At 31.9% G+C, this 72089-nt stretch overlaps 3 protein-coding genes and 1 long non-coding RNA gene across 6 annotated transcripts; 1 reads left to right on the plus strand and 3 right to left on the minus strand.

The window, feature by feature from the left end:
* Positions 1-230: 230 nt before the first annotated feature.
* On the minus strand, positions 231-8912 carry LOC143072537 (peptidyl-prolyl cis-trans isomerase 5-like). The gene is made up of 5 exons (XM_076247525.1): positions 8731-8912; positions 4214-4330; positions 3687-3792; positions 2577-2761; positions 231-1535 (listed from the first exon to the last, which is right to left on the minus strand). Exons 1-5 carry the CDS (start codon positions 8812-8814, stop codon positions 1401-1403), a joined length of 627 nt encoding a protein of 208 aa, XP_076103640.1. The 5' UTR covers positions 8815-8912; the 3' UTR covers positions 231-1400.
* A 14252-nt stretch (positions 8913-23164) lies between these two features.
* LOC143072538 (uncharacterized) lies at positions 23165-36176 on the minus strand. Of its 3 annotated transcripts, none has more exons than XM_076247527.1 (4): positions 36068-36176; positions 31819-31985; positions 26345-26735; positions 23165-25720 (listed from the first exon to the last, which is right to left on the minus strand). In XM_076247527.1, the coding sequence occupies exons 2-4, from the start codon at positions 31952-31954 to the stop codon at positions 25267-25269; spliced, it is 981 nt and encodes a 326-aa protein (XP_076103642.1). In that variant the 5' UTR covers positions 31955-31985; positions 36068-36176; the 3' UTR covers positions 23165-25266. The 3 variants fall into 3 exon arrangements, with proteins under 3 accessions (XP_076103642.1, XP_076103641.1, XP_076103643.1); XM_076247526.1 differs by lacking the exon at positions 36068-36176 and adding an exon at positions 35577-35805; XM_076247528.1 differs by lacking the exon at positions 36068-36176 and adding an exon at positions 33017-33165.
* Positions 36177-38924: 2748 nt separating this feature from the next.
* On the plus strand, positions 38925-44762 carry LOC143072539 (RIIa domain-containing protein 1-like). Its single transcript, XM_076247529.1, has 4 exons — positions 38925-39104; positions 41596-41672; positions 43469-43515; positions 44581-44762. Exons 1-4 carry the CDS (start codon positions 38988-38990, stop codon positions 44676-44678), a joined length of 339 nt encoding a protein of 112 aa, XP_076103644.1. The 5' UTR covers positions 38925-38987; the 3' UTR covers positions 44679-44762.
* A 6661-nt stretch (positions 44763-51423) lies between these two features.
* On the minus strand, positions 51424-54626 carry LOC143070669 (uncharacterized). Its single transcript, XR_012976634.1, has 4 exons — positions 54236-54626; positions 52949-53029; positions 52308-52392; positions 51424-51495 (listed from the first exon to the last, which is right to left on the minus strand). It is a non-coding gene; the product is annotated as an uncharacterized LOC143070669 (long non-coding RNA).
* Between the last annotated feature and the right edge of the window lie 17463 nt (positions 54627-72089).

The raw sequence follows: 72089 nt of genomic DNA on the forward strand, positions 1-72089 counted from the left end.
TTTTATTCTGATATAGTTTCTCTATATCTACTATAGTTTCCTAAAAAAAAAATCCAGAATAAAAATACAAAATAAGTACTAGATATTCCAATTATCTTTCTAGCTGTTTTGTTGAAATTGATTCAGGAGAAGATCTTTGAAAATGTTTATGTCAGACAATGGTCGACCTAAACAAAAGCTCACTTCGCCTTCTGGAGAGACTTTTAATTGAAATAAACAGACAAAAGACCTATTTTTTTATGTTTTAATGTAAAAAGTTGTCATAATCTGAGAATTTTATGTTAAATGCTAATATATTTTTTATGACAAATTCTACATACATCTGTCTATCCATAATTTATTTGTTACAAATATATTCCATCTTTCAACCTGAGAACTATAAAAAAAAATGTTTATTATTTAAATTTTGGAGAAAAATGTGTAGTACAAATTTGACAAGAAAAAAAACATTTATTTGAACTTCGAAACAAGATCACTAATTCTTGCACTTGTATACAGAAATGAAAATTGATATGATAAACCAAAATATATATATTGTTTTTAAACAAAACATTTACAACACTCAAAAAACAAAATGCAGTTAATAATAAAAAGTAAAATAATAATTAGACTGCAATGATATAAAAAAAAACACTATTTTGGCTATTTTGTATATTAAAAACAAATGAGCACTATTTATTGCTGATATAAGAGAACATAACATCATTATAACAGGATGATAAACATTCAAATACATCTTGGAGTTGGTCACTTTTAAATCTATAATGATTGTGGGTAATTTCTTTTTGAGTTTCTTAATTTGCTCCCTTTTAAAACATGATTAACGTCACCAAAAAATTCTTCCAAAAAAAACAAACTTACTTTTTACAAAAATACTAAAGTGAGGGTGAACAATTTAAAATGGCTGAAACAGATATGAATTCAAAGAAATGTTCACAGCCACTCGTTATATAATTTCTAGTTCTTTGTAAACTTTAACCTCATGTCTGTCATACTATTCCACTCAGCATGATCTTTTTATCAATACACACATGCAGTTACAATCACCAATATTACAATCTTACACAATATACTATCATAATCAGAGGCAGATTTAAATCAGCATGCAATATCAAACGACTGGTAGTAATTGGTGTACAATAATAAAATGGCTTTATGAAAACTTAACACCACTTATTCTATCTGAAAATTATACTACTATAAAAAAAAAATATAAAAATGTAAGAAAATTATCATTGCGAAATAACTTGAAACAAATCCTTGTACATTGGATCTTCAATCTATTTTGAAAAACAGGTCCTCTTCCTTTGGAATGACAAAAATCTTTCATAGGAGTATTAAAAAGAGGACCCAAAAGAACTAGAAATTATAGAAGTTGTGGTTCGATGAGAAGTGTCTGTTTATTCTTCAGAGGCTTTCTTTTCTACTGCAAAAGGTTCATCTACAGGTAGAGAACCACATTCAGCTATAACAACATCTTTTTTAGGTTTATCTCCAGCTGCTGTTGGATTACTTTCTATTTTTCTCACTACACTCTGCAAAAACAAACAGAAAATTAAACTTAAATATCAGTAGTTTGTCAAGATATTTTCAATACCTGTTAACACGAAGAAATTTCTCTTCTCAGTGTAACTTAATCATTTGTTAATCATAAATTGAAAAAAAAACAAAAAACATATCAATCAATATCAATTAGTGGTAACTTTACATCATAAAACTGACATATATGATCACAGTGATCACACACCACTGTTTATTTGACGAGTGTGTCAGGAAGTCATCACACATTTCATATTTTATTCAAACAAAAAAATCTGTTAGTCGAAATGGACACATGCTTTGATTAAATCAAGGAATATGACAATTCGTTCATAAATTATAATTATTCAATGTTTGCAAAAAAAAAGCCACAAGATCATTCTATTTTTCAGTAACCCATTGAGATAATAGAGCCAACAAGTATTTGATATGAAACTGTTTGATTCACAGGACTACAAATATTGTAATTTCGTTTCTTTTTTCCCTTTTTATTTAAAATGCATCTAGGGAGACTTTGAAAATGTACTTGTATATTTTTCATTAAACTGAACAGGTTGACAGCTAGGTCATTCAAAGACGGTTGAAGAAATAAAAATTTAAAGCAAAATATCCATCCTTGAAATTTATGACAACAGAGAAATGATAGTACATTGTATCTGTCGAGTGCTCAATTTTTCTCAAAATGATAAGGCCAATAGGGGTATCTGTTCAGTTCAATCTTTTTGTTTCACCATACGTGATTACTCTAGTGTGCAGGACCCTTCTAAAATTATTAAAATATATCAGACTAATAACTGCATGGTGCCTTCAAAATCATGAACATGGACAACTTACTTTTGTCATTTCCAGTTTCATTTGTGTCCCTGCATCAAATATGAATATGATTGAAAAAAGTGTATTATGTAATACTAAAACTAATATCTGCAGTTATATTTATCTATTAATATAAAGGGATAAACCAGTTTTACAACCAGAAAAAAACAAAATAAACAAATGATTTTATCAGAAAAGCCTCAATAATCCCATGTAACTCTTACCATTCCTTCTATAACTTTTCCAAAAACAACATGTCTACCATCTAACCATTCGGTCTTTTTCGTTGTTAAAAAGAATTGCGATCCATTTGTATCTTTACCAGCGTTAGCCATGGACAACCATCCAGATCCATAATGCTTCAGCTTAAAGTTCTCATCAGCAAATTTTTCTCCATAAATACTTCTACCTTTAGAAAGAGAAGAGAAATGAAGATCAATATATTAATTATCTACATGTAAATAACTCTTAACAGAATTATCATATATATTCTGTTATACAACCTGCTAGGTAACAGATTGTTAAATCTAATATCTAATATAAAATACTAATGACTCAAGTCCTCTGGAGTGAATCTGTTTGCAGAAAATACATATATGACTAATTCATTTTCTGACAAGAATTCTTGACAAGGTTAACTTGCTTGTGGCTATATATATATATTTGTCTACCTATATATTTAAAACTGCCAAATGTTTCTGAATTAACAGTTGTATCCTTTTTTTTTTAATATTGTGTTTTTACAGGCTGAATATTTTTTATTAAAATATGACAAATTTCAGCATATGGACAAATTAGTATGGTTAGAGGAATGGTTGAGCACTCAAAAACATGTTGTGCCACATTCTTTATGTGCCTGTACGAAAGTCAGGAGCCTCTTATTCAGAAGTTGTTGTTGGTTGAGGTAGATCCAAAAAATATCATGCTTTTGGTTTTCTTGTTTTAATTCCTTTCACATTTTTCATAGTGTGGCTATTTATTGCTGACTTCATTGTATTGATTTTGTTTATTGTTGAAGCTTGTACAGTGACCAATAGTTCCTAACATGTGTATATGCACATCACGAACTCTGGTTGATAATAGTCTCATTTTCGATTATATCACATCTCTATTTATTTTATACCATGATAAAGATACTGTAAATTCAAAAATTATTGCGTGCATTTATTATCGCAATTTTGTCATTTTAATTTTCATGATTTTGAGAAAGGTCCTGCTTAATTCAGATATAATATTACAAAATGTGAGTTTAAATTATTTCTTTTATTCACAATAATAAAAACCTCGCAATAATTTCGAACTTTACAGTAGTTCTTCCTCTACATAATACAAACCTCCAGTTCCATCTCCTCTTGTAAAGTCACCTCCTTGAATCATAAAATCTTTAATAACTCTGTGAAATTTACTTCCCTTGTATGTTAAAGTTTTACCATCTCTCTCCTAAAATAACAAAGAAAATATCTTTTACTTTTTTTCAAATTCTTTGTCATTTTGAATTTGTCATGGACATGATGTACATGTATGTTCCTTAAAATTAAAAAAAAAGACCTGAATATATCTATTTTCTGTATTAAAAACCTAAATGTTTTAAGTTGATCCTATTGTATTGGGGTCAACAACTTTCATATCTACTTCTTCAAAATAGTCATCATATATCACTGAAGAAATATTGCCAAAATCCTTATCCATATAAACTTAAAATAAAAAATATCACATTATCATGAAATTTGCTACTATTTCTCCAAAGTAGAATAAATGTTTGTTAAGTTTCAGTTTTTCTTTAAGTATCTCCAACTATCTTCAAGTAAGAAATACACGAACATTATGATGATGAACATTTAATGCGCCTTTTCATCCATACCTCAGTTCCTTCTGCTAATGTTTTAAAATTCTTCACAGTTTTAGGGACAGTCTTTCCAAATAAACCAATAACAATTCTGCCAGCTTTTTCTCCTCCAATTTCTATATCAAAATAGACCTGTTAAAAAACAAAATATTGTATGATGCATTGCAAAAATGAACACGCGGCACCAGTAGATAAAACTAGAGGCTCTAAAGAGCCAGTGTTGCTCACAAAATTCTTTGGGTATCTTCTGCAATGGGACACTTTCCAATATTGTGGACTAGAAAAGAATTCATGACATACAATGTACATCCCTTTAAATGTTGATCTTAAAATTAAAATTGAGAATGGAAATGGGGAATGTGTCAAAGAGACAACAACCTGACCATAGAACAGACAACAGCAGAAGGTCACCAACAGGTCTTCAATGCAACGAGAAATTCCCGCTCCCAGTCTGCACCGTTAGCCACTAGTCCGATGCCCCAGACTAGTAAATATTGATTCAGACTAGTGAAAATTTTCAAAATTTTATATAGTCATATAGGGACAAGTTGTGATATTTATTTTCCGGACTAGTAGATGAAAAAGTTTTTGGCGCAGACTGCGCACCTGGAAGCGTCCTTCAGCTTAAACAAATATATATACTAGTTCAGAGATAATGAACGCCATACTCTAAATTGTACACAAGAAAATAAAATTGTCTCTTTCTTCAATTTTGTTGTAAACACAAAAAGGGTAAACACTTGTCATTAAAGGCCATCACTCCTATCAAGAGTCTACCAACAATTTTGGGGAAACTTGATCCATTCAAACATTCATTTTTTTCTATTCCACCAGCACATTCATTGTCTAGGGATTGGATATCTATATATTTGCAGGAATTGCTGAAAAGGCAACAACTTGTGGGTGGTAACTTTTCTGAATAGCATATTGTTTCAGAGTTTGATCCCTTCATAATGTGGATTTTTCTGGAAAAGCCTCTAAGCAAAAAATACTACATTGTACTAAACTGAACAAATACAATTTTTTTATTTTTTTTGTTAAATTCCAAAATAAGCAATTTTATACAAGTTTATCCTATTTACGACGTAACATGTTTCAGTTTGATATGCAACCATGCATGGACTCAAATTATAACAAAGAGTTCAACAACATTTGTCATACATCACATGTATCTTTAAAACGTGAGGTCGGTACCAGGTGCTATTTAAATATGTACATGTACATTGTATATGGACCATAATTTGCTATTGGGCTCGTTTCCTATAACGATAGAAAAGTGATAAAAATGTGTAATACTGTAAGAAAAGTTGTAACTACATCTAAAGATGCCTTTATTTTTATCAACATACAAGTGTATGCTACTCTTCCCTAGAAAAAAAATTGAAATTAACAAATTTCAAAGATTATACGACAGTATTTTTGTGTTGTTTCTCGCGTTACTTTTCGCTTCCGAAGTGCATAACGCTGACTGATTTATAGATAATCGTCACCGGCAAATTCGTAACTTTTGCTTTCAAATAATAAAGAACATCGACCAATAAGAATAGTCAGAAGAAAATGCAGAGAACTATAAGTATTTCTGTAGCAGGTGTAAGAACATTAGCGTTACTTTGGTTTCCAATTTCGTAACGCAAATTTTAGATGATGTAATCTGCTTTGTTGTAATAGAATTCTTTATAACAATATGCAAATATGAACTCTCGCGAGATGTTCAAACAGGTAAATCAGAGATGATTTACATTCTAGTTTTGTTCTTCGTAATAATTAAGTTAGAAAATGACATTATCGTTATGCGTTACATTTCAAACGAAACAGAAGTCCAGTTATTTCCTTTTTTTTATTAAAATTGTTTTTGTGGTTAAGTTCTAATCATTTCCGGTCATACGTGAAACATGTGACTAACATGTGATCACGCCCTTACGGCCGGATGTATGAAATACTAGGTCTAAAAATTGTTTTCGTTTCCAACGGGATGTTAGCAAACATAATCTGTAGACTTGTTACGTCTTGTTTAAAAAAGGAAAATACAATTTTCAAAGAGATTGCACCGGGGGTCTATTGTTTTTCCTATGTGCATAATGTTACATACGATCTTGTGTGAAAATAAATGCCCATTGACTTAACAAAATTGATTTCAGATTTGACAGACGTTATGACACACTTTGTTTCCTGATAACGATGTAAAGGGTCCTTGGAAAATTCAATTGACATTACGTCTCTTATCATTGTGCAGATGCTCGTTGGATTGATTTTGCTTCAGCAGTAAATATTACTGGATATTTTAGGTGAATAAAGATAACTTGATAAAAAATACATGTTAATATACCGTTACACTTGGAATGTACAAAGTTGGTATCTTTGTCACAATTTTTAATTATTTTTTTTTATTCATGTTCTGCAAACACTTTTCAGAAACGCAATAAACTTGTCAAAGGAGAAGTAAACTTTTACCATGCATGACTTGAAAGGAAGTACTTTATTGATTTTAGCCCACTAAAGTAGGTTAAAATGTGGAAACCATGTAGATGGTGTACAGGTCACAAATATCACATGGTGCCTATTTTAAAGATTTTAATTCCAAGTTAAAAGTTTTTTTCTTTACTGGATTTAAAGAATTTTACATTGCCAATGATTTGGAATAAAATGTATACAACTGGAATTTCAAAACCAAATATAAATACATTTTTTTGACTAAAACATCAAGATACAACGATTATGGTATCCTGTATCAATGAAGAAAATAGGGAAATTTCTGAATAAATTGTACTAATTGTTTTCAAAACAAGCACATATTTAGGAGTTTTCTAATACTGTTACATTTAAGATGGATTTTAAGAAAAAGTATACTGTTCAGACTATTTTAAGCAGATTTTGCAATAAAATAAAACTAAAAAAACGCTTTCGGTTTCTTATGGTTTCCTGTCGCGTTTAAAAAAAACTTTAATTAAACATTGAAAATAAATTTTAAATATTAACATGAAGCAAGTAACACTAGTAATGGTGTTCATTTATGTCTTTTGAAATATATGGTACAAAATAAAGAAAATAAAGATTGGTTTCCTGTTTGGTTTCCTGTCATGTAAACGGTGAATCAAAATGTATTATTTTATCTTGAAAAACTCAATTGTTCCATTAATACTATTTTAACACCAACACAACCCACAGAACATGCAGAATAAAAGTTAAAGTTTTAGAACTTATAAAAAAGGATACAAAAAGAAACCAAAGGCCGAATACCAAATTATGGTCCATATATTATATTGTTGGTAACCGTTAAAAAAAGATAAGTGCCAGTGCCCAAGGATTTGTATAGTATAACTAAGGGGGTCTCATTGGGGGGCCCTGATCCCAGATCCCGCTTACTGTTTTGTCAGATTCCTGTATCCCGCTTTCACTAAGTATGTAAGAAATTTTCATTTTTTGCAATTTCCCGTGTCCCGCTAGACTTCATTTCCCAATATCACGACACAATACTTTGACTTTCATGTGTCATGCTTTATACTAGTCCAAATAATTATGACGTCTTGAAAGGCTATTATAATTTTTTTCTTTGACGCCTTACATCAACGTCATAACGCCAAACTCATATATTCAGTTGGACTTTGATAAGGAATTTACTGCTTTATAAAAACGTTTAGCTGATTTCTCCTCTAGATGCTTCATTTAAGGTGTATAAAATATAATTTTGAACCAAACTCGGTACATTTTGACCAACCTGAATTTCCGGATAATGTAAAACAATGGTTCCGGAAATTCGGGTTTTACCGAGTTTGGTGTAAAAATTATTTTATAATCTCCTAAAAAGAAATCCGACAAACGTTTTAAAAAATGCAGTCGACATGTTCCCGCCTCGGATGGAATTGTTACTTATATTATTATTTCTGTAGGGATTAATTGGAAATATTTTCGTAAAACAAACACATAAAAGGTAAGAATTTTTATATATGCATTTTGTTTTAGCCTTCTTTGAAATTTGATTGCTAAATTGGGTCTCAAAGTTGAGAGCAAAATATGCTCTCAAAGTCCAACCGAAAATGGCGGCTTCAGCATTATGACGTCGAAGTAAGGCGTCAAAGAAAAAAATTATAATAGCCTTTCAAGACGTCATAATTATTTGGACTAGCTTTATACAAAAAATTGACAATCCCATGTCACGCTTAGACCCCAATGAGGACCATTACTAACTTATAAGTTACTATAGTCCAAATAATTATGACGTCTGGCAAGGCTATTTTATTTTTTTTCTGGGACGCCTTCCTACGAAGGAAAGTTACTATACAAATCTTTGCTCATGAATTAGTTATTTGCTGACAATGCTGTGCCTAAAGTGATCTAAAGTATGTGATAATTAAAGCCTTTACTTGTTTATGCTGTTATTCCAAATATATACGTGATATCTATAATAGTATAGGATGCAAGGAACATAATTTTATGTTAAACAATACTACAACTAACGACAAACAAAAGTTTATAAACTGAACAATTTCCTCTCCCCCTTTTTCTTTCTTTTGTTTACAACTAAGTGAACTTACTTTGTCAGTAACTTTTGGGCCTTTAGCAGCACCAAAAACATACGACGGGACAACAAAAATCACTAGAAAGCACCCCAAAATCATTGCTGCTATGACTTTCTTCCTGCTTAGCAGTCTACGTGTGCAGTCGTTCGTTAAGAGATTCAGCTTGCCGGTTCGTAACACGGTACAAATGAGGTGGATTGATTTGATTGGTTTTTGATAAATTCATCAAGTGTCTAGTGGCGGGAAAATTTAAACATGGTTTTCGTTGACGTCCGCGTTTCACGTGTTGTTCATTTATTTTTGCGGATGATCTTTTAATCCTGTCAGAATCGAAAGAGGGTCTTCAAAACAGTTTAAGGGAACTACCATTTGATTTATATGGGGGGGGGGGGGGGGGGGGGGGGCTAGGATGAAATTTGAAAAAAATAGGCAGGACAGGAGTTTTGAGTAAAAAAAAGGCAGGATGAGACACTTGCAAAAAAAAAAAGTCAGGACGACAATTCAGGTAAAAAAAAGTCAGGATAAACTACAAAAAAAATGCAGGACCGAACAGACTGAAAAATAAAAAGGCAGGACAGAGATTACAGCTAAAAAAAGATGCAGGACAAAATTTTTCATCCTAGCCCCCCCCCCCCTCCCCATAAAAATCAAATGGTAGCTCCCTAAATAATTTTTAATTATATTGCAACAAATGGAAACTCTCTTTGAATACATACAAAATTAAATCCATGATTTTAAGTCAGTCACACGGCCAAGGATTTGTATGAGGGTTTGGATGGGGTTTAATGATTAAAGAATAATGCCCTTAAAAATTAAGATTAGAGAATAATAGGCAAAAAAAATGAAGATTAGAGAAAAAAGGGGTTAATTTTTTGAAGATTAGAGAAAAAAGGGGTTTATTTTTTGAAGATAGAATACCTTAGCCGTATTTGGCACAACTTTTTGGAATTTTGGGTCCTCAATGCTCTTCAACTTTGTATTTGTTTGGCTTTTTAACTATTTTGATCTGAGCGTCACTGATGAGTCTTATGTAGACTAAACGCGCGTCTGACGTATAAAATTATAATCCTGGTACTTTTGATAACTATTTACAGAAAATTGGGGTGAAAATTAAATGTTTACAGAATAACAGACCCCCCCCCCCCCATTCAGACCCTCTTGTATTGTCTTACTTAACATAAAACCAATTATGACCTATAATTCAGAAGTTACATATTTGGATACATATATTTCTTTTCATACAGCCAAAAACATAGCCTTATCTTCAGGAAAACAAATTAACAAACTTGATTTTACAGACAAAACCCCTATTGAAAATATGCATCTTAAATTTTGTAAATCTACTCTAGGAATAAGAAAAAATGCATCCAATTTAGGAGCAAGAGTTGAATTAGCCTATAGAATGTTTTATTAAAACACAAACTCTTTTATATTTAGCTAGACTATATAATTATAATATTATTCCATTGATAAAGGAAGCTTTTTCTCTAGCACAGTCTCTAGATTTGACAGGAACTTATTCATGGTATACATATGCAAAAAATATTGTTGAAGAGACAAATGTTGACCTTAATATTCTTTCTACTTGTAAGGACATCAAAGATGTAAATAAAATAAAAAACGATATAAAGTTAAAAATGAAAAATAGACATGAAGATTTAATTCAAACTAAATTTGAAAACTTTGTTGATAAAAGTAAATTTTATCTATATATAATAAATTTAGATATAGATTATTACATTGATACAAGTGAATTATCGGATTTATCCAATCGAGATAGTTAAATTATCAGTTTTAAAGTCCGAGCCTGGTGCTTTTTTTTATTGTGTATGATTGAGATGTATGTATATATGTTTATTATGTTAATATATGTTGGTCACAAACTGTAAAGTTTATACGACAATAAAATATTTGATTTGATTTAATTTGATTTGATTGATCGTGTTGCAGTTAGACGTCAAATCAATGATCCAATATTTAAAAACACAGCATATTCAGTCAAATTAAGGATTTTTACAGTGTACAAATCCTTGGTCAATTATATATCATTTTTATTAGAGCAACTATTTGTAAAGTAATATACTATACAGGGGCGGATCCAGACATTTTTAAAAGGGGGGATGAAAACTATATGTTTCCATTCAAATGTATTGATCGTCCAAAAAAGGTCAGCCACTGTTATACAAATCCTTGATAAATGTAGACATTGATATAGTATATGCTCAGTGAAGCATTTTATTTCAGTTGTATCCTTACTAGTGACCTCGTTACATGTTGACTTTTTTTCTCTTAAACTGAGACCACTGTAACACATTTAAGTAGTGTCAGTCGTACATAAACAAAACTTGAAGTATTCAAATGCTTGCTCTATAATAAAATAAATTGTTAAAGTATTTTAAAATGATAAACCTGGGTCAACAATGCTGATATAATGTTAATCATCGAGTGTATCATCGGCTTAAAAGTCATTGCTTCGGTACTGACAGGATTTATAACATATTATTGTCCTTATTTAAAGTTTATACCTATTCAAAAATTAAGAAATTAAAAAAAAAACTAAGGTTCGAAAGATTTTATAAAGTATTTATTTTTAGTTGAATTAAATTTCTTTGCACTAGTAGCGACACTTTAACAAGGATTTGTAATCTTCATGACATGTGAAGGTTTTAACTTCATCCTACATAGTATCCGATATCAATAGAATATTATTTTGTGAATTAAATTTCCGCCGTTTACCCGAATTCAATGATGTATCATGTATAAGTATCAAGATCAATTTCTAAACATGCAGTAGCATATCATCTTTTAGTATATAACTAATTCAACTGACTTTTTTTTATGCATGACGTGCTGTGGAGCTTACACCAAAAAGACCAAATTAGCATCAAAAAGGGGAAAGATAATGATTATGCGAAAAAAAATCCATTAGTGATAAAAATATTTTTTCCTGATCCTTGAATATTCTATTGGCATCTTTCGCCTTAGGTAGGCACGTTTGCTTTATCCCCCTTTTTAAATGATTATTTTTTTTTCAATTTTTAGTATTTAATTTTTACTTTGTCTCTTATATGCATTCCTTAATTAAGGTCTTTCCTCTCCGCGAGGAAAGACCTTATTGTTTTTCTAATGTTTTTAAGGTCTTTCCCCTACATGGGAAAGACCTTATTGTTTTTCTAATGTTTTTTTTTTTTTCTTTTTTTTCTTTTTTTTCTTCCAACATTTTTTTGACATGCCCGCCCCTTCTTTCTGTTAAAGTTACCAAGACCAAATATGGACCATTGATAGACCTCATCATGCAGTTTTACCAAATGACCCTGTTAAGGATTTCATCATCCTCTTTAGAAGTTATCTTCCTTTTATTGATTTTTTTCAACACGGCATCCCCTCGTTGTTTTTAAAGATATCATGACATTATTTGGACAATAGGTAGATCTCATCATAATTTATTACCATATGAGGTTGAATAGGATTTCATTGTCCCCTATGACAGTTATATCCCCTTGAAACAATTTCTTTCCTTTGCATTTTTCTCAAAAAGTATAAGAGATAGAATTGATTTGAAAACGGCAACATGTACAGGAACAGATGGCAATGTTAATGAACATATACAATCATTTTGTTATTAACCCTTATAAGGAGTTATTCCCATTGAAAAGTCGTGTACAATTTAAAAAAAAATTGTATTTCCAGAACCGGAAGTCGTAGAGACTTGGGACCTTCACCAATAATCTTTAATTCATGTGACCTTTAATATGCACCCAAGGTCAAAGGTCACAGAGTGCAAAATTAAATTACGCTGCAATTTCAAGCTTACATATTAGGAAAACGATAAGACTTTGCTGCATACATACAGCGTATAAAAAGTTCCTCTCGACGAGCTCTACATTTTATATAATAAGCCCAAAAATGTCCGACCGTCTGTTCAAAAGTTACAACGGGCTGATTCTTAAAAGTATAGTATTTTGTGTATATCTTTTTAAAGGCAACAGATATCAACCTACTATAAACTGCAAAGATAATCAGTAATTCAAGACCTTCAATTTGAGGTCAATGTCAGGTAATGATGAAATTTCACCTTGACCTTCACTGTATACAATGACCTTGACCTTGTGGTATTTGAAAAGTTAAGTGGTCCTGAGTTGAATGGTGCTAGTCCCATGTTTCTACGACTTCCGGTTCTCAAGTATTGTATTGCATCATATATTTGATGATTAATTGTGACCTTGGTGAACTTTGAAATTGTCCCAATTCTTTTTCTATAATGTTGTCCTTTAAATGTAGATCATTTACCATTGAAAAGATTTGAGATATCTATTGTTGTTTTAGAGATAATGTAGTTTGAAATTTTGCGAGCGGCGGCATGTATTTCTGAATTCACAACAGCTTACCACTTAAAATGTTTAAGAAATTGAAGAGGTTAACATAGTTATATGTTTGACCAAATACCAGAAACATTCCATTGAAAAAAACACCAAAAAATCATTTTGAAATTTTCATGTTTTGCATTGACTTTGTAAGTTTCATAACTTCTATTTATATCGTTGATATTGCATCATTTTTGGCACTTTGTCAAATGGGGTCATCTGATATATCAAATTGAAGGTCTCAATAAACTCTACTTAAAAATGAAAATTTTAAACCTCCTTTTCATCCCAGGTGGAAGGGTGGGGTCATTTAGAGCAAACATTCAAATTTCGCAGATGGTAAGGTTGTCGCATATCAAATGAAAGAACATAAAGGGTACATTTCAAATTTCAAATTGACGTCCCCCAAAAATTGGTTGGATGGGGTCATTGAGTGCAAAAAAATCAATTTTCTTTTACAATAGGGTTGTTGTATATCAAATGAAAGGTCATGATGTGTACATTTGCAATATCAAATTCCCAACCTCCAAAAATTGGTTGGATGGGGTTATTAAGTGCAAAAATCAAACTTTTCTGAACATGGCGTTGTCGCATATCAAATGAATGCTTATATACCCTGTATTACATATACATCATACTTCCGATCTCAAAAATATAGGTGGATGAGGTCACTAAGTGTAAAAAGCGAAAAGTTTCAGAAGGTATGCTTGTCGTATATCAACCGAAAGGTCGTACAAAGTACATTACGAAAAAATCACTTTTACGGGAAAGACCTTTCAATTGTTTTACAAACAATTGAGATACTAGTTTTTTCTTTTTTTTCTTCCAGCATTTTTTTGGCACGCCCTCCTACCGCTTCTATTGGAGTTATCAATACCAAAATTGAATCATCGATAGACCTAAACATGAACTTTTACCAGATGAACTTTTGTAGGATTTCACCATCCCCTTTAGAAGTAATCTCCCTTTTATTGATTTTTTTCAACATGGTCCCCCACAAATGTGTTAAAAGATATCATGACTTTATTTGGACAATATGTAGATCTCATCATGATGTATTACCATATGAGGCTACATAAGATTTCATCATTCCCTTTGAGAGTTGTATCCCCTTGAAGCAATTTCTTTTAGTTGTATTTTTCTCAAAAAGTATTACTGATAGAATTGAATTGAAAATGACAGCATGTATAAGAACAGATGGCAATGTTTATAAACATAAACAATTAATTTGTTACTAACCCTTATATGGAGTTATTTCCCTTTAAAAATTTAAAATAATTTTTCAAAAATTCTATTTCGAGAACCGGAAGTCATAGAGACTTGGAACCTTCACCAATAATCTTAAATTCATACGACCTTTAATATGCACCTAAGGTCAAAGGTCATCGAGTGCAAAAAAAATATTAAGCTGCAATTTCAAGCTTACATATTAGGAAAACGATAAGACTTTGCTGCATACATACAGCGTATAAAATGTTGTTCTCGACGAGCTCTTCATTTTATACTATAAGTCCAAAAATGTCCGACCGTCTGTTCAAAAGTTGCAACGGGATAAGTCTTAAAAGTATAGTATTGTGTGTATATCTTTTTAAAGGTAACAGATATCAACCTACTATAAACTGCAAAGATGATCAGTAATTCAAGACCTTCAATTTGAGGTCAATGTCAGGTCATGACGAAATTTCACCTTGACCTTCACAGTATACAATGACCTTGACCTTGTGATATTTGAAAGGTTAAGTGGTCCTGAGTTGAATGGTGCTAGTCCCATGTCTCTACGACTTCCGGTTCTTAAGTTTGGTATTGCATCATATATTTGATGATTAATTGTGACCTTGGTGAACTTTGAAATTGTCCCAATTCTTCTTCTATAATGTTGTGCTTTAATTGTAGATCATTTACCATTTAACAGATTTGAGATATCTAGTGTCATTTTAGAGATAATGCAGTTTGAAATTTTGCGAACAGCGGCAAATATTTCTGAATCAACAACAGTTTACCACTTAAAATGTTTAAGAAAGTGAAGAGGTTAACATAGTTACATGTTTAACCAAATACCAAAAACATTCCATTGAAAAAAACACCCAAAAAAGCAAATTGAAATTTTCAAGTTTTGCATTGACTTTGTGAGTTTCATAAGTTCTATTTATATAGTTGATATTGCATCATTTTTGGCTCTTTGTCAAATGGGGTCATCTAATATATCAAATTGAAGGTCTTACTAAACTCTGCTTAAAAATGAAAATTGTAAACCCCTTTTTCATCCAAGGGGGAAGGGTGGGGTCATTTAGTGCAAAAATTCAAATTTATCAGATGGTAAGGTTGTCGCATATCAAATGAAAGAACATAAAGAGTACATTTCAAATTTCAAATTGACGTCCCGAAAAAAATGGTTGGTAGGGGTCATTGAGTGCAAAACATAAATTTTCTTTTACGATAGGGTTGTTGTATATCAAATGAAAGGTCATGATGTGAACATTTGATATATCAAATGCCCGACCTCCAAAAATTAGTTGGATAGGGTTATTAAGTGCAAAAATCAAACTTTCTAGAACATGGCGTTGTCGCATATCAAATGAAAGCTCATGTACTCTATATTACATGTATCATACTTCCAATCTCAAAAATGTAGGCGGATGAGGTCATTAAGTGTTAAAAGTGAAAAGTTTGAGAACGTATGCTTGTGGTATAACAAACGAAAGTTCGTACAAAGAACATAACGAAAACATCACTTTTACAGGAAAGACCTTTCAATTGTTTTACAAACAATTGAGATACTAGTTTGCGGATTGGTTTGCGTTTTTGCAATCGTCAGTCAGTTAACATCGAAATTCGTACCGTTGGAACTCCGTTGTCCAAGTTTTCGTAATTCGTGTAGATCAACTGGTTTCATGAGTTTCGAGTTTCGTGTAATTTTTATTTACCTATATAACGGTTCATGTCAGAAAACCTCTTATCATTTTGACCATGTTCATTTTTTTTCAAATACTCTTTTATTCAGGCTGAATTTACTTCCGTCTTTCTAGAGTTATGCATCTTTGTTCATTATTTGATTCGTTTGCATTGATTGTACACTAGTTAATACCGGCGTCATACTTAAGAATTGAATGCTTCTTTTTGTAAATTCATTGGGGTGTAAAAGCGTTGACCGAAGTACATTTTGTATGAAGCGCGGAAGCGCTTCATTCTAAAAATGTGCGCACGGTCAACGCATTTACAACCCTATGAAGTTACAAAAAGAAGCATTCAATACTTATAATTACATTTTTTAGCTATGATCAAGAAAACACGAATTTTATATTGTTTTTATTTAATTGACCTGTGCACTTTATTGTGGGACCATGTGTTATCATGAATGAAAAGTTTTATTGAGTGATGCAATTGCTTACGGAATAACACCTGATGTGCAGTTAGCCAATCAGAATAAAGTATTATAATGAAACATACATCTAATGTAATTATATCGGCGTATAGCTCCGACGTACGCTGATCGTGTTAAAGCAATTCCTGTACGCTGCCAATACGCTAGTATTTTTGGATGCATTTAACCTGTCAATCATATCTGATATCGTGTGCACAACGAGCTTTAAGCGTGTATTGGGAGTACGAGAAGCGTACCTAAGCGTTTATCGGGCGTTCAAGTTATGTATGTTGGCGTATGTCTGGCGTTTGTCTAACGTAGATGGAATGCACGCTACGAAGGAAAAAAATTCTCTTGAACGTATTTAAGACGCGTCCCGCTCGTATCTTGGACGATAATCCGTGCCTTTATCGTGTTTGGGACGTTTAATTATGGGGTGTTTGTTACAAATACACCCGCGTACGTTTTAGTTAAAGTCGAACGATCTTGAAGAGGGGCGAAAGATACCAGAGGGATAGTCAAACTCATCATGAGATCGAAAATAAAGTGACGCCATGGCTAAAAATGAAAAAGACGAACAGGCAAATAATAATACACATAACACAACATAGAAAACTAAAGACTTCGCAACACGAACCCCACCAAAATTGAGGGTGATCTCAGGTGCTCCGGACGGGTAAAAAGATCCTGCTCCACATGTTGCACCCGTCGTGTTGGTCATGTCATTACAAACCCGGTTTATAGTCTAATTTGGTAGGTCACATTAATGAAAAGGGAGAGGGTTACGACGTAAGGAACATATCTGATATCATCTATTATCCATAACGGTCAAACAACTCGTGATGGTGTCCGTAAAATTTACGACAGGAATGAATTCAACTTCACACTTTGGAACTCTTGATTTAATAGCTTCCTTGTGAGTAGCAATCCTTTATCAAGGAAATCATGATAGGAAACACAAACACGGGGATATCGTATCAATTGGGAGATATATACTCCGTATGCAGGCACAGCTAGAATGTTGCTACTTAGAAATGGAAAGTTCACAATTGGGAAGCTGAAATTATCTCTTTTTTCGTAAAGTTTTGTTTTCAACAGACCCTCAATGTCAATTTCGAGAGGTAAGTCAAGATATGAGGCCGACTTATCTGTATCTGTTGTATCCTTTATCTCTAGTTCGATGGGATAGATGCGTTCAACATAGTCACCAAATTTTGAATTATTTAGTTAGAGAACATCATCCATATAGCGGAAAGTAAAGTTAGAGGATATTGCTAACTTCTTATCTTTCTTTCTAAGAAGTTCCTGTATGAAGTCAGCCTCATTATAATAAAGAAACAAGTCGACAAGAAGAGGGACACATTTTGTTGAAAAACACGTCCTCCAAACGTAACAAAAATGTTGTCAATTAAGAAATCAAGCATCTTGATAATGTCAGTTTCAGAGAATTTTTCATTTGAATCAGAGTAATCGTTTACAAAGTAGGAGTTAACCCTCCCTAAGACAAGATACTTGTGTCTACGTTGGCCATTCTTTTTTTATGAAACAAAGCAATACCAACTCTTTCAATTAATTTGTCCTTTAGTAGGGAATACTTGTATAAAGTGTAGAAAAGTCAAATGTTTTAATACTATTGCAAGATGAAAGAGTCTCAGATTGTAAGTTCTCTAAAAGATCTATGGAATTTTTTAGTATCCACATCTGTTTCACGACACCTTTAAAATATGCAGTTTCACAGTAACGTTAAAGCCCGACTTTTATTGCTGATAAAATAGATGTTAATAATAAGAAGAGGTTTCGTGGAGCACTTGGAAGACCCAGCAATATACCGTTGTTTGTAAGGACACTTATGTAGTTTAGGTATCCAATACAGTGATGGAAGATCCAGTTCTTCATCTTTGGTTGAAATTCCAAAGGAACATTTAACAGATCATGATTATCCAAGATTTCCTCTTTGGTAAGTGTCGTGAGGATATATGTTGAGTGTCCAAGTGAATTGTCAAGAACTAATTCATTTATCAAGCAGTTAATGTAATGAGTTTTACACACAAACACGATGTTGTTTGGGGACAATACAATATTTGTCATGGAGGAAGGACAAGTGTTTTTTCGTCTCCGATGGTATCAACAGCCCAGTAGTAAGAGATATAGTACTCTCTTAACACGGGTCAGCCAAATTAGTCTCCTTCCGACGGATTATCATCGTTTCTCAAAACATCACTTGGAAATGGTGTCAAGTGAGTGGCGAAAATACTGTCCCTGAAGTTTTCTCTCCTCTCATTGAGTAAATGGTTTCAAGACTAGACACGGTACATATAAAAGCAATTGTTTTTTGACAATTTGGTAGCAATTATGTTTACCACAGAGAGCATAATATATTATATGGAAACATTTGCTAATATAGAAATATTTTAACACAACATGTATGATGAGTTAAACAATTATTTGTTTTTATCTTAATCCAAATATCGTAATAAACCGGCTATGGCGTAAATGTACTACTTGAAAGGTTAAAATTTCAGCTTTATTTAAAGCCTTAAATATATTGAAAGCATTTTATATGAGCTTACTCAATATGACACCTTCAAGAATGACTAATGTTTCATGTTGAATTCGTTCAAGAAGCATAGATAATTACAAACTTAATTTAACAGTAAAATTATTAAGATTTTATTCGTAAGTAAGCTTTATTAAAACAAATCCTGTTCATGTACATTCCAACACCAAGACAAGGCCTTGCGGCCATAAAACTTTCGAGCACGATTTTTGTACTCAGACTCAAGAATCAACCAATCAAAATACTAGATTGTTTGTTTCGAGCATTTATTTTGTACTCGGAGTACTGAGTACAGTTTTATGACCGAGAGCCCTGATTTTGCCAGTCAAGCGTCAAAACTAATGTGAATCTTTTGATGAGCTTATTCCAAAAAGTGAAATATTACCTTTTCACTATTATAAGTACACCTTAAAATGTAATTCAGGTATCCTTCATTCAAAGAAAGGAAAAGGTTAATGGTCATTTCTTTTAAATAAATAGATATATTATATGTTTTATGTATTTGTATTTCTCCCTGAACTCATATCATTGCACGATCGGTCGCAAGATAATTAGTAAACTTGAGATCTAAGAGAAGGGTTGTGTACTTCAGTAAATGCCTCAACCCTAAAAGTACACTCTCAACTTAAAAAGACCTTACAATGAGTCCATACGTTGTCAACTGTTTTGACATATTACGTTATTGTTAATGAAGTTGCATTACTTTTAATGATATATTTATTATTGTTAATGAAGTTGCATTATTTTTAATGATATATTACGTTATTTTTAATGAAGTTGCATTACTTTTAATGATTTTGAGTACGTAAACATTGAAGTAAAAGTATTACTTTCTTTGTTCAACTTACTATTTTCAAAAGTCTGTCAAACGTTTGAATTATTCTTTTGTTTTCATAAGTCTTTAAATTTGTATACTTTCATTAGATATTTTTAAATTAGAAATTTAATAGTGCAAAATATCATAAATAAAATGTTCATTGTCCTTACCCGATATTTGAAATGCCAACAATACCCTATTAGATATGTTTTAAGTGGTAATCAAATGGTACAAACTTTATGTTCCTTTTTAAACATTTCAACAAATGAAGTTTAGAACTCTTATGAACTGCATGATGAACTTTCTTTTAAAAGTCGATCCTTTATATAATCAAAATCTTGATAAATGTACTGCTAATAGTTCGCCAATAGTTTCCCGTTTGGAGTGATCACTAGTACGATATCTCTCGTTTGAACTTCAGCAACTGCACATGTTCAGCGCAATAGCGATTAGAAAGAATGTAAACACACGCGCACACTAGAAGGTACAAATGTAACTAGTAATAACTTATTCTTAAAAAACAAATTGAATGCACCAAATCATTTAACACTGTCAATGAAAAGCTTAATTAACAAAAGCGAATGCATGAAAAAAACAAATATCACATGCCTCAGTTATTTTTTCCCGTGCTCCACGTGCTCTAAGTTGATTGGTTATCAAACAAGAAAAAGAAAAGAACAAGCAGACAAACAAAAGCACACAAAACACAATATAGAAAACCGAAAAAGTAGCAACACGAACCCCATCAAAAACTGGGTGGCAAACGTCGTGTTTCTCATGTAAATACAACCTGGTGATACGTCTAATTTCTTTTGAATTTAATTTTGGTTTATAAGGTTATTGTTGCGACCCTCTTATCAATGAAATCGTGATGATATAAAAAGCCCTGTAAATAAAGGCAACAGTAGTATACCGTTCAAACTCATAAATCCATGGACAAAAAACAAAATGGGGGTAACAAACTAACACTGAGGGAAACGCATAAATATAAGAGGAGAACAACGACACAACACTACAAAGTAACACACATCGAAACGGACCAAGCATCAGACAAAATCCCACGAGAATAACAAATATAACATCAAAACCAAATACAAGAATTTGGGATAGACAAGTACCGTGACACGTCTTATCGCAATGTCAATTTACACTCAAAAATAAGAGAAAACAAACGACGCAACGTTAAACTGTAAAACACACAGAAACGAAATATAATATAACAATGGCCATATTCCTGACTTGGTACAGGACATTTTTAAAGGAAAAAATGGTGGGTTGAACCTGGTTTTGTGGCATGCCAAACCTCGCACTTTAATGGCAATGTTAAATATAACATTGAAATGACAACACAATATAACAGGACTACAATACAAATAAATAGGAGAACGTATCCGATAAAGAAACACATGATTAATGAATAACAAAAAGCATCAGGTTTAAAATTCAATACGCCAAAAACGCGCCTTGTCCACACAAGACTCACCAGTGACGCCCAGATATAAAAGATCGAAAGCGAAAAAAAGTACAAAGTTGTACAGCACTGAAGATCAAAAGTTGAAAAAGGTTGTGTCAAATACGGCTATGGTTTTATGCTTGGGATAAGAACATCCTTATTATTAAGAACAATTAATGCTATTGCAAACAGTAATATCGTATCAAAAAAGAGGGACGGCAGATACCAGAGGGATATTCAAACTCATAGATAGAAAATAAACTGACAACTCCATGGCTAAAAAAGGAAAAGACAAACTGACAAATAATAGTACACAAGCCACAACATAGAAAACTAAACACTAAGAAACACGAACGCCACCAAAACCTGGGCTGATGTCAACTTAGAGATATACACTCCCTGATACAGGCGCTGCTGTAATGTTTCTACAAAGAAATGGAATGTTCACAATCGGGAAGCTGAAATCATCTCTTTTGTCGTGAAGTTTTATTTTTCAACCGACCCTCATTGTCAATTTCTAGATGTACGTCAAGATATGAGACATACTTAACTGTATATGTTTCATTCTTGATTTAAAGTTCGATGGGATGGATGCGATCATCATAGTCACCAAATTTAGAATTATTGAGCAAGACAGCATCATCTTTATAGCAGGAAGTGAAGTTAAAGAATACTGCTAATTCTTTCTTTATTTTTGTTTAAAGTCAGCCTCATATGAATAAAGGAAAAAGTAATCAAAAAGAGAAGCACAGTTGATTCCCATGGGAATACCGACTGTTTGTTAAAAAACTCGTCCTCCAAGCGTGACAAGTTTTTAGTTGGTAACCCGGATTTGTTTTCGCTTAATCGATTCATGACTATTGGACAGTGGTATACTACTGTTGCCTTTATTTATCAATCAGGAAATGACAAAATGTTTTGATAATGTTGTTTTCATGGAATTTTGTAATAATCTGAATGATTTATTTTTTTTACAAAGTACGACTTAAGTAAGCAGGATCAACTCTTTCAATTGACCTTTTAGTTTGGAATCTGTAATACTTGTGCAATAAGTAGAAAAGTTAAATGTTTTGATATTATTGCAAGATGAAGTATTGTTAGATTGTATGTACTCTATAAGATCTTTGGATTTTTTAAGTATCCACATCTAATTCACGCATAGGTTTATTCACAATTGATGACTAACGTTTTATTTTATCTATTTTTAAGGACTTAACCTTTGTGAATTACCATAAATTTGGTTTTTGTTTTGTTAATTCTATTTCATTTCAATGATTAAAAGTAGATTTAAAGCGAGCGTCATGTTATTTTTTATTGACGTACAGATTTCCAGAAAAGGGGTAAATGCCCTACCTTACTATTCATATTGTTAACTTGTATTCATATATATTTCAAATATCATTCGGTACATTATTTCAGGTAAACGGATTATAAGATGATTATATAGAACAGGTAGGTCAGTCATCTTGGGCACATCTTTTCTTTCAGTGCACTCAATTATATAGCTACTCTCTGTAACACTTCAAGCCTTACTGAAGAAGCACCATTTGTCACAAAGAGGGGCGAAAGAGACCAAAAGGGTCATGCAAACTCATTTTTAAAATAGAACATAAACTGACAACTACATGCCAAAAAACAAAAAGACCAAAAGACAAACAATAGTTTACAAATAAACAACATAGAAAACTAAAGACTGAGAAACACGATCCCCACCCAACACATTTAGGGGTGGTGGGTGGCATCAGGTGCAGTGTAATAGGTGCTGAAAATGTGATTAACCGTTATATATCATTTGAATATATGTGTTTATATATTAGTGGTTTTTTTGGGGGAGGAGAGGCACAGCTTTATCTAAGTAAGAATATCCAGTTGGTTTTATCACAACAAAATTCTAGAATTACAATCATTGTGGTTTTATTTTCATGATATTATAAACTATTACATGCTGTATTTCATGAATGAAATTCATTGAAGAAAAAAATCGGATAATCTTGCAAAATCGGAAGCATTCATTAGTTTGTAAAAATAATAACCGTATCAAATTGTTCACGTTAGCTTACTGTAAATATAATACATTATTAACAATATAACTTTGAATTTTACGAAAAAAAATAAGGATTTTCTTATTCCAGGAATAGATTACCTTAGCCGTATTTGGAACAACTTTTTGGAATTTTGGGTCCTCAATGCTCTTCAACTTTGTACTTGTTTGGTTTTATAACTATTTTGATTTAAGCGACACTGATGAGTCTTATTTAGACGAAACGCGCGTCTGACGTACTAAATTGTAATCCTGGTACCTTTGATAACTGTTACTACATCCGAATAAAATGTTGCAGGTGTTTTGATTTGTGTTTGTAAAACATTTCTGTGTCGCAGTAACACTACAATTCAATTTCCGAAATAGTTTCTATATTGTCCTAAATTAATATGTACAGCACTAATTTCCTTTAAAAGGCAAAGCAAAGCTTACATGAATGCACCAATGGTTAATACCTCAATACGATTTTTGAACGCCTGGAGAATGAACTATATGTTATCGTAGTTGTTACTTGAAACAGTCGTAAAGTGGTTCTTGAGTACTCATTTGACAATCAGGCAAAAATCAAAATAGATATAGACAATGAGTTAAAATTGATATGATATGAAAAATGCTAGAAAATTAGATATGAAATGTTCATTTTTACTTTTCGAGAAAATAATATCAGCACTAATATTCTGTTGTTGGAAATAACTAATATTTATACTGAAAATTATATAAAAATACTGGAGCATGAAAAGTTACGCGAAAACTTAATAGGATTGTGTCAGTCTTCGGGATCACTTGATATCAACGTGAACATACTATCGATAAAATGTCCACGTAATTTTATTTCGGTTTATCATTACCGGCTTCACTCTTCATCATATTTCAGTAACATTGAAACCTCCACATATTATGTCTTTTTTCAGTTTGTATAGATGAATCTTCCATATATTACATTTACTTTTTAATTCTCAAGATCAAACAGCAGTAATTGAAACTGGTAGGAGCTAGTCTGTTTGAACCTATACAACCTTGAATTGTCGGTAATCAATACATAATCTTAATAAAAAGTAATGAAAAAGTAAAACAAGTTAATCGTAATACCAAATCGATCGTTTCAAAATCAATTATTCATTGAAAGTTTAATAAGGAGAACTATTTAATATTCTCAGTACACCTAAATTGTACCTCACGGACGCATATTTTTTTAATAATCTAATTAGAATTTGGTTGAAGTATTTTGATTTATTTATCTTAAACCGTTTTTTGCTTGTGTACATTTTTACGCTTTACGACATTGTCTATTTACCATTAATCGTCATAAAGTAAATTAAATAAACAATCGACCTGAAGTTATTGTTTGCCGAAAACACTCTATATATAGTCAATTGATTAAAAACAAAGCCGATTAATATGTTACGAAGCCATTTTTTAAATGTCTAAAAATCTATCCAGTTAATGATCAAAATAAAAGCTTGCAAAGGGCCTAATGATTTTATGAAAATGTGTTCAAATGTCTACTGCAAAAAAAATAAATAGTCTAACATATATACATTTCTACATGCATGTTTACGTTTTAGTAATACATTAACAGTGACTATGACTACTTGTAATATGAAAATAATACTGGATGAAAAGTTCATTGCTAATGCTTAACTGGTCCAATTTTAATATCTCAAAACAAAACTTTCTGGAATGCAAGTATGCATTCGTGTCAAAGAAGTTATTTCCTGTTTTTTACTTGCATAGTTTGAACACGTTTTGAATTATTTTCAGAATGTATAACAGGTTTTTCAGTCGAAGTCGAAATTACAATAAACTTTTTTAACTCTTTCTATTTAAATCTTGTTGGTACGATTGTTTTAGCTGCAGGTTTGTTTTATCAGTGATACACAAAATCGATTCCTGCGTGACTATATTAGCAGAAACAAAAAACAAGCAAAAAAGTATTTCCTAAATAAGAACAAGGTGCTTCAACCTTTCTGCAAATTAAAATCAGCAGCCAATCTACTCGGTCCAGTAAGTCCACCTTGTATTTGTAACGGTGAAATAGTTACATCTCCTAAATCTGTTGGTTGTTTTAAACTGTCATTTAAAACCATTTCAAGTTCTCTCTGTCGTTCAATTTCAGGTTTTAGATGTAGACTACTAAACTCGCGACACAATTTCCCATTTGCGCTTCTTCTATTTCGAAAGTGTCCTTCTGCAGTGTTCGGTTTGATATAAGTTTGTGATCGTTTGCCCTTTGATTTGAAACTTTGAACTTTAAAGCCATTGGATAACCATAAAGAGGTTTCTTGTCTTTTAAGTGGATGTATGTTGACAAGATGCTGATGAAAAACGTTCATATGAACCTGATTACCGTCAGATAAGAGTGTGCCAGAATGACTTTTGAATCTAGTTTTGTTGTTGTAATGGGGAATCTTCCTGAAATAAAAATTATACAGATTTTATAAACTACAATTTTGATTCTAAATACATATTTCATTTTCCTAATCTACTTGAATTGGTTGACTAATCAATTATTTATCGTCATTTGTATATAGCAGACTAATTAGAGTTACAAAGCTAAGGGAACGACCGTTTAGCTTCAAGGTTTTATCCTGAAGAAATATTTTGATCCTCATAACTGCCCCCCTCCCGCTGTAAAGTTGACTGGTTGCACCCTATGAATTTAGTAGGCCAGGTGCACGTTTCCTGTACATAACATTCACCAGTGGCGTTCGAATCAAACAGTTGGAAACGGTAAAAAACGGAATTGAAAGGCAAAATAAAACCAAAATTTTGTAAATTAAATAGGAACAGTCATCTATTGCCAATGATAGCTTTACTGTTTCCTTTTTAAGCCTTGCCATTTTGATAATAACAGACGCAGTTCATTAAAATAAACTTTTGTTTAGGTCAGTACATTTTGGTGAATTAACTATCTAACAGTTGGAGCAGTTGCAAAGGGATTCTTTCATCAATTATACTTCTAGTGTAATAAACTGAATTTGCTTTGAAAAATGAAGAATTCTGTAGATAGAAAAGGGAAGGTTCGAAAAAACTAACCTTTTCTCTTTTGGTTCCTGGTCTTCAATTTGCGAATTCGTATTTTTAATGATAAAACTAACATTTCCATTTGGATCATTCGCACAGCTGTATGGTATTGATGGAGCAATTATTCCAGTAGGCTCCGTGCTGTGAGGTCGTCTACTTGTGTTCAGCAATTTCAGGCGTATCCCAGACATCACAACACGTTGTCTATAAGAGCTATACGAATTTTCATACAGCGCTGGTAATTTCTTAGAATTACAGAATGGCGAAGCAGTGGAAAGTCTTGCTGGCTCCGGAGGAATAATTGTCAAATCATGGCCATTTGAAGCACAGTCGTGACTACTGGTAACTGACGCATCACCGTTGACATAATATGGTGGGGACGTCTGACCTACCTCTTCAACACCTATACAAAATTATACTTTGGTACAGTAATTCAAAACAATAATATTGTAATATTAAAACGTAACATGAATAAAACTCAAATCCTGTGTCTTAAAATGTGATTAGCGTGTTATCTAAATACAGATATCAACAAAAGATAATTAAAACTGATCAAATACACATTTAAATTGTTTGTCTTTGTATACAAGGTCTGTTTGAATACGGTATTTTATCAAGCTTTGTAAGCTGTTTGTTTTACCAATATTATTTGCATATCTATTTGTGAACAATTTGTTATGTCTTTTTTATGTGCATTCTGACTGCTGATTTTTTTTGTATGAGTGCTTAGCTACATCGTGTAAATATTATAAAGTGGTAAATATTTCAAGTCTGTTCAAGGCTCAATATGGGGTAAGATTGGTACATTTTTAAAAGTTACTACAACTCTTACATTTTGATAAGGTTCTCGCTGCTTACTAAAGCTTAATACTGTTCGTGAAGCAAGTGTCTTCGAGGAAAAAAAACAAATTAAGGGATATCAACAAATGAAGTTCTATGGTTAATTGTATAATAGAAAAAGAGTATAAATAAAAAGTAAAATCACAAAAATACTGAACTTAGAGGAAGATCAATTGGGAAAGTCCATAATCACATGGCAAAATCAAATAACAAAACGCATCAAAAACGAATGGACAAAAACTGTCATATTCCTGACTTGGTACAGGCATTTTCAAATGTAGAAAATGGTGCATTAAACCTGGTTCTATAGCGCTAACCCTCTCACTTTAATGACAGTCTCATCAATTTCCGATATTTTTACATTGAAATTACACCTTCCAAGGAAAATTCAAAAAGGGAGGAGTCCACAAAAAGACTGATAAAATCAAACGTATACGTAAGACTGTCTAAAAGTTCAATACTGATCATGAACAACACATCAGTCTTAGAGGACCACTGGGGAAAATTAAACATCAACAAGTACAAACGGGAACATGTAACAAACAATAACCATTATTTGAAAATGCATCAAATCTTATTAGAGTTTCGTTCGGCAAAGCAACCACACATACTATCAGAAAGTAATCTGAAAGGGTCGGTTGGAGATACAAGGTGGCTCGAAATAGCCTAGCTGTAATTTTAATTTAAAGCGTACTTTTATACTAGTATTAGGTATCTTCGAGATGGAAAAAAACATGGGAAATAAACAAATGAAGTTCATTGGTTAATTGTATAAAAGAAAAAAAGTATAAACAATATTACATCTTTTCAAGGAAAATTCAAATTCCAAGGAAAATTCAAAAAGGGAGGAGGCCATAAAGAAACTGATACAATCAACCGTAAGACTGTTTCAACCAACGGAAAAAAGGGAAAATCTATAGTAAAGTTTTATTGGTTCTATTTGCACTGTTTATTGTATACTATTTTCCCATTAATAAAATAACCTGATACTGCTTGATTTTTTAAGGAATCTTCTGCGCATACATTTGAAAAGTTTCAAGGCAACAAGAAAGAGGCTGTCTGTTCCATACGATTGAACTCGGTCTTCTTAAAACAAATTATAGGCAAATGTGAATAGGATTCAAAACTCAGTCTCCTACAACTTCGAAATGGATTGACGAAGTAGGTTTTTACTGAACAATAAACAAAAGCATACAGTCTTCGAGAACAATCAACGTAATTTGCAAAATCATCTCCCTATTAGTTCCAAAAGAATATATTAAATAAGTTTGTTTCACCAACAACCATAATGTCATATAAATTTTAAAGTATTGTATGATGATTTTTAATTCAAATATTATTTACAGACTATTTAACAATCTCCAATACAAAAAAAAAAAGATCAACTCAAGAACACAATTACATTTTTTTACCAGTTGTAGATTACTAAATATATATTTTGTAGAGAAGTACTCGATATATGGTACAGTTATTTAACAAATCTTATAATTCTATAATTGTGAACAAACTTGGCAAGTAGTAACAACGATTTCATTCGGTACCTTAAAAGTAACCACACATACCAATATGCATGGTCTATATGCAATTTTGTGCTTATTGTTACATATCTAAAATTGAGAATGGAAATGGGGAATGGGGAATGTGCCAAAGAGACAACAACCCGACCATAGAAAAAAACAACAGCAGAAGGTCACCAACAGGTCTTTAATGTAGCGAGAAATTCCCGCACCTGGAGGCGTCCTTCAACTGGCCCCTAAACAAATATATACTAGTTCAGTGATAATGAACGCCATACTAATTTCCAAATTGTACACAAGAAACTAAAATTAAAATAATACAAGACTAACAAAGGCCAGAGGCTCCTGACTTGGGACAGGCGCAAAAATGCGGCGGGGTTAAACATGTTTGTGAGATCTCAACCCTCCCCCTATACCTCTAGCCAATGTAGAAAAGTAAACGCATAACAATACGCACATTAAAATTCAGTTCAAGAGAAGTCCGAGTCTGATGTCAGAAGATGTAACCAAAGAAAATAAACAAAATGACAATAATACATAAATAACAACAGACTACTAGCAGTTAACTGACATGCCAGCTCCAGACTTCAATTAAACTGACTGAAAGATTATGATTTCATCATATGAACATCAGGCACAATCCTTCCCGTTAGGGGTTTAGTATCATACCATCATAACATATATGAGAAGAACATAACCCGTGTCATGCCAACAACTGGTTTTTGAATAAATGTGTTTAGTTTATTTAGTGATTAAGTTTATAACACAATGTTGGCTGTTGTATTTTTGACATTTTTACCTATTATGTCTGTTTGTTTTGTTCACGCATCGTTGTCAATTTAATGGAATTTGATGCGACTGTCATACAAGTGAGAGGTTTAGCTAGCTATAAAACCAGGTTCAATCCGCCATTTTCCACGTAAGATTTTGTCATTTGATTAGGGACTTTCTTTTTTGAATTTTCCTTGCAGTTCAGTATTTTTGTGATTTTAATTTATACTATCAGAACGCAATCTAAAAAGGTCTGTTGGAGATACAAGGTGACTAGAAATAGCTCAACTGTAATTCAAATTTAAAGCGTACGTTTGAATAAGGTATCTTCGAAAAAAAATACCTAGGGAAATCAACAAATGAGGTTCTTTGGTAAATTGTATGATAGAAAAAAAGTATAAACAACAATACACCTTTCCAAGGAATGTATCCTATTTTCTCATTAATAATAATAATAAAAAAAAAACCTCTTGCTTTTGATTGATTTTTTTAAAGAATCCTGTGTGCATACATTATAAAAGTTTCCATAGCAACAAGAAAGAGGTTGTCTATTTCATATTATTTAACTCAGTCTTCTTCAAACAAGTTATAGGCAAATGTGAATCGGATTCAAAACTCAGCCCCCTACAACATAATTTACAAAATCAACTTAGTCCTAATTTGTTCCAGAATAAAAAAGAGTAAATAAGTTGGTGTTCACCACCAAGCAAAATGTCAGGTACCAGATACAAATAGCTTTCTAAGGAAGCACCGGATAAGAGAAAAATCATTGGAATTATTTTCCTACAAACATTTTTTAGCAGTTTCATCTATGGTCAAACGAAAATAAAATATGGCCGAGTTATTACCACACTAATGGAAGGTAGAATAGTATGTCACGATTGTTGGTTAAATGTTCAATTCATTTACCCAAACAAAATCGTTCTCTCAATACAAAGAAAACAAAGTTTGAAAATAGTGATCATTATGTATAGCATGATAATTATCAATTAAAATGATCTGCAAACCATTTAACGATCTCCAATACAAAAAAAAAAAAGATCAACCCAAGATCATAATAACATTTTTACAAAATTTTGTAGAGCAGTACTCGATATATGGTCCATATATAATGGTACAGTTATTTAACAAACCTTATTATTTCATAATTGTGAACACATTTAGCAAGTATTATCAACGATGTGTTTAAACAATTGCATAATAATGTTTGTCGATTTAATAATTGTGGCATATGTTCCAGCAGTTGATATGCTAGAAAACAAATGTTCTGGAATAAAATTAAGAAAGGAAACGGGGAATGTGGAAACTTATTTTGGACTTTTGGGAACACCACAAACCTAGAGGCTGTATGCGCTATGCTTATTGTTGTAAATCTTGGTCAAGGGGCTGATTCTTTCAATCAGTAATGCTTCTTTTAATGCCCCTTTCATCAATGTTTTGTATGCACTCTTGTGATACATTAATATAATAATCTGTGTTTCTATGAAGCTTAAAAATATGTGGTTTTTATTTGTCCTGATAGGATGAATACCAAGATTGAATAGCTGGGTAAAATGGCGTTCCGACTATATGTAATCAAGACGGAATATTTCGCTCTTAAATATTTTATATTTTCTGCACAGTCCAAATAGTCGGGTATTTATTGTCACATCAATTGGTTGGTATAAAAGGCAGCTTTTGACCTATAACTTTATCAATGATCTGTCCTCCTGTAACTCATAGATCTGATTTTGAAAGCATATGATGAATGATGTATGCATTACATGAGATGCGTGTCCACCTTCATGTATACGATATGAAACACGACGGATGTCACTAATGGAGTGGGTACGGCTTACTCTTCTGTTGAGCACATGAATTCATCCTCAGTTTTTGTTGGGGTTCGTTTTACTCTGTCTAGCGTTCTGTATTGTTTTTTTTTTTTTTTTACTGTTGTTTGATTTTCACATTTTATGTTTTCTTTATGATACACTGTTCATGAACCTGGTCTAACTGTCTTGAAAGTGAATACAATGTTGTTTTCATATGTTTTTGTAAGCGTAGCTTAATTGCTGTAATTTAAATAGTTAGCAATCATGATGCATTTGAGTAACTATATGCTTTCATGATTTTAATGATTGTTTTTAACATTTTTTTTTTATAGAAAAATGCATGCTCCAAAAAGCGTATATCAACATACTGTAACGCGAAAATGAATAATTTTTAGCATTTCTCGATTTAGATAAAATTGAGACAACATTCCTCTTTTACATTGAGGAATATCAGAATTAGAGGAAAGAACATAACAATATGTCGCGAGCATTTTTTTTCTAGAAAAAATGCAAAGTTTTAGTTATCTAAATAATATGCTGTACATACATAATGATTGTGCTGTAAGCCCTGCTTGTTCACTTAGATCTTTGATAGCAGGATGATAAATTTCTCTGGACGATTTCGACCGTCTTGACTGCGGCCGAGGGGATGTCATCCTTCCATCAAGATTTTGCCACAGCATATTGTCATGGCAACAGAAATATTCACTGCATCTAAAAAAGGGAAAGCGTAAGGCATTAATTTAATAAGGTACTTTGTATTGAATAAAACCATAAACTTACAACTTATCCAGGCTTTATATAAAATAAATGTAATATACAACATCGAGAAAACGTTTTGTTTGGCTTTCTGTTTCTAATTTTTTAATCATCGATTATGTTTTTTTTTGTTTCATGTCTGTGAATTTAGAAAACAAACTTAAGATTAGTAAAAAATACTTCTAAGTCGTCATTTTCGGATTATGTTTGATACTGAGCAAAAAAAATGGATATTTTCCTATTTGTGCTATCTTGTATTTGTTGGATTTATATCCCCCAAATGTTTCAGATAAATAAATGAATATGTAAGAGCATTAAGGGTATTAAGTTAACGCAATAGATCGCTATGATTCTAGTATTTACTAGATTTTTGAGAATTATTTTGTAATGTTAATGAAAACCTTAATGATAAACAAAATAAGGGATAGTATAATAATATTCACGTTTAATACTTGATTGCAAACAAAAATTTAAATATGCAAGCTTTCGTGAAAATCATTCACTAACATGAACATTTGCGTATATTTAATTTCTTGTGATACAGTAAATTTTAGAAAAAAAAAATGAAGGAGTTTTAGAAGAGGCCGTAGCTGCGAAATGAATTCTTATGAAATCATGGTATCCTACATCTTTACATTTGATTCAAAGAAGTTTTATTATTGTACTAGTAGTTTATTCCATTAGAGATAAAAATTAAAAAAAAATCTATTTTTTTCTTCGTTTGTAATCATCATTCTACTACTATCCAGGATCCTCCTATAAAAATCTCGATATTTCTATTTCTACTTGTAGATATCGGAATTCCGATTCGTACTAGGAGGATTCTGGATACTACTGAACTCAAACATATATATAAATAATTGATTAATTTATAATACTAAGTAAATACATAAAAAAAAAAATTATTATTATTATTATTATTATTATTATTATTATTATTATTATTATTATTATTATTATTATTATTATTATTATTATTAACTTACAGAGGGTAAAATATATCCTTTGAAATGACTAGTTTAAACTAAAAACTGAACTATAATACACAGAAATATTCGGGAGTAATTGTCCCAAGGATTATTAAAATCTAAACAAAACATGTAATCGACAGACGTCAACTTTTTTACAATGATTTCTCCGCCATTTCATTGATTTCTAGTGATAAACTAAGTCACATTCACCCTGTGATTTTCATTTGTAAAACTTTAATTTCAGCAATTTGCCTTCCTCAAGATCACATATGTAAACAATATTTAAAACGATTTTAAATTTTGGGTGAAATTAACATTTTATTATTGTGTCAAGCAAAGGTTTTTAAAGCCGTTTTAAATTACCCCTAAACAATACGTATCTATTCGTTATCGGTGTAAAGTGTACCATTCAAGCCTTGCCCCTAAGACCTATCTATTGACAACCGCGTAAATAGATATCGATATAAAAATTAAATACATAAGAAAACAGTAAAACATTTGTTGAGTCACTGTTATGTCTTAAATGAATGCATTCAGCTTGATTAATTGACTATTGAAAAACTAGTGTTTATATTTAAAATTATTTGTTGCATAATTTGACAAGCAAGTTTTTTTTAGATGAACCTATCACCAGTATTATTTGTACTTTTACTTTTGATATTTCAACGTTTTCCCCTCATTTCTCAATAAATCTGGTAGTTAACGTAAAATGAACTAGTGTAACCCCGAACAGAACGTTTTGTTCTGTATCAACTTTTATTTGAAAGTTGAAAATGCAACGAAAGCAAAGATATTGAGAAAGGCCGGCAAAAAAATTGACCAACAAAACGTTATAACTGCTCGTCGAAAATGCTAGGTCGTTCAGCCTATTTTATTTTACACAGTTTGTTCCTATTCTTTGTTAACAGAATATTCGAAACAATCTATGAAACTCCTCATTATATGATTTCAATATAAACCTCTTGTTTGAGATTTACCCAATTGCTAATATAAAGCAAATTATGCACAAAAGGTCGTCCGTATTATTGACTCTAGTAAGAGTCTAAGACGTAATAGGTTCTTTCTGGTCAGTATGTAAAAAAAGTTTACCGTTAAATACTAGGTTGTTTGAAAGACTGTTGCACAATAAAATAACTATTTAAACGGAAATGTCAGAACTCATATATTATAGACCTTTTTGTAAAAAGTACTGTATATATTTAGCTGTTTCTCAAAGGTCAATTTTGTTCTCTCATATTAAACAATATAATTTTCAAAAATTGAGTTATGATATATATTGCTTTAATGAGAGTCGTGCTTTTTAATTTTAAAAGACGATCAACAAAGTCTACTGTAGAGTGTAAAACAAACACTAGTCTTACTTTTAAGTCTGAAGAGATTTATAGGAAAATGTATTGAAAGCAATTTAGAATTTTATACTTTTAAACGAGCCATTTAAGTGCTATCAAATAAAGCAATGTCGCTTGTATCCATTATAACATTGAATTGAGGCATGGTAACACGACAATTTTCAATCTGTTTGTCTTTAATGCTTTCTTATCTATAAATCAGTTGGCGTAATGTGGTATGATGTCCCTCGTTTTTTTTTTTTATCATTTTAATACATTTTGACAAGTATAGTAGCTTTTGTTGTTGTTGTATTGTCAACGGAACACATACTAGTAACATGGGACGGAACACATACTAGTAACATGGAACCGTGAGAACACATACTAGTAACATGGGACGGAACACATACTAGTAACATGAGATGAAACACATACTATAGTAACATGGGACGGAACACATACTAGTAACATGGGACTCTAATCTACATTTACTGTCAAAAGTCCTAATGTTTGTTAAAATCATAACAAGTTCTGCCACATATGCTTAATAGAAAAAAAAAACAGACGGAATAAATGCATAATTTTTAAATGGAATTCAAAGTGTTCCTTTCCTTGTGTTGAATACTTTTTGTTGTATTCCATAAATACAAGAGTACAAGATTTGCATTAACAGACTTTCCAAGTATAACTACTGGTATATATATATATGCAAGCAGTGAGGTTAAACACAAATAATACAACTTCAGTTGTAGAAAATATTACATTTATCAATGTTTTTCTATTACATATCTCTAAATATAGCTAAGCACGAGTTAACATACCAAAAGCAACCTCTAGATTGAACTGCTTCTATCATCAATATTATGTATGTACACTTTCTACTTTTCATGCCAACCGCTAAAAGAATTGATCAATTCAAGTTACCCTTTGTATTATCATGGAAGGTCTTTTTTAGCAAGTGTTAACTGTTTGCTGACTGACGGAAAAGAGTTATTATTTTTTTTAAGACAGAGATGAAAGTCTTTAATTGAAATTGAAATACAGTTAATATTTTTTATCTCTTATTAGCTAAACATGGACTCGAAAAATTTGAGTTGACAAGCAGTATACATATTGCTTTAAGATCTTCAAAATCACCAAGAAGAAATCAAACGTACTATATGTCTTATAGTTGTTTATGTCGTTGCTCTATTGACATTTGTATGAGTACGTCAGAAATGTGTTCAAAAGATAAAATATCAACTTACAGCATACATTTGTCCCCAAATCCCGTGTAATTCTTTTCTCGTGAGCCACGTGCACTTGTACTTCCATAGTTTGGATACTTCATTTCAGACACACTGAACGTCTATGTGATTTACATATTTAAACCTTATTCACATTATAAAGTTTCAACTCTGCATATTGAATGAGTTATATCTCGATAAAAAGTTTATATTTAAGAATTTAGTCTAAGAGGCTCATTAATAACAGGTTATTTGACGTATGGAACGTAAAAGAAAGTTCGTATGTTTGCTAAGTAAATATTTGTTTTCTATTGGCCGTATTAAGGAAACACATAGCTTACCGTCTACTCAAGGGATTTAATGATTAAGAGAAAGTTAAGTTGCAAGCTTTTTTTAAATGAATTGAGAAAATATCCGTTTAAACTTAATAAGAAACACCTAAATAGTTCTCAATAAATATAATTGGTAAACCCTTTGTATCTAGAAAGAAACATTTAAAGTCTAAAACTCACCATTTTAAAGTTGGTTATATTCCGTTTTACTTTAGTTAAGGAAATTAGCATTTAGTTTTAAGAACATCAATACGCAGTATTACTTAGATTTCTCTCAAGTTTAAATACTTTAAGGTTTATTGATTAGGAAACTTGTCTTTTGAATCATAAAGGTGAAACGAGCGTTTGAGATTTCGTGACCCGTTCAAGTTTTCAACGCATTGATTTTCTTTTAGTTATTTTTTCACAATTTGTGTATTGGTTTGTTAAGACTTGTAACTATAGCTTTATGTCGATATTTCTAACTATTATATTCTTGACATACGAGACGTGATTTATAGTATTACGAAACATTCCATTAGCAACTATTGTTCTCTTTTTTCTGTTAAATTTTCGTTTTGTATTCCCGTTATTTAGTTTGTATGGTTTTCACATACTGTATATTTAGAATAAAACTAGGCTTTTATACAGGTATTCATAAGGAGTCGACCATGCAGCGCAATGAAGGCTATGATGTACCCGTATATTCATTGAACAATTGATGCATTAAGTGGCTGGATCTTTTCCGATAGTACATATATATTGATTGTGTCTCAAGCATCTACTATTTAAACAAAGTTATGTAAATGATCAATTCGGTTTATCATCTTAACCAACGTTAAGATAAATTAGAGAAGTTATAGAACTATATGATGCGATGAGCTGTATATAATTAATGACAATAGGTATTAACACAAAGGGGGCTTAAGCTGTCAAATTCATATTCACCGATTTAGATCAAATTCTCACATAGAAAACGTATATCCAAATCATAAAAAGAGTAAAATAAGCAATTTTAAGCAATAATGCATGGGGTCGATAACAGTATCAGTATTTCGTGTTTATTAAATTGAGTCTACAATTAACCCCCAAGGTGACCTCCGAAGACTGACGACGGTCATACAATCCGATATAATTAAAACATCGATATAATTATAAATATATAACCAACTCGTGCAATGCGATTTTTCTAGGTCTGTTTGAATTCATAGTATAATTGGTTAAAAATATGTTAGTCATCGTTTTTAGCTGTAAGGGAATGACTTTTGTAGATCGAATCAGTCAATCAAATAATTTACCCTTGTGTCACTTTCAATGTTGACATGTTTTTCTTTTCATAAATGAACACGCATAATTCATATGTAACCCATCGCTAGCTAAAGTGTTAAATGAAAGTTCACATGACTCTGAAACAGATTCATTAACTTAAAGGTCGATTTATTCACTTGTAAGTGAATAATTTTTCAGTGATGTTTCTTATCTTATTTTGACAAATTAAATCAAACTTGTTGCTAAAAGCTTATTCCTATTTTACTATTTTACTTTCATCAATGCCGGATTGAACCAATATATTTCGTGGCTAGTGTCCCATTAATTAATGCTTCTAAGCTGCTGATGTGTATCAAAATTCACCTGGATTCTGCTTGTTGAAATAAAATGGTTAACATAGCTCTTCAAAAATTTACTTAATTGGGTGTAAACAAATTGCTACCTTGCCTCCTACCTTCGTATGTATATGAAGGATTCCGTGTTTTTTTTTTGTGTTGTAAAATGTATACTTTGCTTGCACGTCCGACCTGAATAAAGTTTGAATCTGTTGCATCTTTTACGCTTGCTGATCTGCGCGTTAAAAAAACCCTTCAAATTGCAATTGCGTTTGATGTGACCGTAGGTTATATGTTGCATGCAATTTAGGTCCGTATCAAGCATAACGGCATCATTTTTCAGTGTTTGTATAAATTTTGCCGTCCTTTTATATCTACACTTTATTAAGAATATTCATCGATATTGTTAATCTGTTCTCGTCCTGATTATGAATGCAATATTTGCCATTGTATAGTCAGCATACAACAACTAACCTAAATTTCCTAATGCATGGTCAACTCTACACCCATTCGGATTATTTTTTCTAGAAATATATTGGACAATGATGTTTATTGTAGCATTAATTCGTACCCGAACATCAGGTACCTGACTTAGGAAAGGTTCAAACAAATGCAGCGGGTGTACACGTTTTAATATGTACCAGCCTTCACCCTTAGTGTAACATCATAATTAACATAGAAAGACATATAGACATATAATTGTGTTTGTTTGCTTTTATCACAGTCCACCGTTATATATATTTCTGCTTTTACAATGCATCTATAAAAAATATGATTGTTGCATGTAAATACTCAGTGGGTCTTGATTACAATAACGGAATGTCACACTCGGAATTTGATTTGCTGAGAGAGAAAAAAATATGACGAATACCTTTAATAGTAAAAATGAATAAAAGGAGACCTTTTATTTGTTTTTCCCTATGAATTTCAGCCTCTGTTGGGTAGTTGTCCAATTGGTTATCTTTATCATTATCAATATACCATGTGCATATTTCTATTTTTCTACATGTTAACAACTCTTTTCCTGGATCATTGGCAGGCCTGGTCACGATATCATAACTTCTGATGAAGTTTGTCGACTTTAAATACAGTTTTCCTAAAATTTAATAGGTTGATTTACTTATTTAAGTTAACACGTACATTAAATACACTGAATGAAACTTTAATACTTGGAAGCCGTACGTGAGATACGCGGCGGCTATATTTATTTGAAAATGATTAAATGGTGAACTTCATCGGCGCCGGTTAAAATTTCCATGCCAGTATAAGTGCATCTCACATCTTTGAAGACAACTGTCATGGCGTTGTTATTTTGTCATCAACTTGTGAGTATGATATCCTTTGGCAGATCTCATCTTCTGTCTCGTTTTGAGTCCGTTGTAGTGATAGCCTTTCAGAAATATTTTGCTGGTATATTAGATATACAGTTTTTTTTCATGATCGTAAGCGGTGTGTCGCGTACATCAAATTTCTCCCTAGACAACAACAACAACAACATATTTTTTTTCAAAAAGAAAATGACAGAACAACCAAAACATAAGCCTCCCCATGGAATGGAACCATACGATTTAGGTCGTGGAGATGACTTGGGAGCACTTAGCAAAGAACAACAACAGAAACTGAATGATTTTAAGGTTTTAATTTTTAAATGAGATAAACCAAGGATTTGTATAGTAAGATCTTACTATACAAATCCTTGGATAAACATATTTTAGCACTGTCGTCTATTAGTTTAAACATATGTATTTATAGTGGATTGGGAAACAAGTAATTGCAACTTATATTAATCCCTTTCCACTTTGTGGGTACGAGTGCTGCCTTGTAGCGGCATTAGCCTGCTCTTTTTTTCAAAATCTACAAGCCTAGGGTGTCTTTTTTGCGCAAGAGATACATGGCTCGCTCTTAACATGGGTCAGCCATTTATCTTTCCCTTGCGACGGACTATCATCATTTTTTAAGACCATACTCGCAAATGGTGTCAAGGGAGAGCCAAAAATTCAGTTCCTTCAATTTATGCCAATTCATGCAAAGGAAAACCCAATAATTTGTCAAAACCATGAGTTCTTAACGCTTTTACATAGTCGTTGCGTAAATCTATTTATGTAATATTGAAAATGGGAAATATCCTTTCGTTCTATAAATAGATTGTTGTTAGGATCCATGTGGCTTAAAGGTACACATGGTGATGAAAACATTTCGATCTTCTCTCTTTTAATCCAATTAACGTTAGCCATGGCATCACAATTCTCTTCAAACTTCTCGGGATTGAAGTTGTACCACTTTGCAATGAATTAAAATGAAAGTAAATTTCCGGTAAAAATATTGAATAGATTAGCATGTTTGAGTTTATTTTTGAGAGGATTATGATGATAACAAAACTCAGCTAGTGTTGTCAGGAAGCGTCACTTGAACACACGGGGTCGTGCAATGGCGAGTGCAGACATGTTTATGTGCCTTTAATTACTTATATGAAGTGAGCATTGGAAATCAAAAGTTTTAATAAGGGACAAGTAAATCCAGATTTATGTAAATAAAATTAGACAAAGACATAGTGAATTTTTTATTAGTACAAGAGTATATATTTCATTTTAGTTGATGAGTGAACACGCATATTCAATATCGTGTTAATAAAAAAAACAACATTACATTAAGGAGCTTGGTGGTGAAAAACCCAATTTGATATTTGCTTGAGGGGATGAACTGGAATTAATAATGCAATTGAAAAACAATTTCACTCAATTAAATATAAAATAGAGGGGTAAAAACCCCAATTTGTGAATTCTTATCTGGAGCTCTGTAAGTACAAATCACATGAAGCATGGTAAGAAAAGCAATGTGAACCTATATTTCTTGGACCAAAAAATACTGTCCTAATAACTTTTCTTTAATTCTAGCAAGGTTTGGTTAAAAAAATCCTTTCTAAAGTCTGTCTCGAAAAAGGCAATCATTGTGGCATATGGGCTAATTAATTGTTTATTTCAATCTATACAACATCAACATTTCTTTATCATAATTAATGCTCAAAAAGTGTCAAAAACAGTAATTTTACTTGATATTTGATGTGAAACCGTATTTTTTGGTGACAACTCAGTGGCGGATCCAGAGGGGGGCGTAGAGGGCGTCCCCCCTTTGCTCTGACTTTTTGTTTGTTTGTGTAAAATGATTAATGAGACTAAACTTCGACCGTGAACTTTGCCATTTCCTGTGTACTTAAGTATTTAACAGTTCTTTACTTATAAAGAAATTTTTTTGCTGGAATTTACTGATTACATGTATCAAAGTCATGTCATTCGCTATGGTGGAGTTGACCTGTGCGTCTAAAAACTGTCGCTCAGTCATTTTGAAATTCAAATTACAGTTACATATTGCTTAGGCTGAGGAAGACAATCATGACACCTTCAAATCGACACAGAATTGAGCAAAAAAGTATTGACGTCTATTTCACTATACAGAAAGAAAAGAAAAGGAATACTCTTTCATTCTCATGAGAAAAAAAATTCACGGCAATATTATTTACCTACGCCAACATGTTTAACCCCAAACGCCCCAGCCTATTTTAAAATAACATAGCTGAATGATGATCCCCAGTCAGTTTAAGCTCTAGATAGATTTAAAGTCTAAGGTACGAACCATTCAATTTGAGGAGACAGTTAGATAGGTGGGTTTGACTCTTGACTTACTGTGGTGAGAATATTTAATTTTCTGAACTTCTGCTGATTTGTTTGGAAAAAGCACATACAATGTACATGTTCACATCTAGAGTTTGGATTTACACTATACTGTATATATATATATATATACATGTACATTAAAAATACAATTCTTTACATTTCAGATATATACATGTATAAAAGAAAATACATTGTTTATTTTATACATGTAGTTAAGGGTTGAAGTAAAAAAGATGAAATTGAAGAGTTTTGAATAACTTTAAAAAAAAAACTAGGAATACAAAAATATGCAACCAAAATTATGAAAGCACATGATTGTATAGTATACAGTAGTTTAGTTCTGAATAGGAAATCCCTAATCAAGACTCTATTAGGTACGTGCTTCAGAGGCTGACATTATACTTTTATATATTCAGTTACATGTATGTATTAATATAAATTTTATCTATTGCAGAAAAAGACCAGAGTAGAAAATGAGAAATACCTAAGAGACCACCCAGAAGTAGAATGCTTATTATCAGGATTCCTTGGGTATGTGACTGTTCAAGTAATTTTAGTGACTCCTCCCTTCTTTGCTTATAATCTGCCTGTAATATGAAATGGATGGAAAATTTTAAAACGGTTGTAGACATAATATTAATTTTAATTGATTATTACATGTATCTTTTTCTAATTTGGCTTTTATAAAAACAATTTTAAAAAGAGAAATTTTCAAATGAAGATATTATCATATATAATATATCTTCAAAATTTCAAATTTGCTGAATTTGTAAAACAAAAATTAAAAAGCATGCCTTGTTACATATAACATGACAAAATTTTGTCCAAAACCCAAAGCTACAATGTTAAACTTGTTTTTACAATTTATTTATGTGAAACAGTTGACTGAGTTTTTTCTTTGAAGATTCATTTCAAGAATGTAAAATAAGAAAATGCAACCCTTTCCAGCCGATACAGTTTGTCCTTAATTCAAAAGAAAGAAGAAAAAATATACCCTCATGAAACAAACAGATCTACATATATATTAAAGGGGATCCAAGAATTAAATAAATCACTTTTGTATCCTGACAATTTGAAGACATGACATGTACAAAATGTATATATGTCTTGCCTGGAAATGACTCTTACTGTTTATGTAAATTGAGTTTGTATGGAACAATTGAATGTATATTTCATCATATATAGATATAGGAAGATGTGATATGTGTGCCAATGAGACAACTCTCTATCCAAGTAACAATTTATGAAAGTAAACCATTATAGGTTAAGGTACGGCCTTCAACACGGAGCCTAGGCTCACAACGAACAGCAAGCTATAAAGGGCCCCAAAAATTATTAGTGTAAAACCATTCAAATGGGAAAATATATTACAGTAGAAAATTTACACTATTTGTGGGATGGTGAAAGGGAGGGGGAATGAGGTACATGTATAGAAGCATGGCATTATGAAACTCCATTATAGTTTATTTGCCATGGCTACAATACAAAAATGGCAAATGAATAAGGCTGGTAGATTATTTGAATAAATTGGGATGATTCTTTTTTGTAATTGCTAAATAAACCTCTAGGGATAACTTCATACCTGTCCATTTAAGTGTGGTACTCCTCAACCCTTAGATTTTGAAGACCTCTCGATTTCTTTAGAAACAATCATAACTTTTTTATGCCTCCACCTGAGGCAACTGGTCATTAATTTGTTGCTGACGGTCTTTAACGGTCATTAATTTTCAGTGACTATAATTAACTTTTTACATGTTAGTTAAAAAATATAAGATACATGTACATGCAAACAAACATATGTACTGGTAACATGTACAGGTATATATTTTTTTTAATTCTGCTAGAAGTCATTTCAAGATTAAAAATTATATTGTTGCAAACTATACACACCACTCCTTGAAAATTTAACTATGGTGATCTCTGTATCTGACATGATCTATGTTGTACAAATAAATACACTTTTAAAAATAAGATAGATATTGTAAGTTGGCATCTGCATGTACATAAAAGCGTCACCTATTTCAATGACAGACTATACTTCATGTCATTTCGGGGCCTTTTATAGCGGACTATGCAGTATGGGCTTTGCTCATTGTTGAAGGCCGTACTGTGATCTTTAGTTGTTGATTTCTGTGTCATTTTGGTCTCTTGTGGATGATTGTCTCATTGGCAATCATACCACATCTTCTTTTTTATATTTCATATTTTTCTTTATAGTCTGTCAATAACAGGAAACACTGTACACAAATAAACCAATATACATTTTTAACATGTACAATGTATATACCGGTAACTATTTTCTATGTCTTTTTATATTTGTAATTCAGAGAAGTATTAAAAGAAAGACCTGAAAACATAAGAGATTTTGCTGCAGGTGAGTGAATTTAAAGATGACTTGTATATTAGAATACTTGATATAACATGTAAGTGGTAGAACACTATAAAGAAAGTCATCTCACATTCTCAATACCACTTTTTGTTAATTTAGATATTTATAGGTATCGTTTGGTGATTGTTTTAACAGATATATTTATAAATATAAATTATTATAATCTTGCTTATAAATTGAGCCTTTCTACCAAAACATCCCTAAATCATGAAAAACACAAAAGAAAACATATGAAAGCAAATATAGGGTCATTTAAAAAAGGATTTTTTTTTATTGAAGAGTAGATTTAAATGGGACAGACAACAACAGAAAACTTACTTTTTTTTTTACATTGGAAATATAAAATTACAGTATAAAGGCTATTTCAATCTAATGAAACTTTTCAAGTAATAATCATTGATCAATTTAACATTTCAACTATTTATTTCATGTATGTTTGATGTGACTGATTGTCAGTACTAAAATTTCAGGAAGTAAATTCAGATATTTTTTAGAGGCCATTTAGGGATGACATTAAAAGATCAATGTATGATAAAAAAAAAAGGCGTACGGTAACCTTTAGTTGTTGATTTCTGTGTCATTTTGGTCTCTTGTGGATGATTGTCTCATTGGCAATATAAAATTACAGTATAAAAAAAAGGGGGGGGGGGGGGGTCAGTGAAAAAAAAACTATGTGATTAAAGTTTTTTATCCCAACATTGAACTTTGAACTTTTGATGCCGTCCCTTAGATAAGAAGAATATGACAGTGTCATTGTAGTCACCTAGTTACTTTTTTTTAGAAAAAAAATAGAGCCCCCTTAAATTTATATCAACCCATACCAAAGTCAAACTAATATCTCTCTTTTTCATTGCATGAATTGTGTCATTTTTGTAGGTTTGCCCTCATCTTAACCCTAAATGAGTCTGATTGCTACACAAATTGGATACAAGAACACATTTACTTAGTAATTGTACCCTACTCAGTTGCTGTAGTTTTTCTTTAAGATTTTATTCATGGAATCAAAGATGCATGTATATGGTTGTTCATTTTTTTAATGTTGTTTTGCAGATCATTTTACAAATACAGAATTACCAGGACAGTTACAGAAAACATTAGAGATTAGACAAGCTAGAATGAAACAGAATAGGATTTTACAGAAAATATAATGGAACTGCTGTTATTTCATATTTATTGTCATTGTGTATAATGTTGAATATTGTATAAAAAATATTAAACTGTTTTAAGATATATATATATATATATATATATTGATCTCAGTTTCTATTAATGACTTGCTGCCTTTTATACATTTGCCATTAGGTATTCATCACATTTGCACAAAACTTTATTCATTACCCCATTCAAAACTTCATTATCTGTTCAATTTATGTTTGGAAACCACTGTTACAAACCCTCAATCAAACCAATACAAACTTACAGCTATCATGTCGGATATTGAAAGTCACAGATTTCTAAACCAGTTCGCATTGGAAAAGATGAAAAAGAGAAAAGATGTTTTCTCAAATTTTGTTTGGCCAACATAGGTCAATGGGGTCAACTTAAGATCCTTTATCATAAATTAGTTCATCCGAAAATACCTCCTTATTTTGCAGGATCTCAATATTGATGACTTCAAGTCTAAACCTCCTGATTGCACCTGTGCTTGTTCCAAATTCACATATAATCTGGCTGGCTATTTTATTACGCACGTTATTCAGTGTGCACTCAATTTTTTTTATGTTATTTCTTCATAGACAGAAAAAATATTAGTCATTCCTTAAATAATTATGAAAAACAGCAGGGTCACCAGGGTGTGAAAACCATGTCATCTGAAATAAATATTAAGCATAGATCTAGAAATGAACAGATAATCATGACATATAAAAAAAAAATCACTCTTGTGTTCGTTTTTTTTGCAGTTTTGTTTTGTTTTGCCTAAAAAATATTGACACCCAAAATGAATATATATATAGTATTGAGGAATTTTTTGAACTTATGTTCAATACATTGATTACTAGGATAATAATCCTGTCACATATGAATTGGGTAAAATATTTCAGAAAAGACGATGCAAATGTGAAAGTTTACGTGCAGTAGGTGCAACAGCATACCAACAGCTTATATGGCTCGTCAGGGTGGAAGCTAAAAAGTGGATCAAAGTCCATGAAAATTTGATTTAAACTTTTATCTGACCTTCAACAATGAGCAAAATCAATAACGAATACTAGCTATAAAAATGTAAACGATTAAAAAATGTATACCTTCAGCCTGATTTTTACTACAACTTTGAAAAAAATACAAACATCAGAGCCGTAACTAGACTCTTTTACAAGTGAGGCAAAATATATTCGTTCAAGGCCCCAAGGAGCTCGATCAAAAAAAAAAAGAAGCAAAATCATGCATTTTAAGCATTTTCCAGACTCTTTCTTACTCTGAAAAGCATTTAATGTGTAGCTATTTTCGACAATATTCTGGTTTCAAAGCAAATTATATAGATTCAATATGATTTAAGATATTTAGGTTTTAGGGAGAACTTCAAAAGACCGATATGTAGGATAAGTCAAAAATCGTTTTTCTAAAATCATTAATACCGATTCAGTCTGTTCTTGTCTTGTATTATGTTTAGACTTTGGTGATTTTTTGAGACTGAATTTTAATATAGTGACCGTGAAGTATTTAAGTATTACTTTAAGTACTGCTCAAGTCGACACTATATAGGGACAATCTTGGCCTTGTTTTATGGTATTAATGGTTCTTTTGTGTTAATTGAAGACCGTCCAGCGACTATCAAGATGAAGAACAGGAATAAAACCCCTGACCATTGATAATTTTTATTTTTTCTATGTACTAGTATTGGGTTTGTGTTCGATTAAGTCCTGTGCAAGTTTACTCAATACTTCTTTAGTTTCTATTACCGTATAAAGGGTCTAAACATGACTTAATGCAAGTTTAATCCTTCAATGCAAAAGGGCATATTGCCAGTGGCGTAGCTGGTTCATTTTACCTGTACGCCCGAACATTGACGAGGAATATGAGGTTAGTCAACCGCTCAATGTTAAAGCACCTGCTGGTAGTGGGTTCGAAAGAGACAAAGCCCCTGAAAGCTATAGAGAATGAGATACCGTAATGATTCCTGTCAGTAAAAAATCATTGATAGCAACATACTTTTGAATCTAAATGGTTTATTTGTTTTGCTTAAATTTTGTAATATGTTAACTTATTCATCGTGTTAAACTGGAAGCTAGCCTTGTTTTACTGGTACATATTTTGCTTGTGGTGTCTGTAAACCCTGTTAAGGTGTTATGGGTGTCTTCCTCCATCTTGGATTGTAAAAAACAGAGAACCAAAGGTCCAGATTTTCCATCAAGTTAGCAAAATTTGATGCAGGAAAGCAGATGTTAAATGTACATTTTCATTTAAAAGTACCAATTTATAAGAATATAACTTCTAAATATTGATATGTTTGCAAATGTTAATTATTTTTGGTTGGTTTTTTTTTTTTTTAAATTGGCATTTTAAGGGAAGGTAACTCTAAAAAAGTGCATTTTCTGAAGGATTCTGTGTGGAATTTTCCTATTTTGTATTTTAGCTGGAAAAAACGTACGGTGACCCTATCTTTTCTTTTGATATTCTCAAAGCAGTGTCTGAAAGCTGTCTTTTCCTGAAGTATTTAACAATTCTATCATTTTGTTTAGTTTCTAATCACAAAATGGTGTTTTTTCCTGTATAATCCATACAAAATGTGTCATTTTGTCCCGTCCTGTAGCTTGAGAAAATGCGCGGTGACCTATCATTTTTATTATATTTTTCAACATGTATCAATAGATACAACGTTTTGGCAAAGTATGAACAAATTCTATCATTTTTATTTTAGACTCCCATACCACCTTAAAATGAAATAATTTTGTTTGTTAATTCTCTAATTTTTCCTCTTCAAAACCAAGGAAGTTAGAAAATGTCTAGCATGTTACATATATGGTAACTTGTTAACAATTTTGAAATGGATGCTATATTCTGTTACGCGTTGTCCTTTATTTAAAACCTCTTCATTCTATTAGCTTATCAGATTTCAATCTTGAAAATTGATTTGTTAATTTCCATATTGAAATCTAGTGTTGTCCCAAGATAAATACACAGAAAGAAAACAACAAAATGTCCTTGCATCATTAAACGAAGAAAAAAAACTTCAGTTGCAAATGTTTGATTACTTTGTTCAGGAAGTAAATAGTATTACCTTTGAGATGTTCCTGTATCACTTTATCATTATTACCTTTGAGATGTTCCTGTATCACTTTATCATTATTACCTTTGAGATGTTCCTGTATCACTTTATCATTATTACCTTTGAGATCTTCCTGTATCACTTTATCATTAATACCTTTGAGATATTCCTGTATCGCTTTATCATTATTACCTTTGAGATGTTCCTGTATCACTTTATCACTATTACCTTTGAGATGTTCCTGTATCACTTTATGAATTTTGGCCTGTTGTAACCTGGGATCTTTTTCTGGCGTAATTTGTATGACCTGCTGAACAACTGAAAATCAAATTACAATAGATTACAGTTTCAAGTACCAGAGATAAATATATCAATATAAGTTTGCTTGTTTATGTTCATTTAAGGCAGTATATTTAATCCAACACTTATTTTCAGGTAATCTGCATGCATTCTTTGTTCAAGTGTTATGTGTTACCAACATAAAATCTGCTTTTAGATGTAAATAGATGATGCCTTATGACTGTATCAATCTACCAACAAATACACAAACCCAATTTGTCAAAAATCATATATACAAGTCGGTATTGCACAATATCTGGTTGATTAGTTGGTGCTATGGCTTTCTATGACATTTATAATGCTTGAGTGTCTTCTTCATTTACACACACATCCCGTAAAAGGCCAGCACCAATTCTTGCAGTCATCTGCGGATTGACACTGTGCTGACCTCTGTGCTTCTGTCAGCAGGAACTGATACTGTGGGTTGTCTATTGAAAACAGAAAAAGTAATAATACTATGTACCTGGTATTTTCAATCTCTATCATATAATTAGTAGTGCAATACAAATATTTAGTATACCATAGTGACTGCTCTAAATATGCATCATGACTGAGAGGATTTATGTTAGATTGTCAACGTATATTTGTTCCGCCTAACAGAAGTTCCAATGGAAACTTTGTTATAAACATTGTCATAATATCTATTCCTGTTGGAACAAATATTCTATACCATTTATTCCGTTAGGAACATATACTGTAATATTTATTCCTGTGGAAATATTTATATTTCAGATTCTAATATGACGTGCTTCTTTAGCTTTGTAAAGAAACCATACTTTATTATCCAATAAAATTAGTTTACACATGCGTATACTGACTACGGCAGAAAAATGAATTTTATCAAATTGGTATACACATTTAATGTATTTCATTAGCTTGGGACATTTTCAAACACTAAAATATGATACACATTTTGTTACTAATACTTTTACAATGACAACAATGTGTTACAATTCGAAATTGACATATTTGACCTAGATACCGCAATGTTCATGTTGGCTGTTCAAATCCAAAACCCCTCCCTCTGAAAAATATGTTTCATCTATCCTGTTAAAAAGCATGTATATAATAATTTCATTGAAACATATGATCTGACGATAAAATATAAAATAAAGTATAGGTTAATTATAACTGTTGTACTGAAATGACAAAATTGTTTCATATTTATGATAAAATGGATTGACCCTAGCAGGGAATCGAACCCCAATCTCCTATAAAAAAAAATAGGCGTAATTACCAATATACCACCAAGGTTTCCAATCCATTTTACAAATGCAACAAGATTGTCACTCAGTATTAATTTTAATCATCATGTAATACAGCATTTGAAATCGTCAGATGCACAAAGGCGTGCCCTTTCATCAACTTTACAGGGTGTAGCTATCGCAAGTATAGTCCAAATAATTATAACGTCTGACAAGGCTTTTTTTTCTTTCTGGAACGCCGTTGTAGGAAGGCATCCCAGAATTTTTTTTAAAATAGCCTTGCCAGACGTCGTAATTATTTGGACTAACGCAAGTATAAATGAATCTCTGTCAAAGGGCCCCTCCTGCCAAGTCTTGAATGTCAGCACAACTTTATCAAGGAATCCTCTATCAGATATGAACATATTTACCAAAGCTACAATAACCAGCGGAACATTTACAATTAATTTAGTAAATAAAGATCGACCTACCTGATTCTTCTTGTGCGTCCACCGCCATTGACAACTGACTTGAAAATGTGTATGTCAGAAATTGACCTCAAAGAAAAAGACGTTGAATTATAACTTTTCTGTTATATTGTGACACAGATATTGTTTAAGTTCATAAATTTGTTAATTTCCGTTTCAACTTTAAATTTTAGAAATACAACTTTGCGAAATTAAACTGGTTTAAAACTAGTTGGATAAAAATCGACAGGGAGGTTGATGGAATAGCCTACACAAATACTGTACACTTATACACAGCGAACATAGAAATTACCATAATTGTCCTAATCAGAATCGAAATAATTGATGCCAGCTATACTTTATTTTAGTTTTAACATGGGTAGGCATTATATTTGTGTTATTTTAGCCCTCGCTATCGCTCTGGAAAAAATAATCACGAATATAATGCCTACCCATGTTAAAACTACAATAAAGTTTAGCTGGCATCAATTATTTCTTAAATATATTTTCCTTTTGGAACTTATATTATGAAGGAACTTCTATTCCGTGACAAGATTTCCTTGCATATTCAAAATTCTTGCAAATCTTCAGCTTGTCCATCATATGCATTGTTGTGTATCATGTTTAGTTTGTGACTTAACCATTGACTTAAATATCAATTGAATGATACAGATCTGACAGAACATTTTTCTGAAATGACTCTCGTGCAAATCAAAAATAGGAAAGTTTAATATTCAAATAAGTCTATTTTCAGCTGTAGGTCTTTCAAAAACTTACCCTGTTGTAGAACACTATTCATCTGGGTCAATATCCCTAATGGACCTTGAGATGAGGAACTCATATCTATGAAGTTATTAAAAAAAATGTCAGTCCACCATACAATTGTTGATGCTGTGATTTTAAAAATGAACATATTTAATGAACAATAAGACCTGTTTAATAGAGCTGATGTGATGAGTAAAGAAATAAGTAGAATTGACCTTAAATAAATTATTTATTTAATGAATTTTATGTTAAGAATTTGGGGATTATTTCATGAGGAGAATGACATTTTTTATCATCTTCTAGGGTCCAGCAATTTGTGAAATAAGTAATTTCACTTGTCACCCTGAAAATTTAACCAGTATCAGCTTCGATATGAGCCACCATACATATTCTAGTAAATGATATGGACTGAGCAACGGAGGAAAACATAACCATTACCACCTATGAAGAATTAATTAAAGATCTTGACCCATCTCCTAAATTAAAGGTTCTATAAACCTTAAACAATTGATTGGCTTAAAAAAGAATAATTTCTACTTAAAATGCTGTCAGTTTCTTTTTACCATTTGGGGTTATGATGCTCTTAGACCAAAGAAAATTCTCGTTTGTATTGTTTTACATTGTCTTATCGGGGCCTATTATAGCTGACTATGCGGTATGGGCTTTGCTCATTGTTGAAGGCCGTACTGTGACCTATAGTTGTTAATGTCTGTGTCATTTTGATCTTTTGTGGATAGTTGTCTCATTGGCAATCATACCACATCTTCATTTTTATATAAGTTCCTTGATTTTACATATGACAATATTAAAACACAACACTGAAACAGGCCTGGTTACCAGTTAGCTGAGTTTGTTATGATCATTAACAACTAATTGTGATTACCTTAGGTGTTCTTTACATGAAGGTAATTTAAGAAAAAGAAAATATCCATACCTTTAAATTTTTCTAAGACAAATAAATTTTTATCTTCAAACTGGTTCACACAGGTGACATCTGTTTGTAGGTCTACATAAAGAAATATTGCAATGGTGTTATAAACTAAGGTTCCATGGGCATGGAATGATTTGTGAAAATGAATTGAATTTTGATATGTCATCTTGTTCTTCAAATATAATAAATAAATATAAGTGTAGCCATTACAGAAATAAAAATACATATGGGAAGTTGGACTGAAACACACAATAATGAATTGTTGGTTGTTGCATTCTGTTTATAGTTCATTATTCAAAGTGAAATGAAAATTTCATATAATGTCTAAGGCCTACAAATTTTGTCCCTATGTTTATATGTTACATAAAATAATGTCCCCCATGAAATATTGTCCATCAAGACAAAATTATATATAAAATATTGTAAATAAAGAAATACTGTCCTTGTCCTTTTCCTTCTGTTACAATGGTTTATTATAGATTAAAGAATTGTCTAACATATGTTTCATTGTACATCATCATCAAGTATTACATTATACGTGCTGTACAAATATAAGTAATATACTGACATTGTCACTTATTTTGTAAATATATAAAAAAAAATCATTGGAATACCAGTAATAGTATTTGTAAATACTAGATTTACGATTTTTTTATTTTCGATATAGTTTTGGAAGTACATGAGTACAATGTAACAGGAATATTAATTTGTGTTAATTTGCTATTATAAGTCAAACAAAATATGAATATCTAACATGAATATATGTTGATAACATCCACTTCATGAACAAAAATTCCCTAACTATAGCTAGATAGATCAATTTTGTGAGATTGATCAAAAGCCAGTAATCTGGTTCAAGCTAAATTTAAATGATATGTTTCACATACCTTGCACAAAATGAAGATGTGAAGTGACTCCTGCCCCCTTCTTTATTACACACACTATTTTTGTCATCTGCTTCCTGGTCTTGTTCTAACAAGATATTAATAAATACTCAATACAATCAAACATAAATAACAATGATGGTAAAGAAGGTCTAGCATTCATTTATAATAATGTACTTTGAATTTTAATGAAAGAGAATATTTTCACAAACAATTATTTCTATTATATAGAAAAAGGATGTTTCTATGAGACACATATCCTACTCCTGCTTGCATATATAAAACATCAATGGCCATAACACGAGAACAATGCATGGACACAATCAAATTCAAAATTGAGAAGTGTTTTGTTGTTCAAATAAGTGATGTGTACCAATATCAAAACATTTGGTTAATGCTAACTTCAGTTATAGAACAGAAACAAAATTAAGAAATAATTGATGCAAGCTGACAACTTCATTGTAGTTTTAATCTGGGTAGGCATTATATTCATGATTACTTTTGTCTCAGGCAATAATGAGGGCTAAAATACCAGGACAATTAAGGTAATTTCTATGTCTGATGGGTGTCTGTGTTTGTGTAGAGCATTTGTGAAGGTTTTTTTCCATGAACCTCCCTTCTTTTAAGTTTTTACAGTATAGTACCTTGATCTGACTGTTATGTTTGACAAATATTTTGAATATAATCTATCACTTCTCCTTCCTGTTCTTGGCTATTTACATGGTCTGAAAAGGAATTCATTAATAATAGTCATTTATGGCAAAATGTAATAAAATTAAGGCTTTCATTTTCTTGTTCTTCTGAAAATATCTAACTTAAATTTGTGGAAGTAATCAAGGGAAAAATATTCAATAATTAAACATCTATCTGCATGGATTGCTTATAGTATAAATAAACAAGAGGTTCTAAAGAGCCTGAATCTCTCACCTGTATTTCAGAGGAGAAATTTTTTAAATGTTAGCAAAATTGATGAACAAAATATGTAAAATTGTCTTTAAAGGGCACTAATTAACTCCTTAAGGGGTCAATTGACAATGATGGTCTTATTGACTTTTTGTAGATCTTTCTTTGCTGAACATTATTGACTTTTTGTAGATCTTTCTTTGCTGAACATTATTGCTGTTTACAGTTTATATCTATAATAATATTCAAGATAATAACAAAAACCTGCAAAATTTCCTTTAAACTACCAATTCAGTGGCAGCAACCCAACAAAGGGTTGTTCCAATCGTCTGATGATTTCAAGGCCAATAAATTTTGACCAATTGAACAATTTTACCCCTTGTCGGATTTGCTCTAAAAGCTTTAGTTTTTTGAGATATATTTAAGCCAAAAACTGCATTTGACCCCTATGTTATATTTTTAGCCATGGTGGCCATGTTTGTCGATGGATCAAAACTTCAGATACAATTTATAAATTAGATACTCTAAGGAACTTTCAGTTAAAGTTTGAAGGTATTTGGCCCAATAGTTTCAGAAGAGAACATTTTTGAAATAGTTAACGACGACAGACGACGAGGACAGACTATCGACGACGACGGACACCAAGTGATGGCATAAGCTCACATGGGGCCCTTCGGGCCCTGGTTAGCTAAAAAGAACATGAAACCATGAATATTTTATAATGACCTGTTAGCCAGGAAAATGAAGCCCTTTCAGGTCAACCCTGCCAGATGTACATGCACGCTTTAAAATCATTCCATGCATTAAATAAAGTTGACCTATTGCTTATAGTAACTAAAAACCAAAATAATCTAGGATAACTTAAAATTGACCAATGAACCATGAAAATGAAGTTCCCATTGTGTTCTGCCACTGTGTAATCCATGATGGTTGTATACAATGCAACTACCTTAGGCAAATACCAAAAGTTTGTATGTCTAATATTCAATTGTTATATCAGAACTATTTTCCAAGAAAAAAATACAAACCAGTGCACAACTGTTCCACTCCACTCCTGGTTTGCATTCTCCTGGTCTTCTCAGCCCATACACCTACACAGCCGCTGGCCTTTCTTTTTTTAGTTTTTGACGGCAATTTCTTCAGTTTACCTTTTGACATATTTCCTCTAGCAATTTTGGTCATGGGAATTAGAGTCAATTATGAAATGACCATCCTTTGGTGTAGAGGTTTTGATTGTTATAGTGCTGTCAGATCCTCCTCTACCGTATCTAAGATTGAACTGTCAGCACAGTGATTAACCCATTCTCTAATAACTTGACAAAAATTTCCAATCCTTGATCGCTGCCATTTAGTTCTGCAGCCAAAGACATAGGAAGGTTAAGAATGGGAGAATGATCAACTTATTCTTCCTGATCTTGCCTATCTTCTTGTGGAATTGAATTATTATCTTGCATGGTATCTACTAGCTATATATATATATAGTAGAACAGACACATTTTGACTGTAGATTATGTTGTCAATGCCCATGTTAAGTATAGGATTGTCCCTATTTACTTCTGGGAGCTTATTCCAACCAAACTCAGTGTTACTAAATACAGCCATGACAGGCGCGGATCCAGAGGGGGGGTTCCGGGGGTTGGAACCCCCTCTTTTTTTTGGACGATCAATGCATTTGAATGGGGACATGTAATAGGAACCCCCCTTTGTCCTGGGTTAGGAACCCCCCCCTTTTCAAAATGGCTGGATCGGCCCCTGCATGATATGTTTACATACAAGATGTGATTGATTGCTTCCAAGCCATACAATCACAATGGGGCATATCAGAATCTGGTAGAATGAATTGAACCAAATATGTTCATTTTGACTTTTTACAAGAAAGTTGCCGTCTGAAATCTCATCAATGTCACTGCTTGGAATATTTGCTCCTATCTCAGAAAGCAGTGATCAATAAATTTTCTAGGACGATTCTTCAGTAAATCTGGTATGTCCTCACCATACCCTCTAGCCAATGCAGAGGCTGCTGCATTTAAATGTAAATATCTAGAAAAAGAGAGAATGAATATTTTTGAGAAATGTATACTTTAGAAAAAACTGAAGTTGTTTACAATTACTACATTTGTACAATCATTTTTAAATAAAATTAACTTTTTCACAAACAAATAAATTATCACATAGAATGATGGTCAATAACAATATAACAATACTGTTGAAAGAAAAACAATCTTTCATTAAACAATCTCAAAACATAGAACAACCTGAAATTACTTAAGAATCAACATATCATACACCAGGTCCAAGGGCATAGTTATACACCTATTCTCAGAATAAGTGTCCACGGTTGGAAAATAATTTCTAATTCAAAAAGTTGTAACAAACATCAATATTTATATTTTATTTCAAACATAAGCATACAACAAATCAAAATGCAAAACGGCAGATCTCAACCAATAGAAATAAAAAAGAAAATACAATGCCAAAATATGGGTATAGAGTATGCTGTAATCTACGTTTCAGGTACTTATGCATAGATTCAAATGAATAGTTCAAACATATTTTGTAAATTTGAATAGTTTTCAATGGCTAAATAAACTGATAATAATACAGTCAAATAACTGTAAAAGTTTCTCCTCAAAATTCCTATTAAAAAAAAACATTGGATCGAAATATAAACTGATAAAAATTTGGTATAAAACATGACAATAATATGACAGCTTACATTTTCAGTATTAAAAAACATGCTCAGTGTATGCAAACACTCTACATGTTGTGTATTGCCTCTCATCTGATGAAAAAATAATTACTACACATCTTTTTAAAATGTTTTCATAACAAACTTGGATTGCCAACAATGAAACAATAACGTAAATTACACAAAACTGTAACGTATCTTACAAAGAAAAATTCTCTCATAATCAGGATTGTTTCATCCTTCTTCCTGAATTCTTTCAAAATGTATGAAAAAAGAAATATTGTAACAACATTTTGGGTGTTTTATCATTAAACTGTAAATGTTTTACAAATATAACGTAAATTACACTTTATAAAAAAAGAATGTTCTTTCTTGATTTTCAGTTTTTAAGCATCTGTTTAAGTATTAGATCTTAACTGTAACAAACTACAGGCATTTCTATAGTCCTGAGGATCAATTTCAAAGCTTCGACCACTCCGTCCAACTTTATTGGGCTCTCTAATGTTACACAATATGTCTGTGACCTGTAACCATATTTTGTCTTCTGGGTTTGGCCATTTATACAAAGGATTTCCAGTATTCCTTCCTTGACTTGGCCGCAAAAAATTACATTTTCACACGGTAAATTTTCTTTCAGATTGTTTAAGGCTTGGTATTGAAGTCGAACTCTTGACACGTGTTCTTGAAAATCACGAACTTGAGTATGTACAATTGAAATGAAGCTGTCCCTTGTTTCCTCTCTCTCAACAATTTTTGTTCTTTTTTTGCCATCTGCCATCTCAACCTTTTTCCACTGTTCATACCTGACATTTTCATTTCGAATTTCTGAGAGTATCTCTGGGAGTGGCTTGTCTTTTAGCTGCCTTACAAATTCATCGGGATTGATGGTTACGTTGGCACCTGACGTTTTCATGTTCTTAAGGGCTAACGCCATGTTTTGGTGCTTTTGGCAGAGGCATTTATTTCTACTTAAATGTTTGGTCAGGCATATATGCTTTGGTCTCAAACGACAGAAGGTAGCAAGTGAAATTTTCTTCGGTGACTCAGTTTTGAATTTGAGATGCAAAAATAACATGCTGTCGTTAAGAACTCTTTTTTGTATATGACCGGTTTCAGTTTTCTTTTTATCGTTTTTGCCAGGCATCATTCTGCTATTATCGTCTCTTTCTAAGAATGTGACGACGTCTCCACGAAGTATTTCTCTTGATTCTACACGCTTCCTCAATAAAGGAAAAGAGAGCAATTTGTTGGAACACACTGTGGCCTTGAAGTGATGACGTCTTATTCCGGATTTGATGCCTAACATTTTCTTCATCTTGTACTTCTTGATTATTTCTCCGTTAACAATTTTCTTCAAAACGTGTTTTCCCTTCAACCCATTTGATTTCTAAGCAGCCCCTATCTCTTCTGTTATAACATTTGCAAAGAGTAGTTTTTCCTGGATCTTTTTTGGAACCTTATGTGGTGTCAGACCCTCTTCTCTGATTTCTTGTATAGTTCTTTTTCTAGGTGTCAGAGCAATTGATGTTGATGTAGAAGGGCTATTTCTGGAGGAGGATGATGTAGTAGGATTTCTTATGATAGTTTGTGTTTTCTTTTCCCTGTTTATTAATCTCTGATATCGCTTTGATACGGTCCTAATTTTTCTATTGAGTAGTTCATTTTTGTCTGTCAGGTCTGCTATTGTTCTTCTATGTTTGGCGTTGGCACGATTTACTCTAGTTCTGGTTCTTTTCTTTGTAGCCAGTGACGGTAACTTAACTATCAATTGTTCAGTCACAATGTTAACTGTAGATGTGACATCTGATGATGATGATATTTCTGAACATTGCTCCAAGTTATTAGCTACTGTTTTGGTTTGCTCCAAATTATTAGCTACTGTTTTGGTAAGATTCTTTTTCTTTAGCCTATGTTGTCGAACCCATTCACGAACCTTTTTACGCCTTTCATTTGCCTTTCTTTGTGGCTTTTCTTCTATTGGCACATAGTATCCTTTGACTCTTTCTCTTTCTTTTTTAAGATAAGCTTCTCCTTCTTTCTGTTTTTTTCGCTCTCTATAGGCTTTCTGAATTTCAGCCTTTGATTTTCCCATTTCTGAAAATAAAATAAAATTTGATTAAATCAACAGAACACAAATTAACTACAGCATTATAAAGCCAGCTATCTGAAATGATGGTAGAAATTCTTTGATATACTCTTAATAAGAATGCGTAATCTACGTTATCAAGTTGTGTAGTCTACGTTATAACATTTTGCACACGTTAAATGAGAGGATACTTGGAAATTAAATAGCAATGAAGCCGTTAAAATAACGATAAACACCCTTGCTGTTGTTTACATGCTTTCAAAACATGTTTGACTTGACACAGCAAAAGAAATGTTATAAATTATAAGCCTTTCTGTAGCCATAAGTAAGCTACGTTATCAGGGATTCAAAGGAGCAAATATGCAATATATTTACACATCTGGATACACAATGGAATAAGTTTGCAAAATTCATGAACAATTATGTCTATTTTTATAAATTTTTGGGATGCTAACTTCTTTGTACCTTATTTGTAGTCATAACATTCGGACACTACTGATCACGTAAATTACCAATTTTTCTAGTGTTTTTAAATTGAAAATACATGCTGTAAATGCTTATAGCCTCTAATGAATGCATCACAAAAGGTTTGATAAATATGCATTTAACTTTATATATAATCTTGAATCACAACGAAAGACAATATAAACTCCTTACCTGAATTTAAGCTGAGTATTCCACATTCATATATTTTGAAAAACCTTGAAGGTCAAATGACGCTTTCCTTATATGACGTCAGACGAAATATGAAAACAAAGAACCACTGGCGGTAGAATAACGTCAAAATTTCCGTACTAACGTCGCGTTTTATTGTCATATTGTATAGCAGGTAACGTAATTTACAAAACGTAAATTACAACCACCATCTATTTTCAATTTTTCAGCAAGTTCTAAAGCCTCAAATCTAAAACACCGGGTATTTAATTGGTCTTTACAATAAGGTGTACCTTTTAAGGCAAACAATAAGCATTAATTCACATACTTATGTTAGTAATCGCTATAACGTAACTTACAAGCTTATAGCAACGCTCGTTTTCGGTTTCATAAAATGTAAAAAAAAATATTTCAATGAATTTCAAGACAAAGTTTGTACATATGTTTAACAGCAATACTTTTAAAATAAGTTTGGTCTAGTTAACATTCGTTAAATACTATATGTAGTAAAATTGTATAAATTTTAAGCTTAACAACGTAGATTACATAGTTTTCGGCGACATCAGAAAAAAAGGTGTATTGAAAAAATGTATATATTTGAATGAGAACTGTTTTTTTCACTTTGTTGTAACGTTAATATGCTACAAGAAAACACTTTACATTGTTCAGAACTATAGATTGGTTTTTATTTGGCAGTTGTTTCATTATAGCCCTATGCCTGGCGACATGCATTTTTGGTGAAATTAGCGTACTTTCGACACTAAAATTTTACTGAACTAATGTAGGCAAGTCAAATAAATTGATTGAAATCATTAAATTATATATATCTTCGTATAAAAATCACAATAATTGACAGATATATGCTGTAATACTCCCCTCGGGCATCAGCGACAAGGATTTCACAAGCGTGGACACTTATTCTGAGAATAGGTGTATAGTCCCCAGAGTGAACAGTGTATAACTTGCAAATTTTTTTTAAACTCCTTCGCAATTAGATTCTTGATATTTGATGCATAAAATATTAAGTAGTGGGATAAAATTACATGTTGAAAAAATTTGGGTGCTGAATCTTTCTGATAAGTAGTGATTTGGTTCAAATTTTAGTATACGTCTGAAGCTGTCAAATTGAATTCTTGACCCCCTTCACACAGATTTGTTAATATTTTGAGTTAGAGCTGTTAGAAGTTTCTATAACTTTGATATTATTTGTCCCACTAGTAGTACATTACATAGTAAAAAAAATTTCGAGAAAGAGCAGGTGCGATTTTTTAAATTTTAATTTATTGTTTAAAAGAAATGCACTACCAAGTAACTGTGTAATCTCAGGCCATCAGCATTTCTATAACCAAATTTCATCAAACTTTGTTGAATAATGATAACCATCACGAGTGATGGTATAATTCATATTGATTGTAATAATGCCTTATGTTCTTTAAAAAGCCTGACAATAAATTGTATTATCCCATGACAGATATTTAGACATGCATATTTCACTTGTTATGGTTTCTAGATAAATATCTAAACTATGTTAAGTTGATAAATCATTATAGTGATGAATTTAAAGTGATTGATTATATAGAGTATGGAAATGTTTAAGAAAGTGGAGTGAAATTATATAGTATGCAACTATAAGCATTCATGTGATAAGCAAAGCTATAAGAATGTTCTAGAAAGTAAGATTATAGATGTTGCTGTAAAACATTTAAAAACCAAAAATGCCATTGATTGTGCATCTAAATAATAGTAAGAAAGAAAAGCATCCTAAGAAAGATAAATGAACACCTTTCGAAGTTCAGTTGTATGTACCTTGTTTAAATTAAGATTACAAAAAAATGAAATATTTTTAATTCAGAAATCATTGCGATGTTTTTATTAATGCCACAGGGTTATAATTGCATGAAATAAAAGTTGCATTTTGAATTTAGATATGAACAGGACCGTTATTTCTAAGTAGAGTAGAAGTTTTATAAAAGATAATTTGGTTGCTAATCAAGTTGCTATGATGAACTACAGATTACAATACACACATTCCAGCACAAAGTGTTTTATGAAAGAAATAACTTACCATCAGACTCTACATACATGAACAGAAAATACAAGGAAGTATTAGTAATGTTAATCATAAATTTATAAAACTTGAGAATAAATTATATTATTTATGAATTGAATGCTTCTTTTTGTAAGTTGGGGTGTAAAAGCGTTGACCGAAATACATTTTGTATGAATTGGGAAGCACTTCAGTCTAAAAATGTGTGCACGGTCAACGCTTTTACAACCCTATAAAGTTACAAAAAGAAGCATTCAATACTTATAATTACATTTTTTAGCTAGGATCATGAAAACATGAATTTTATCATTTTTTTATTTAATTCACCTGTGCACTTTATTGTGGGACCTCGTATAATCATGAATGATAAGTTTTATTGAGTAATGCAATTGCTTTAGAAATAACACATGGTGTGCAGTTAGCCAATCAGAATAACGTCGTTTTATAATGAAACATACATCTAATGTAATTAGGACAAAATGCATGCTGAATGTGTTATAAATTTAGAGTTTTGCAATTACCTAAGATACATTCCACTGTAACTGAGCAAGTATTAGATCACAATTTTTCTCCATAACATTAATATGAAATGACAAGAAAAATCACAAAAACTGATAAAAAGAATGGAGTCAGATTTTTTTATAATATTAATTATAATAAACACTGAAATTTCATTATACAGCATTACATTTCTTCAGTGGGCAAGTTTTAAAAGTACTTCATCAACTGTAATTGCTTGCAATCGAACACTGAATTTGCAAGTTTGGAACAGGAGTGTGAGGGTGTACTGGAAAATCTTAATTGACAATAGCTGTCATTTATCCATGAAACTTGATTTCTTTGGCACATCAACTTCCATTAAAAATAAAACTGGCGAACATGAAATAACCCTGGTGTGCTTAAAAGTGCCTAAAACAAATATTAAACATACAGTCCCTTTACTCTCCAAATGAACATCCTAACATAGGTACTTTACATACTTGATATAAGAATCAGACAGGAACTTGGTCAGGATTGTTGACAGAAGCTGACTCAAGGATTTTGTCTTCTTCATATCCATGTACACATTCTTTAAGGCTTTCTTCTGCCTTTATACACCAATGTTGGTGTTTACTAACACATTGAATACTTCTTGTCTATATGCTTTAACCCATCGCTGAAATAAAAATGATAAATTAATGTGTGTTACTACATTGAAAATCACAAATTAATCAACCAGAGGAATGTGAGCAGGCTCACAAAATGGATATACCTACTTCAGTTGGACTCTTCAAATGAACAACATACATGTATACACATTCCTTCTAAAAATCATGCAAGTTTTATAGATTTCAATGGTTTTACTGGCTTAGATGCTTTTAAAGACCCTTTAAATAATCTCTTTCATGTTCAGTTCACCAGGAATAATAAACAGGAAGAAACAAAAATGTGTCTAGAGTACTAAAATCTTAGAAAAATTTTCCCATACATATCCATATCTTATCAGATTTGTGCTGTAAATATCTTTTAAACAAGAACATTACCCTTTTTTTAATTTTCATAACAAATATCTATGGGCCTACTGAAAGTATTTTAGCTGAAGAAAAGTTTGTGCATATGCATGCATCATCTTTTCTCTAATTTTGCATGATTATCTATCTGAAATCATGCTTTATTTTGATTATCTCCCCTTTCAATGATCCAACAATTTTCTACCTCCATGCATATCTATGATATGATTCCAAACCTTTCAACCATTTAAAATAGAGGTACCTTATCTTTTCTGAGCCATGTCCTTTCAAACCAAGTCCTTAGTCCTTTGCTCTCTTTCAAGATTCTGTTGGCCTATGTAGAATATGAATATTTCTTTAGTAAAAAGTATTCAGTTTCTCTTTTTACAGTTTGCTGATAATATTTGAATCATTAGCAGCGTACCATTATATTTTGAATAATGCTAAAAAAAACCTGTCATTTATGTAAATAAAATGTTTTAAATGTATACTGAGTTATGTGCTTACAGTAAAATCAGTGATGTAATCTAGCTAGACTGACTTTCATGTGTTCACAAAAATGTGTCCACTATGCTGCTGCTCAGACTGCAGGATCCATTTCTATGTTCAGTGGAACATAAATTTAGGGTCAAAGACCTTATTTCACATCATAATAAAAAACGTTGTATCATATGGAACTGTTGAACTAAGCTTCAAGTTGATTGACTTCATCAAAAACTACCATGAACAAAAACTGTAACATGAAAAGGAAGTAATGATAAATGCACAGACTAAAAAATAAAATCCTGATCTGTAATTGTAGTTGGGGCATTTAATGTACCTGAAGAGCATCTGTTGCAGTTACATATTCTTCTTCTGTCATTGACAAAGCGATGTTTCTAAACATTTCAAGAATGCTTGATTTGTACTGCACAACACCATTGTGACTTGTTGACAACCAACAATCCCAGGACTGCTGTGTATGGAAGTCACAGAGGAAGACAAAGGATTCTAAAATAATAAGAAAAAATAAAAATAAAAAACATGTTTTTTACAATTTCTACAAATGCATTTTCACAATGGGATGTTCACCCTCATTGTAATAATCATCTGTTTTACATATCTTACAATCTTCTAGAATATAACCAGCACATATATCTTGTCTATTTTAGTTCTTCCAAATCAGTTAAAATTCCATTGAATGTAGTAAAACAAAAATCAAATCATTTAACTATATTAAACAAACGTTCAACCATAACCACTTTAATCATGTATTACCAATTCTGCTGTGTACGCATGGTTTCAACTATACATCTTAAACTGAATTCTCTTAAACAGAGTTTTACTGTGCATATAGTTGTGAGTTTGTTTTTCTACATTGGCTAGAGGTATAGGCGCCTGTCCCAATTCAGGAGCCTATGGCCTTTGTTAGTCTGGAATGATTTTTAATTTTGGTTTCTTGTGTATAATTGAATTTTAGTATGACGTCCATTATCACTGAACTAGTATGCATATTTGTTAAGGGGCCAGCTGAAGAACGCCTCCGGGTGCCAGAGTTTCTCGCTTCATTGAAAAGCCATTGGTGACCTTCGGCTGTTGTCTGCTCTATGGTCAGGTAGTTGTCGCTTTGAAATGGGGAAGGTGTCAAAGCGACAACTACCTTACCATAGAGCTCTTGAAAGCATATTTCCAGGTATTATTTTTTTAAATGTTAAAGCTAGATTAGTGCAGATTGATGAAAGTGCTACAATGTTCTTTCATATTTAAAGCTGTTTGCAATTTTTTTTTAGATGGAAAGTGGCTTTCAAGAGCTCCAATTTCCTCTTCAGCATCATCATTCATGAAAAATTTGGGTTCCCAGCTTGGATTCCACTCCTTCAAAATAGACAGTGCCTCCTTTATTGACCGACTATCCTCAGTTTCTATGATGAAACTTGCCACTACCATGTAGTTTATATTAGTTGGTACACATAAAAAATACAAAGGAAGGGAATATTTGGTGGTTCTATCATTGCATCCATCAAGGAGAACCTGGAAATCTGAACTCAAATGGTGCAAGGCCAGTGCCAAGGGTACAGACCATGCATACTCCACTTCATGCAAAGTTGACTTCAAAATATGCTACGGTGGCCGTAATGACCTGACCAAACATATGGAGACAGATAACCTTCAGAAAGACCACAACTCCATCAGCTCAACACCTTCTGTTAGTAGTATGTTTAGTAGTGGTACCAAAGTTGACAATGTTGCTTATAATACTGAAGTACTTTTCGCCAACTATGCATTCCTGATGGCTGACCACATTAGTGACCTAATCAAGGCTGAGTTTCCAGACTCTTAACTGCACAGAGTTTTGCCTGTAAGAGGACCAAGACAACCCACATCATCACACAAGCTTTAGCACCACACTGCCAGTGGGACAGTAAAGTAAATGACATGTGTCGTAGTTAGAAATTCACAGTAATGATAGATGAGTCAATTGACAGACTTGACAACAAGAAGCTCAACACCCTTGTACTTGTATACAATCAGACTTTACACAAAGTGTCCACACAGTTCTTTGGCATCCCAACCTGCAATATTGGAACCAGCTCATCAATATTCAACTGCCTAAATCAGGTGTTCATGTAAGTACATTTTTTACATCTTTTAAAGATTATTAAAATAATGTGGGTATATATCAGTGAGACAGCAACCCATGTACAAAAATAATTAAGAGACATCAAGAAGGCATATTACAGTCTGATACGATTTTAAAATATTAAAAATACATGTGTCAGTGTGCTAGTTTTAAAAATGAACAATAATATATTAAATTAAATAATGTGACATGATTGCCATTTTGAATAAGACAAATGTAATAATTTTATTTAATCAGATATTAAACTAACACAATGGTATTCATAATTCTTTTTTTTTTTTAAATTTTATATTTCAATTCAACTAGACGAGAGAATTACAAGCAGTTCCAAGAGTTCACAGAGACTGACCCAATGAAGATCATCAAGCACTGCAGTACCAGGTGGTTGTCTTTAGAGAGGTGTGTTCATCATACTCTACAGAAATAGCCAGCTTTAAAGAGTTACTTTCAGAGCCATGCAGAGTGTGAGAAGCCAGGTCAAATCAACAGATGTATGTAGCACTTCACCAGTGACCAGATGGGGTTGTACTTTGCCTTCCTGGATTTGTCATGTCTGTCCTGAATGACTTCAATGTGATGTTTCAGGTATTTTATTTTTATAATAATTTTAAGGCATAATTTGAATATATTAAAAAAAGAGATGTGAGGTATAATGCAATGAGACAGCAACCCAGAGACAAATATATGTCAACATACAGTCTTCAACAGTTTACAGATGTCTATACAATATAAGTCAACATACAGTCTTCAACAGTTTACAGATGTCTATACAATATAAGTCAACATATAGTCTTCAACAGTTTACAGATGTCTATACAATATTTCAATATATATAAACTATTCCAAGTCAGTAGGTCCGAGACCACAATTATTTCGTAGTGCATTTCTTTTAGAACATAAATGAAAATAAAAAAAAATCCCACCAGCGCTTTCTCAAAGAAACTTTTACAGTGTGTTGTACTACTTTTGGGACAAATTGTATCAAAATTATAGAAAACTTCATCATCTCTAACTCAAAATATGGACAATTTTATGTTCAGGGCGTCTTGAAATCTTTTGACAGCTTCCAAAGTGCTAATTTTAAACCTTTTTCAGCTGGACCAAATCACTACTTTCCTTTAAAATTCTGGACCCAAATTTTTTTACAGTGTAATTTCACCCCCCTACTTGCAATTTGAGGCATTAAACATGGAGAAATAAATTTGGAAGGGGTATAAAAATTAATGGCAAGTAACCCACTGTCAACACTAGGGACTATATTTGTGAACAACGAAAATCAAGGGACGACAATGGTGGTCTCAGAGCCGTACAACTTCTGAATGTTTCCTTTTTGTCAATTGATATTAATAAATATTTTAATTTGTAGGCTGGTCAGTCCATGATTGGTTACTTTCACACAGAAATGGTACGACTTCTCAGCAAGATGATGGGTAAATTTGTCACTACAAGGACCATCACAGCACAGTCAGACACCACAAAGGTAGACTTCAGGTGTAAAGACAACCAACACTACAACACCAGAATTGCAGTTGGTATGAAAGTCAGAGAGTTCCTTAGTGACAATGATGACCTAGCACCACTGACAGTCAACAACTTTTTCAGGTATGTTTATTATGTGTTAACAAATAAAAAATAATCTGGGGTATATGTTCTTGAGATAGTCTACAGAGAATACATATTTTGAAGAGAAAATAATCCCATCAGAAGAAATTGTTCATTAGTTTCAATTTCAATTCACACAGAGTATACTTGCTTTAGGTGAATATCAAGTTTTGTACATTTTAATAAATGTTTTATTTCTATTTCAGTACAGTCAGAATTCTACTGCAGTATGACTGAAACCATCATAAAGAAGTTCCCATTCTCAAGACAAGATTCTCCAAGGCATCAGTTTTCTGAATCCACTCAGCAAAGACAAGTTATCTCCAAATGAAGGTGAGTTTTTTGTTAGTCTAGTAAGTCAAAACTGTCCAAAGATGAGTGAGTGCAAATTACAAACATAAAATTGATCCGTTGTGGGGTATATGTCAATGATACTAAACTGTATAAAGCTTATAGAGAAGATATAATATTACATAGCACAACATTTATTGTTTGTATTATGATTGATTATTAAACTGTTTAAACTTAGTACTTATTATATCTTTCTTTTTCAGTTATCAGCTTGTCTGATAGTTTCCTCAACTATAATCAGCAAGAAACCAGTCAACTAGAAGATGAAGCTGCTGAGTATATGCTTACTCCTCTGTGTGACTTGCAAGCATTTGATCCAGATACACCTTCACTCAACCAGTTCTTGAGGCTACTAAGTGGTAAACAACAGTTTCAGCACCAGTCTGACCCCAGAGACAACCTAGCTGATAAGACCACCCACAGTCTACTTAGTGTAAAGATCAACAAGCCAACAGACTGTCACCAGTATAAACCAGAACCTGCACTAGTCAAAGCAGCAAAGTCCACTTGTGCCTTATACAAACAGTCACTTTCTTAAATTGTGGTTGACCTCATGTTTAACAATGATTAGTGCTCTTGCTAATGTAAAAAATGTGCTTTATATGTTTATTTAAAATCATGTTCTCTTGTGACATTTAAATAAGTGTGCTTTAACTATTAATTGTTTATAATAACTTTTTCATTTAGTGCTTTAGTATAAACATTATAAGAAACATTCAACATAGTGACTATTGTTTGAATTTTTATATTGTTCTGTTATTGTAACTTGTTATAACATATCTTGAACTATATATGATGAATAAAAATTTGAAAACCCCTTATCTTCTATTATTATCAAGTAAAAATGGCTATACAGGTGTCTAAAGGTATGGTATCATTGTTCTTTTAATAAAAAAGGAAGATATGCAGTTTCAACACACAAAAAAAACATTGCGTACGACAATAAAAAGGTCAATAAAAAATCTCCAGTTATGAGACCTAAACTCCAGCTAAAAAATTCCAAATCTCCAGTTGTGGTTTGACAACTCTGTCACATGTCTGGGAGATGTCATTCCCATATCTTGCCAGTAACCTTTTCTGATGTTCAATTTGATGCACGAATAGGAATCTATGTTGGTTACCATACAATGATGATTGCAAGTTGTCCCCAAATCTAACTTCATCTTTCCCACCATTTAAATCAAAGTCATTTAAGTCCTTTACAATAAAAAAACATTAGAAATTTGATTTGTTGGATAAGGCCAGGGTTTTTTAATTTGTTGATTTATGGATGTTCCCCATGAAAAAGCTGGTCAGACGGTCAGAAAAAAAATGAAAAAAATATCTTTCAAGACAGAAAAATATGCCAAAATAAATATATTTTATCTTTCTAACAATATGTATGGTTTGCTATTTTGTCATCATTTCTTAAATTTAAGTTCTATAAAATATTATTGTTCAGCTGTCATAAACATCGCATGACATGGTCTATAAATAATTTCCAAAAAAAGGGGTGGGGTGGGGGTGGGGTCCATGGACAAAATTAAATCGTCTTTTCACAAACAAGGAGAAAAAAATAGATGTGTCAAAGCAACACGAATGGCCCCGTCTCAAAAAGTTGGACACAAACATGATGGTAGTCTCACATATAAAAAAATCAGCTCAAAATCTGGATGCGTATAGAAAAAAAGTCTGTATAACTATGATTTTCAACAATTTTCAAAGTTATATATAGCCATAATTTTGGCAAAAATTAGTTTACAGGAATTTATTTAAAAAAACTAAAACTTGATCTGTAACTCATCATGAGTAACTCACATACTAAAAATCAGCCCAATATCTGAAAGCGTTTAGAAAAAAAGTCTGAATAACTGTGACTTTCAACAATTTATCAAAGTCCAAAGACCTTAATTTCAGCAAAAATAAGCAGAGCGGAACAAAAGTTAAACTTGATCTGTAACTCATCTTCTTTAACTCACATGCCAAAAATCATCCTAATATCTGAAAGCGTTAAGAAAAAAGTCTGTATAACTGTGATTTTCAACAATTTATCAAAGTCCAAAGCCCGTAATTTCAGCAAAATTTGCGGAGCAAAACGAAACTTAAACTTGATCTGTAACTCATCCTGGTTAACTAATACTAACAATGACCACTGCCCTTTCCTCGATATTGATATCTATTTCACTAACGGAAAGCTTAATACTAAAATTTAGGATAAAAGAGATGATTTTTCATTTCCTATCGTTAATTATCCATTTTCAGATGGTGACGCTCCCTTGTCACCATCTTACAGTGTTTATATATCTCAACTTGTACGATTCGCTCGTGTATGTAACAATGTTTTAGATTTTAACGAGAGAAATACTTAAAAATTATTACACCAGGGTTTTCGATATCACTAACTAGTCAAAACATTTACTAAATTTTACACCGGTATAATGACATCATTCGTAAATATAGCTCAACATGCAGACTTCTTATACGTTCAGGTATTTCACATCCAATTTTTTATGGAAATATTCTTTATAAAGCACAAAAATGTCAGTATTCACCTCAGAAACTAACAAAACCTTTAAATAGACTTATTAAGAAGGGATATAGTTATGATACTGTTGTCAGGTCATTAAAGATAGCATATTTTGGCGTTAATATTGATTCACTTACAGGGTCTTTGCATCGGAACCGACAACTTCCTTGTGGGGCCATAAAAAACAGATCCATGTAGCTCTTTATCAATTTCAGAAAACTTGATGAATAATGATCTTAAAACACAAAACCTGATAACGAAAATTAGTTTCAACACTCGTGTCAAAAATGTAATAGACTAAAAATGTAATAGACTCGTCCACTGGAAATTGAGAATATTCGGTTCACTGATTGTCATGCATTCCTGTTTATATCCAAATGGAAAATATTTTTTTATTATCTTTGAAACAAGAAAATTCCAAATGATTTGTTTATACTAAGTACTTTAACTTGATGTCTTCCACATTTGGACAAGTCCATTTACCAATTTTCTATGAGAATATGCATCTTACGGAATGATGATAAATACGGGAAACGAACTTATTTTGTAATGGGTTTTAAAAAGACAATACAAAAAATAAACATTAAACATGAAACAACACCTACCATCATTTTCTGCCTCAATGTCTTCTTTAATCACAAAAAAAAAAGTCATCATCTTCATTCTCCTCTTTTGTTTATTTATAAGGACTTTGACAATAACCTACAAAAAGTATTTATTGCAAACATTTTATTCAGCTTAGAAACAGCAAAGGGAACTTCTTTGTTTAACAATTTTTTGATAAAGTAACATGATGTTGTTGGCTATGGGATAATAAGATGTTAACTAAAAATGCATATAAAATATTGCAGCCAAATTACAATTTAATTATGATGTTCAAATAAAGGTTTTCCTTGCTTTAATGCAATGATTATATGATGGTATCTGTGACAATGATTTCATCTTTGTTAATTTAAAAAGTAGCATTATGACCTAATGGTAGAAAATTAAATTTAACATTTCATTGGTTCTTTTGTGTTTTCAGTGAAACAAATACTGTATATTCAGAAATTATTGTGTGCATTTATTATTGCGATTTTGTCATTTTAAACTTAAATGCGATTTTAATTTTTACAATTTTGAGAAAAGTCATGCTTAATTCAGTTAAAATATTACAAAATGCGAGTTTTAACTATTGCGTTTACAACTCTGTCGCATTATTTGCAATAATAAAAACCTTGCAATAATTTCTGAATTTACAGTACCAGATATATATTTACACTTTTGCTCACAGAGTGATATTGAACATTCAAGTTATACAATCACATCTATTTGAAACATATATAAACATACGCTGACTTTAATACTTTAAATCAACAAATCCTTGTTACAAGGTGTAGGAACAGAACTAAATTTAAGCAAAAATTGGTTTTTCTATGTTTTTCAAGCATTTTATATTGCTGTTATGTGACAATTTGATAGATTTACTCCAGAGCACCATTTCAATGAAATGTTTCAGTTTTCAATGCAGAATTTTTTTCGTAATCAAATCTTGAAGCAGAAACTTTATATTGTAAAATTTGAGACCATCATACTTTTTATCTAGCAACTTGGTTTTTTTTGTTAATGGTATATACTTGCTTGACAGTCTCCAAAATGACAACAACAAAAATAATGAAAAGAATACATTTCTGTTCTGACATTATGTCGTGCAAGAGTGATACAAAAGTTTCTGTTCTGACATTATGTCGTGCATGAGTGATACAAAAGTTTCTGTTCTGACATTATGTCGTGCATGAGTGATACAAAAGTTTCTGTTCTGACATTATGTCGTGCATGAGTGATACAAAAGTTTCTGTTCTGACATTATGTCGTGCATGAGTGATACAAAAGTTTCTGTTCTGACATTATGTGCATGAGTGATACAAAAGTTTCTGTTCTGACATTATGTCGTGCATGAGTGATACAAAAGTTTCTGTTCTGACATTATGTCGTGCATGAGTGATACAAAAGTTTCTGTTCTAACATTATGTCGTGCATGAGTGATACAAAAGTTTCTGTTCTGACATTATGTCTTGCATGAGTGATACAAAAGTTTCTGTTCTGACATTATGTCGTGCATCAGTGATACGAAAGTTTCTGTTCTGACATTATGTCGTGGATGAGTGATACAAAAGTTTCTGTTCTGACATTATGTCGTGCATGAGTGATACAAAAGTTTCTATTCTGACATTATGTCGTGCATGAGTGAGTTCTGACATTATGTCATGCATGAGTGATACAAAAGTGAACAAACCTGATCAAGTGCACTATTTCTTTGCTTCTTCAGAGTAAAGGGAATGTGATTTTGAAGATCTTTAAGTGATGGCCAGAATCTCTTGTTTGTTTTGGGGGGAAGTTCCTTGCTTCTTCAGAGCAAAGGCAATGTGATTTTGAAGATCTTTAAGTGATGGCCAGAATCTCTTGTTTGTTTTGGGGGGAAGTTTGTCATTTTGGAAGCGATGCCTAACATACATTTCAACCAGTAACCCCATCTCCTTGGTGCTGGTTGTATTTTGTTCAAATACTGTTGAATGAATAAACTTCTTTACAGCTTCTTCCACTGGTTGTAGTAAAATATTATTAACACCTATAATAAAATATAAATTTAATCAGTTGAAAATAAAAACATTTCCCAAGAGTGGAAGATTTCAAAATTGTACTTTAAAAGAAAAATGTCTATTAGCTTTTTTAAAAGCATCACTTGCTGTATCTTTAAGATTTTTTCAACATAAATTTTTGTCTGGGGGTATTTTCGAAAGTTCAATAAAACATTTAAAAATTATTTCACCATTTCATGGAAGGGCAGACAAGAATTT

The sequence above is a fragment of the Mytilus galloprovincialis genome, chromosome 4 (genome assembly GCF_965363235.1).
Source record: "Mytilus galloprovincialis chromosome 4, xbMytGall1.hap1.1, whole genome shotgun sequence".
Lineage (NCBI taxonomy): Eukaryota > Metazoa > Mollusca > Bivalvia > Mytilida > Mytilidae > Mytilus > Mytilus galloprovincialis.

Coding starts and splice junctions, on each gene's coding strand:
- LOC143072537 (XM_076247525.1), bottom strand. CDS start 8,814: ATGATTTTGGGGTGCTTTCTAGTGATTTTTGTTGTCCCGTCGTATGTT. Junction 4,331..8,730: donor GCCCAAAAGTTACTGACAAA/GTAAGTTCACTT, acceptor GTTTTTTAACAG/GTCTATTTTGATATAGAAAT. Junction 2,762..3,686: donor AAGAGGAGATGGAACTGGAG/GTTTGTATTATG, acceptor CTCTTTCTAAAG/GTAGAAGTATTTATGGAGAA.
- LOC143072538 (XM_076247526.1), bottom strand. CDS start 35,659: ATGAAGTATCCAAACTATGGAAGTACAAGTGCACGTGGCTCACGAGAA. Junction 31,986..35,576: donor TTTGGGGACAAATGTATGCT/GTAAGTTGATAT, acceptor TCCCTTTTTTAG/ATGCAGTGAATATTTCTGTT. Junction 26,736..31,818: donor GCTTACAGCACAATCATTAT/GTATGTACAGCA, acceptor AATTTTGTATAG/GTGTTGAAGAGGTAGGTCAG.
- LOC143072539 (XM_076247529.1), top strand. CDS start 38,988: ATGACAGAACAACCAAAACATAAGCCTCCCCATGGAATGGAACCATAC. Junction 39,105..41,595: donor AGAAACTGAATGATTTTAAG/GTTTTAATTTTT, acceptor TATCTATTGCAG/AAAAAGACCAGAGTAGAAAA. Junction 43,516..44,580: donor CATAAGAGATTTTGCTGCAG/GTGAGTGAATTT, acceptor GTTGTTTTGCAG/ATCATTTTACAAATACAGAA.